Source organism: Micropterus dolomieu, linkage group LG05, assembly GCF_021292245.1.
Source record: "Micropterus dolomieu isolate WLL.071019.BEF.003 ecotype Adirondacks linkage group LG05, ASM2129224v1, whole genome shotgun sequence".
NCBI classification, from domain to species: Eukaryota; Metazoa; Chordata; class Actinopteri; order Centrarchiformes; family Centrarchidae; genus Micropterus; species Micropterus dolomieu.
This window is the reverse complement of record NC_060154.1, coordinates 3,964,890-4,036,978: the sequence shown is the minus strand read 5'-3', so window position 1 is coordinate 4,036,978 and position 72,089 is coordinate 3,964,890. Positions and strand designations below refer to the sequence as shown.

The 72,089-nt window shown below is 38.5% G+C and overlaps 2 protein-coding genes across 3 annotated transcripts in view; both read left to right on the top strand.

The window, feature by feature from the left end:
* Positions 1-21,847: 21,847 nt before the first annotated feature.
* brinp3a.2 (bone morphogenetic protein/retinoic acid inducible neural-specific 3a, tandem duplicate 2) lies at positions 21,848-54,820 on the top strand. 2 transcript variants are annotated; one of them, XM_046049910.1, is made up of 9 exons: positions 21,848-21,858; positions 24,615-24,839; positions 36,960-37,150; positions 39,063-39,253; positions 43,666-43,771; positions 44,000-44,236; positions 47,395-47,617; positions 52,179-52,521; positions 53,575-54,820. In XM_046049910.1, exons 2-9 carry the CDS (start codon positions 24,619-24,621, stop codon positions 54,343-54,345), a joined length of 2,283 nt encoding a protein of 760 aa, XP_045905866.1. In that variant the 5' UTR covers positions 21,848-21,858; positions 24,615-24,618; the 3' UTR covers positions 54,346-54,820. The 2 variants fall into 2 exon arrangements, with proteins under 2 accessions (XP_045905866.1, XP_045905865.1); XM_046049909.1 differs by lacking the exon at positions 21,848-21,858 and having other exon boundaries at positions 24,604-24,839.
* Positions 54,821-72,035: 17,215 nt separating this feature from the next.
* Positions 72,036-72,089, top strand: part of LOC123971244 (E3 SUMO-protein ligase ZBED1-like) — a 1,943-nt gene continuing 1,889 nt past the window's right edge. Inside the window, exon 1 of the mRNA XM_046049955.1 lies at positions 72,036-72,089. This exon is cut by the window's right edge and continues 415 nt beyond it. Coding sequence (XP_045905911.1) covers positions 72,036-72,089 — 54 coding nt within the window.

Genomic DNA, 72,089 nt, shown 5'->3' with positions numbered 1-72,089 from the left:
TCGCTGCCATGGCTACCAGCCCTGCTGCTGCAGGAGCTGCCCCCATGTGAAACTACACCCCTGTTTTAGTTTACCGACCCCCTGGTCCTGCACGTACATTTCTTGATGATTTCTCTGAGTTGTTAACGTCTATCATCAAACTAGATCGCGTTTTAATCCTTGGGGACTTTAATTTGCATATTGATGACCTTTCTTGTTCAACTGTAGTTGAACTGTTGACAATTATGGACTCTTCAATTTTGTACAGCATGTTTCTGGCCCCACGCATAAAAAAGGCCACATGTTGGACTTGGTTTTTTCTTGTGGCCTAAACATTGATAATCTGAGTGTTGAAGATCCTCAAATTAGTGACCATTATTGTGTTTCTTTTAATTTGTCACTTACCTCCATGCCTGCCGTCTGTAATGTTGTAACACAAAAAGGTATCATTAGTGAGACAACACTTAGGGATTTCTCTGCCTCTTTTGAACCTCGCTCCTTTATTGAATGTGATGATGTTGATTTATTTGTGCAAAGTTTTAACGACCACTGTCTGTCGGTTTTGGATTTGGTAGCACCTGTTAAAAAGATTTCAGGGTCACAGAAGAAGGCCTTTCCATGGATAAATGATAATATTTGTAGTGTTAGGAGGAAATGTCAGAGGACTAAGCGCCATTGGAAAGCCACTAAATTAGAGGTACACAGACTCCATTTAAAAGACATGATGCTAGATCTAAATGAATTAATAAAGCAGGCTTGCTCAGCTTATTTCTCTAATCTTGTGTCTTGTCCAGGAAATAAGAAAAATCCCCAAATCTTGACACCATTGAAAAGCTTACTGCAACCCTAGCTCCACTTGTGCCTGTGTACACACACGAGGACTGTAACAACTTTTTGATGTTTTTCTTGAACAAAGTGCATGACATTAGAGTCAGTGTTAATCCTCCACTCATTCGTGGTTGTTTTATTGAGTCCTCACCGGTGTCGTCTTGGTCGTCCTTCACTCCTGTCAGCTTACAGGAGACAACAAGTAAAGTAATATGAAACAGTCTATCTATCTAAATCTATTTTTGAAAATATTTGATATCGTCGGCCCCTGTGTGAAATAAATAATAAATCTGTCACTTAAATCTGGCTCAGTTCCCAACTGCTTCAAACACGCTGTGGTGAATCTGATCCTTAAAAAGCCCAATCTTGACCCTTCAGAACCTAAAAACTACAGGCCCATATCTAAACTTCCATTTATCTCCAAAATTTTGGAAAAAGTAGTGGCATGCCAGCTGACCTCCTTTATGGAGCAGCACAACTTTTTTGATACTTTTCAATCTGGCTTTCGAAAATCACACTCTACTGAAACAGCTTTTATCAAAGTCTCTAGCGATGTGATGATGGCAGCAGACTCTGGCCGCTATACTGTACTTGTACTTCTTGATTTGACTTCAGGTTTCAAGGTTCAGTTTTGGGCCCTATTTTGTTTTTACTGTACATTTTGCCACGTCAAATTATTGGCTGTTTCAAGGATGTATCATACCATTTCTACGCTGATGACATTTAGTTGTATTGTTCTTTTAATGATGATGAGTTTCATCGTTTGCCTCTGTTTCTAGAGTGTGTGGCCTCCATCAAAGACTGGCTAGCCACAAACTATTTGGAGATAAATTCAAACAAGACTGAAACGCAGATTTTTGCCTCAAACCATAAGATCCCGCTGATCAAACAGCACCTTGGCTCTCTGGGCCCTTCTGTCAAATCCAGCCTCAGAAACTCGGGGGTTGTGTTTGACCAGGCCATGTCCCTGGAGACACACTCAAAACAGCTCGTTTGAAATTGCTTTTATCACCTTAGGAACATCTCTAAAATTCGCAAAATGTTGTCAAAGAAGGATCTTGAAATGATAATTCACGCTTTCATATCGACAAGACTCGACTACTGCAACCCTGTTTTTACCTGTCTGAATAAGTCTGCTTTGAACAAATTGCAAATTGTTCAAAATTCTGCTGCTAGACTCTTAACAGGTGCCGCTCGAAGTTCTCATATTACACCAGTCTTATTGGACCTCCATTGGCTCCCTGTAAAATTCGGGATTGATTTTAAGATTTTAGTGCTGACATTCAGAGCCTTAAATGGTCAGGCCCCACATTACATCCTGGACCTGTTGAAGCCGTATTCCCCTGACCGCACTCTTCGGTCCTCTGGCCCAGAACCTATTTGCAGTCCCTAAGACCCGAGGGGACATGTCATTTCAGTCTGTTGTTCCCAAACATGGACATGGGCAGAGCGCCCATGTCCATGCGTCTGGCAGACACTGTCTCTTTTAAAAAGGATCTTAAAACATGTCTATTTAAGAAGGCTTTTGGTTGATGGGTTTTCACTAGTGTCATTTTAATTTTATATATTTATATACATTTTATACTGTTTGTTTTTATTTACTCTTTTGTACAGCACTTTGTGATTTTATCTGAGAAAAGCGCTTTATAAATAAACTTTACTTACTTACCCATGCGCGCATCCGGTCAGCGGTCAGACCGGTGGGTGATATCTGCATGGCTTTTCAACGATTGTGACAACTGAGGAACATCAAAGGGGCTGAGACACCGTGGTGGCTTTATTTCTGCTGGACAGGTAATCTGTCTTTTATCATTTTGTACTACTTAGCATACAGCTAACTGTTGCTACGAGTGCAGACTGGTGTAGGAGCCAGAGTAGAGACGATGAATTATATCCAGCTGTAGGTGAGCTGGAAAACAGCAGCGTGGGCTGTGTTTTCCAACGCTAACATTAGGTTAGACAATGTAAGTGTAGGCTGCGCCAGTTTAGTTATTCACCATATAGGTTTATTGTTATACTATGTTTACACCTAACTTAACGTTATCTTTACCTTGTCTGTTTGTGTGATGATCTTGTGCCTGCAAGCGTTGTTTGACTGTATGTTACTTTTACAAATGTGGTGACATAGCTGTGTGTTTGTAGTTATTTCAACGTTAGTATAACATAACATAAACAGTGATGGCTAAAGGTCCCCAAATATGTGTTTCTGGTATATAAGCTACCTATAATATAGTTTGATATTGTTCGTAGCTAAACCTACTGCGTGAAAACCTTTTACTGTAATTGGTGCTGTTATGCTATTACTTATTTTACCAGAAGTAAAAAAAGCCTTTTTATTTTATTTCTACTGTGCCCTCAGGTCACCTGCAGATTTGGAGTCTTTCATAGCCCTGCTGTACTTCTCACCAGTATAGGCTGATCAGACCATGCTGGTTGGCCTGGATTACAACCACCATGTCCACAGTCCAGCCAGGAGAAAAGCTGATGACACAGTTCAGTATGTTGCATTATGAGTACTCCTATGCATTTTACTCAATACATTTATAAGTGATGAATCAAAAAATATTAAACAGTATGAGGAATACAGATAGATGGCTGATTTATTGTTTTGATTGCATTTTATGTGGAAATGCTAACTACTGTATAAGAGAATAATGTCAGGTATTACAAACTTTTCACTAAGCTGATCCTCTTTTCTGTAGTATCAGGTACAGCAAGGTGTACAACAAAAAGTCCAGGAAGTGGAGATTGTACTCATTGAAGGTGGAGAAGGACTACAGTTACATCACAGACCTCCAGAGTGCCATCCTCCTCCTCGTCCTCTGACGGTTATCTACTACTGAGAAGATGCCTAGAAGCAGAACCAGGAGACCTGATGATCCCCGTCAACATGGGGTTCTGTCAGGTGTCCCTGCCCCAACTGTGTTGCTAGATACAGCAAAATATAAAACAAAAAGTAATATGATTGGTTCTGACATGTGGTAATCATGTCAGAGAGGTGACTGTGATATATTTAATTATCTCCACAGCAGCGATATGATGCTACATGCAAAGTCTGAACTGTTTTCATAATCAGTCAACACACCTCTGGACACACCTTGTAAAATTGTAAAATGATCTATTTGTGATATAGTTTTAGTAGTATTTAATATCAATAAACAAGTGTTATACCATATTTGGATGTCATTGTTGGAGACATAAGACATAAATGTAGTTGCTTGATTGTTTATGCTGCAAGTGCACAGAAAAGGCATTTATCATTTTCAATGTTTTATTTAAAAAAGAATGAAAAGATTATCCAGAACAGGGAAAAATATCTTTGTGTTTTCTCTACCCTCCTGGGAATAAAACAAAAACAATGTACAGGTATTCATCCACACAGTGGATATAATTATTTGTGTAGCACTGTGTCAGTTAGTGACATTACATCTTACACCCTGCTAGGATTAAACCTCTGTATTGTCCTAATGGATCAGGAGAACAGTTGCATATCTTCCAGAAACAGCAACTCAGTATCATGACTCTGTGTCTAAGTGCTCCACAATGCCACACTACACTACACACTGTCTGTATGCTGCCCCACTGAACTGTCTGTTACTCTGTCCTGGGTCTGGAAGATCAGCCATGTGTGGTGCATGGAAACACTGTAGTCTGGATGTTGTCCACAGTCCTCAGATTCTGGTCTGTAAAGGAATATATAGTTGTTAGAACCCCAAATGGGAAAGATCTGTGTAATTGGAAAGAATATTCATCAACATCATCAGATATTTTTATTGAACAGGGCTTTGTTGTTATCTAACAGGACTTCTGTGTCCACATTACACACCAGGTCAATGTACATGACACAGACGAGCCGATGGCTGAAGCAGAGCTGTAGTTAGTTGTTGTAATCAGTAAACAATAATAACAATAAAATACAATAAAAGTAATAACAATAGTGCCGGATTACATAGCACTTTATTTTTGACACCCAAAGGGCTTTGGGGGAAACACCAGAGAAACTTTGAGACAAGTACACTGGGAGACAATAGACTAATATTAAAATATATATACCTGTTCGTATGCTGTTGTTGGAGTGTGAAGCTCGACGCAGATATGTACTGCTCGGCTTGCAACTCCTCCTCCCCGTCCTGTCTCTTCTTCCTCGGACCCTGACAGCCCTCCCTCCTCTGCTTCGCTTCGATCCCGGGCCTGTCCCGGTCTGTGCTTGGCTCCGGAGGGCAGTCCTCATCAGATTCAATAATGCTGTCACAGTGGAAGCTCTAACATGCAAAACAACGTACATGTTATGAGTCTAACACGAAATTCACGTTCATGTAGTGTAACTGATGGAAAAGGGAAACTGTGTATCAGCCTGTTTTTAGCTTTGCCCAATGTTACCGCAGCTGTTAGCACAGCTACCTGTTGCTAACAGTTAGCTAGCCAACTTGTTACTGAATAAAAGTCAGTCTTTTTAAACCTATCCAATATTAACATGCTAGATAGATAGTACTAACAACGGGGTTAGTTGTTTTGTTTTATAACGATAAAGTTAAATGTTTTCTTACGTCTGATGTGAGCCGCTGCTCTCCGCTCGTCACACTGTGCTCGTCCTCCAGCAGGGTCGGCAACGCGCGTTCATGGGTTTTGGGGGCGTGGCTTTGGAAGGAGCCCAGAAGGGAGGGGGTGGGAGTTTCTCTGTTAGATACTTTCAAAAATCCAGCAGTTTCTTGCTAGTTTCTCAAACTTACCTACCCTGCCTTTAACTCATAGTACAGGCCAGGTCAAAATTTTGTTTATGGTGAGAAACAAGAAAGGCTTTTCAAATCCTGTCCAACCTGCAACAACAGATCTGGAACAACACTTTTCACCCTATCATACAAAATGCTATGTAATGCTTCATTAAATGTTATTGGAGACCCGTTAATGAAACATGTGACATTGGCTAAAAACTGAATTGGGGCATTTCAGCTGAAGAGGACTGTTATTGCCGGGATTTTATCATTCAAAATTATTGCTAAGATAGGTGTTTTTTGAAAGATGTCTTTGGTAAACCATGTTTATAGACTGACTTGGGTTGATCATGTGGAAGTTTACTGATTCCTGGGCAGTTAGTCCTCATGAAATTTGTCCCGTGTTGCTGTTTGTGCCACTAAAGTGCAAAACTAAACATTGCATGGGACAAATTTTCTTAGATTTGGGGCCATCAAACATTTACCTTAAAACACAAAATGCGGGTTCAGCTGCAGTGTACATCACTGTCAATGAGAAATAAAACCAGGTGCTATTTGAACAGGTGAAGTACAAGCTAGTGAAGACACATAATCAGCTACGCAGTGTGAGTATACCCTTTTGACTTCGCCTTCAAGCACTGATGTCGAAGGAGGGGACTTTCTATCCCATGTTTGAAGACAAATTGTGTGTTTGTTCTTTTCTGTCAGTGCACACACACCACCCCCAAGAAGTACTAGTGTTGATATGAGTTCCCTTGTACAGAGACAAGCTCTGGCTGTTGTATTGAAAAAAGGGGGCTCTGTATGCTGGGATGGCCATGGGGGAGTTTTTGCTTTCATCAACGAGGTCAGCCTCTCAGCAAGAGCTTGTTGCTGCCTAGTAGTTTATCTGCAATACATCATCGGTGATGGATGGGTAATGGAGAAGCCATAGCCTTCTCATTCACAGCACTATATCATTTCTGATAAATCTCCAAGCTATATGTTCATTGAGTTTCAATGATAGGCTTCCTCCATGGCAGCATACTCTAGGCATAAAGGCACACGGCTCTATCCATATCTAGCCTCTCAATCCCCCCGCTTTCTTCTGGAGGAGAACTGACTGATAATGTCTGTGCTGTTGAAATGTGTCACTATGAAGATGGATACCCACTGTTCTGCAGATCATAATTATTTTTGCTATCATTTTAATGTTTTAAACATTTATACTAGGCATGTTAAAAAAGAATACATTAGCAACAACAGAGGTTGCAGTGGGAATTCTTTGTCAAATGTTTATTACAGTTCAGTTTTGTACACCAGTGAACGTCTTAACAGGGGTAGTTGTAAGTTCAGTGCTTAACCTAAGGGCACTTTGACTGTAGTTGGTGTTAAACTATTTCTTTTTGTTTAGCTTGTCCAGGGATTTGTGCCAGCAACTTTTCTGACATGAATTTACTTCTGTAACTAAATACAATTTGCATTTCCAGTTATGACTAAATTACCACTAAACTTTACCAAAGCACTCTAAGCCCGCTGTTCTTGTAGCATCATATGAAAGAATTAATGTTTGTTCAGAAGAATAGCACATTATCTATATGAGACTGCAAATGTGATCTGTGTTTACTGAAGGGTAGACAAAGCAGCTTACCTTCCTCATCCTCCTCCACAGTTGTTATCAGTGTTATCAATCCTACAATCCCCCTGAATTAGCGGCCACACTGTTAAGCACTGAACATTCCTCACCTTTTAAATATCTTGAATGAAAACACTGATTACTATCACAGTATTACCGTTGTTGCTTCTAGCTGAAAACAAGGTTATCTCACCTTTATAACTCTGCCTCTGGTATCAACTTAATTCCTCTTCTCATCAGGGTCATCATTAAGCCTCGTATTGGCTATTACACAAAGTGCTGTTTGTGGTATAATAAATACAACTGTAGAGTGCATTTGGGAACTGGTTATGATATCATGAGAAGTTCCGGTAGATTAAAACATTAACCCTGAAGAGTCTCATTAAGACTTTTTCACCACCCACTAAGGAGAAGTGTCAATGGGGTTGTCCATGAGATTTTGCTGTGTTCAATAAAGGGTAAATAAAGACAATTGCTATTCAATGTCTTGAGGAGCAGCCGCAGAATTTGCCTTGTGATGAGAGAAAAAGTTAATATTCCCTCTGAGTAGTTTAAAAGTTCCCCATGTTCACCTTTTGTCCTGGGTATGCAGTGATAAGCATATACCATAATAAACAGGGTATGATACTGTTGGCACTGGCTTATATTCTAATACTGAATCTGTAGTGTAGCAATAGATAGAAGGTAACACGAGATAGCTGGAGGTAATCTGTATAAAGTATGAGGTATATTCATCCCCTGCACCAAATAATCCTAGCTATTTTAAATATAGAAAAGATAACTGTTGGTCTGATGGTATTCTGGGGAAATGATAGACGGTGAAATGGAGCCAAAATGAATAGGCCCTTAGTTGAACAGACCTAAATTCATTTCACAGGCCTAGTGGAATGGAGTTATCTGAATCAACTGTCCTCCATGCCTGCCTGAGGGATATTGGAGACGGCTAAGGTCAAATTATAGGGGGGTTCAGCTTGTGTGTGACTGTGGAGGAATTGCCTTAAGAATTCGCAGGAGCCTGACAGTCAGCCAGTCAGCTACACTAAGATCTACTAAGACGGAGCACAGAATGGGGGGGAAAAAACGCAAATCCTGTTGTGTATTAAAGTGGCTATTGTGAAAAATGTAAAATCAAACAAGCATGCAAGCGAAACCAAACAGCCCCCCCTCCCAAAAAGGTTATATCTCTGATTCAGGAGTGACTCATCACTGACATGGATGTGAACTCCCTTCTTGGCATTAGAAAATGAAGAATGACAGTGAAAAAGGCCAAATATTACACGTGACATTCCTCTCCATATTGGAGGAAGATTTTCCGCACCCGTTCAGACAGTCACAGAGCTAAAACGAATGCGATGCTCTCCAGACACTCCCAGGTCCTCTAATGAGACTGTGCTTAAGGTGTAAATTAGTTACACAGCCTTGCTCATCACAGACACTGGAGCAGCAAATCCATTGGGTCGCTCCAGTTCCACCAAACATGATGGAGATCCATTTCATGAACATCACTCATTAATATGCTAATGGGGGTCATTAATGGTTGATAGTGAATTTAATTGAATTACAGTACTTAGTGGGTCATGGCCATGAAGAAAGGGACACTCTTTCAAACAAAGAGCCATTTTGAGGGAAAAAAAAGTATTTGTGGTGAAATGTTAAGTGTTTTTTTGTCATACATAATGCAATCACATGAAGTGGTTATTAATTATTATGTTTTGTTTGCTGTTATGCAAAGAGAGCACTCTTGGTAAGGCTTCACTAATATAAATATGCTGAATCACTTATCCAATCAAGAATTTAAGTAGTTTTTAATCTAAAATTTAAACTTTGATGATCCCAGAGGCCTGAAACAGTGTGAAGCTGGTTATTCAGCACCACGGACAACGCCACACCCATCAGCTTATCATCATTAACCACAGAACTGCAAGGGTTTAATATGAATGATAAATGGATTGGGATGGGAACAACGCTGTTATTTTTTTTAATTTAGCACCCAGATGGATGGATAGACTTAAGGAAATAGTTAAATTAATGACATTTTTCTAACAAGTTGTCGCTTTTTGAGGCACCATCCTGATCACAATTGACAGTTAGGAATATAAAATGTAGTCTGTGTCACACCGAATCTTGCACAAATCTCTACTGGGACGCGACATAAATCAACTTCAGAACCACGGACAGCTACAGCACAGCACAGCATACTAAATGGACAATGAAACACACAGGGAACTGGGTTAATTAGCACCACACTGAGGCTGCTGTGCCTGTAGAATTCCAAGACCTGATTGCTTTTGCAGATTAATTTCTGGGTAGATTTAGTTTATTTTCTTTAGTCCTAGCAGAATCATGAGTTAACAAATGACCCATGGACACCATCCATATTGTATATGATAGATGATGGCAACCACATTAGTCACATGTCTCAGTGTATATCAGGATTATTAACATGCTTCTGTCATATGAAAACACCAATTGCAGTAAATATAGCATGATGCATTTCAATGTTTGACATTCAATGTTTATTCTAACTGTTTAGAAATCATTAAAGCCATTATGGCCATCTAACCTATTTACACAGGAGTGTGTCCACATCTCTTTTTTTCACTGCATATTAATTATTCCTGCAGAGCAGTAAGAGCCAATAAAAGACAGAAGAATCTGCCTTCCTGACCAGTTCAAATCGTACACGCTCTGGCGCTAGTTTTGATCAGTGCAGCCTGAAATGAAATCAGGTGTCTGGGCACAGTTTAACAGCGCTGATTCCTGTAACTATAATGTGTGCTGTCATAGTCATTATGAAAATGCCAGCATCTATATTCATTCTCTCAGTGGCTATAGTCTCTGCTGCATGGTTATTTTAGCAGAGGTGCCTTTGCTGTGCCACTTAATGACTCATGGTTCATGCATAGGCATGCTCCACAAGACAAAACCGAAGAGGATTAGACATGCTACAACACCTTCGCTCTCCTCTGACTAATGTGACAGCTCAGACAGATAAGGACTTAAATGTTGACGTCCTCTCTGGAGGCGCTTTTGGAGTGGACCCGCCAAGCAGTTATGGGGGCTATTCAATTACCTCCATTGCCCATGTCTTAATAAATAACCGCGGCATTAAAATAACTATATTTGGGCATAAAGTTAATGACAAAGAGTGTCATTTCGCTTAGGGCACTCCAATGAGAAGGAAACTGTTAACAAAACGCTTGTTATCATTCTCGCCACGTCGGCTACCTTATTCTACCCTCATTTGGCAGCAATTACAGAGGACTCCTTGTGTCTTAAACATGTGACTAAGTGAGCGAGGGGCACAGGGGAGAGCCGAGGCGCCCATGCCTGTTATCTGCTGCTTGGCGCCTACCTACACATTCTACAGGATCTGTCTCCTCCGCTTCTGCACAGAGCGCTGCGGAGTAGGCGGGTCAAGTAAAAAAAAAAAACAACAAAAAAAAAAAAACGGCGCTGGGGTGGAATCCGTAACGGGATATTTTAACCATCTTCGTGGGGCGGCTGTCCGCACCCGCTAGCCGCATTCCGTCGCATCTGTCCGTCGCAGGACGACGCCGGTTTCTGGCTGTGACAAATGCGCAAACGCGTCTTTTTAATCTTCTAATCGACAGCCCCTTTGCGCTCCTCGAGTCTCCCTCCTCCTCCTCTCTCTCCTCCTCTACTCGTCTTTCCTCTTGACTACATCTCCTGCTGGATGATTTCATTTTGTAAAGTCATTATCCCCAGAAAGGTCAAAGCCTCTGCTTCTAGGAACGTTGAATTACAGTGGGATAAGCCGACTTTTCGCCCCCAAAGTTTCTCACTGGTGTAGAACCGTGCGGCGGATTGGTACGGAACAGCCTTCCTCACCGATCACTTTTACCTCTTTTCGGATCCCTGAGTGTTTAATAGTGTTTTTGGAGTGCTGGTTTTTTTTCTCCGCGGAGTTGCTATTGAACCCCGACAAACTGTGAAATGAGTGTATCTACAATTTCGGCAGTTGAGAGCCAGCGAGATTCAGCAGGAGAATGGGAAATACTCAGTTAAACTTTATCTGCTGTTCCAAACCGCGGTGAGTTCATAAAATTATGCTTTTTTGTCGAATCCGGATGTGTGAATATAAAGTAGAATTCCTAAACACCTAAACAGAATACCTGTTGATATTTTTTTGCTTATTTATTTCTGGTAAATAAATACGCCTACTTACCAACAGCGTACTTGACCCCAATAGCACTCTAGAATCTGCTGTGATGTGTCAAATGATTTCTGAGGCTTGACCACAACACCCACAAATATACACACACACACCTCTGCACAAACATGACTACAGACTCACCTGCACATGCATACAAACACACTCACAAACTATCTACAGCCACTTTCAGGAAAGCATACACGATATTTATTTTCATGCTTTGTCAGTATACATATGAGTACAATCAGACTCATCTCCTACCTCTCTCAATGCCTTCTTCCTTTTCACCTCCCCCTTACCCACACTGACACCCTTTATCGGCCTTTCCAACAAACATCTCTAATCTATATTCCTTAGAGTGTATTGGCATTCTCGCCTGTTGAGGATCAGATCTCTAACACTGATGTGTGCACAGAGCACAGTTTGCCAAGCACCAGTGAGGCAGAAAACCCCGCTCTCTCTCTCAGCCTGGAAAAAATAGAAAGGAAAAAAAAGTTCCACTGATTTCATAATTATACATTTCACCCTCAAGCATCACCCTCAAAGAAGGCACATGAGTCAGGGCAGCCTTTTGGGATAGTCAGTGGAGGCTCTGATAATGAGCCAAATGCCCTAGAAAAAAACAAATAACATTTTAAATGCAGTCGTACCGGCCCACGGGCAGGCTGGCATAGGTGTTATTTGTAGTATTTTAAATTTAACTTTATATTATCTTAGATTAAATAACCCACTACAGTGGCAGGGAGGTAGTTTTGTGGCTGAGCTTTATGGGGGAGAAACAATGAATCACTGCTATAATTCTCATTGCCACTTGCCAGTGTTGGGCAGACGTGTCAAATCCTTAGACTTTTTATAGGGCCACAACAGGGCCACTGTTCAGCTGTGTCCTCCATCTATCCTGGGAGACTGAAGCATCTGACCGTGTAGAGGCCTGAAAGGCACACTGTCTCTTCTTCTGAAAAGAGAGATTTCTCCCCTTGTATTGCTCACCTGCCCCACAATAAGAATGAAGTTAACAGCTCTGCACTTTTCTACATTTTCTCACTGTTAGGGTGTCCAGCCAGGCTAAATTTGTATGCGTCTACTTTTATGCCTGTGACATCGGGGATTAGCTTGTTTGTCAAGATGCTGGTGATAAGACCAGCTGCCTGTAATGGACATGTACTTGAGAGGAGACAAATTGGGCTTGAAAAACACTTATACACTGCGAGTGTGACTGAGCAGGGAACCATCTATAGGCTTGTAGACTAATGCCAAACGGAGGAATTACATGCCTGAGAGAATGCCTTGTTCTTACAGTTTAGTCTTGGGTGCCTGATAGGACCGGATGAGGCATCATTGGTAGGTGTGATGGCTAAGGGAAGAATGGGAGAGGAGGGAGGAAACAACCCTGCCACCTCCTCCCAAAGCTACAGTAAACACACTACAAGGGAATAAAAAGACTGTGGAGTCTTTTTAATACAGTTTTCAGTTTGATACAAAATGTTTTCCACCTTTTAGCTTTTGGTAGGGGGCGGTTTGGAGGGGGGGGGTGATGCTAACAAGTGTTAGGCTTAATGAATGTGAAATACCACTGCAGCATATTTGATCATAACAGCTATTTGCTGGGAAGTGGGAGTTTGAAGAGGAAGGTAAAAATGAAGTCTAAAATAAGATGATAAGGGATAGAAAGAAATAAAAATGAAAAGAGGAACAAGATTGACTGTGCAGGTTTTGGTGGTATTTCAGGGTCAACTTTTGCCAGCCACAGCCCATTATTTTATGATAATGAGCAAAACGTTGAGTTTAACTTCAATCTAAAATGATGGAGAAGAGCGGTTGGAGGGACAGAAGGGAAAAGAAGAAGAGATGAAAAAATGACAATAAAGCAAAAGAGGAGAGAATCATAAAAGAGCAAAAAATGTCTCATTGAGGGAGTTGAGACTGACTAGGGCGTTAAAATAGAATCTCACAGATTAAGTGCAACTGGGGCATTAAACCAAAATCTCCCTTTGAGGCAACTGGTAATTGAATGTTGAGTCTGAACATATTCTTTAAAAGCACACTCACAGTAACGGACAGACATGAGACTGCTCTTACGGTCACAAAAAGCAATGTACTCAATTTTTATATTATGTTTTACAAATCAAGCGCAGACCTCTAGCCAAAACAGGTAGGCGTCAGACATTCAACTATCGTAACCATGGCCATGACCATATAAAAAGCATGAAAAAAATGACTAACCTAATGTAGTTTTACCTCAAATAACTCATCCCTAATATTAACCAAATCATTGTTACAACAAAGTACAACTGCCTTCAAAAGGAACTTGTGAGGTAGTATTTTTGACGTGGGAAGTTAGGTATCAAGTGGTTTAAGTCACTCTTGCTATGTGACTTTCAAAAATGTTTTATAATTTGGTGTTTTCTATATTTAAGGGACATGCCAAGAAGGACAGGATGGATGGGAAAACAAAAATTACATGGGGGGGGGGGGACAACTCTTGATCACAGTTCACAACTCTTGAAATCTGATCTTTCAGAAAATTTCCACTTATAAAGTTATAAATATAGGATCTATAGATCAGGTTCAAAAGGGCATGAAAGCCACTGTTTTAATACATTGTATCGCTTACCTCTTTTACATTGGAAGGAAGTGAAGTATGACTAGTAGAAAATAATGTCTTTGTTCCATTTTGGGTATTCAAGAAGCTAGTGTAGCAGTAGAAGATGCAAACAAAATAAAGAAAGAAAAAGCTAGGGATAAAGTACCTTTAATTTAAGAGCAACCTGTGTCCCTGTTTATAAGGCCACTAGAAGAAGAGGTCTATTTGTTTTTTTTACTGTGATTTATTGATGCTCCACTCTCTGTATGTTCTTGGCCACTCATATGTAGCCATATAAAAGTGTGGAAGTGAGAGGTTTACAGTCTGGGTTGCAATAATTAAGGTGACTTTTCCCCTGTTTGCTTTCAACTTGAGTTTTTTTTTTTTTGTACAATAGCTTCAAATTATTTACTACCACACCCTTGCAGAATAAAAATTGCTAACTTAGTTTTAACTTCCTAAAAGCTACATGTGTACACACATATAGACACTGATAGAAACCACCAGCTGAGTAATGGATTGAGTCCACCTAAATAATTAATCCCCTATTGCTGCCACAGCCACCAAAGGGAACAGATACACACACATTGTATACAGTCTGACAACAACACACTCTCCCTGCTTGTACTACCATAGTTATATTGATCGTCAACTCTCAAAAATCAAGGTTTGTTTAGAATTGATTTCGAGGAGCTTGAGCAGCTACATTTTTGGATCATTTTTGCATAATGATGTGAATTTTTGATGACAGTGTATGAGGGGACTGCGCTCATTGATATCAATTCCATAATGAATTGTTACTGTATTCAAAAAGGAGGGTTTGCTGTGTTTGTTATCAGTTTATTGCTTCCTCCAGCCAAATCTCTATCTTGCTTTACTGAGAGGAAGGATTTTGTGGCCTGATCTGTTTCCATGCAAGCCTAGAAGATGTCTGCTGTAGAGTTTCTACGCTTTTATAAGCTACTGTCTTATTTTGTAAATGGTGGTAGAAAGATAAAATGGGATTTTACAAAGACACAGTTTCTGATGTAAAGTATGCTTATGCTCGTAAAATAGAACTACACACTGTAAGCTGCATAACAACGTCAACTCCTTTGTTCTCGTCATAATTACGATGGGCATTTAGAGGGTTTTGTAACTTGAATGTAAACATATGTTGTTTTGGTGCACCTGCTGACACTTTTCATGCTGTTGGTCTTCTTGAAGGCATTTGTAGACAGGCAGTCTGTCAAGCCAAGTTTGTGGCAGAGAGAACGGTTAACGGCAATATATTGCTACATATTGGTTTTTAATAAGGTCAGAAAAGACAAACTAAACATTTAAGAGCCAAATATTTGGTTCACATTGAGCAGTGGGGTTTATGGGTCTAAAGCCAATTTCATAATAACATAAGGTTTAAGAAAGCTACAGTTAATGTTGTCTTCCTATTAAAAACAGGTCTAAATATACAGAATCTCCATATACATTAGTCTACATCATTGTAGCAGCAGCCAATGTAAATAACAAATGTAAATAAGTTTCTTTGTTGTGTGACTTCACTAAAACTCATTTACATACAAAGAGGATTATAAGAGATAAAAAATATTGCAGCCAAAATGCAACTCATCATAGTTTAAGTCAGACTTTACAGTGATAAAAGAAGGAATTATTTTTAAAAAGTTAATACTCATGAAATTACAGTTCATAGTGTTCACTTACTACATTTGAATTTGGACATGATGATAAGACATCTGTCTTGGGTAGTTGAGGTTCTTTTATTTCCTTTTTTTTTTTTTTTGAGCACCACCTATCACTAAATTAGATCCACAACATCTCCAGGAGGCTCAAATGTAAATTTAGCAGTCCACAGTACAACACCTACACAATTCTTTGTGCAGAAAAACACAGCCTCACACACCAACACTGCAAACACACTTTCATTTGACCTTCCACACAGTAACCTAGCTGTTCAGGTATTATTGCTGTAAATCTTAATGTCTGATGCTTATATATGCATGTTGTGTATGTTCATGATTGTGCATGTAAGTGCTTACATAGTGATATTTTTTGTCTTTGATGTCTTCTTCCTAGGACACCATGGGAGATCATCCTTTGTATTTGTTTGTACTATAAGACAGCCGGATGAGTGCAACTGGCAGTCATATATTATGATTTCACAAAGGCTGTGTTTTACCCCTGGCGCCGGTATGAGAGGTATTGTTGACAGTTGTAGGAGGGAAGATAACTGGGTTAATTAGGGCCAAAAACCTCATTAGTCAGCACGGAGGGGAAGATGTAAAGTTTATCAGTTCCTGTTTCCTTACTTTGAGGATGGTTTTGGGGTTGGCTCGCAGACAAGTTACAAAGTGGATCCTGTTGAAGAAATTCTAATGAAATGTTTTAATCAAACCCCTGCAAAGCACGCACCTCCCCTCTATCTCTTTTTCTACCATCGTTTTCCTCAAATGTGTTCAAAGTGTGAGATATCACAAAAAGAGACTCATTTCAATTTGCATACTTGCAGTGCCAACAAAGCGGATCTGCTGCAGTGAGTGTTCCAATCGTGGGTATGGACACACACTGCAAGAAACCACACACATGCATACATCCACACACACACACACACACACACACACACACACACACACAGGTAGGTGACCGTTACAGCACTGGCATCTTACAATAAGCGAGCAGATGTTTAGGGGCTGAATGCTCTGTTTTGTCCCTGTCTCCAATGAAAACGGCTGCTGAAATTCTCAAGAAAGATTAGGCTTGGGAGTTCCCACATCTCATCAAGCTTACTGTATCCTCCAAAAGAACAGGGTGAGAGTCAGGATCCAACATTGCAGTCAGTAGCCAGGCCTATATCTCTAGAGGAAAGATGTAATTCTGGCAGTTTCACAAAGTTACACGAAGTGCTGCAGCACAGCCTAAAAGACGTGCTCCAAAATTTTGTGAAGATGGATTAATCTGTTCATCACAAAAAAAAGCAGATTGATAGGAAAAGCCAATAAATTAAAACATTTCGGATGTTCTCTTTAGAAAAATCATTTGGGAAAAAAACTCAAAGTAGCAAGTATGTAAATCAATCACATAATATCTAAATAAGTGCTCAATGTCAAGAATCATGGCTTCTTTGAAATTCTCTTTTTGTTTAATTTTTATTTCTTGATAATATTTCAACTGCATTATCAGTTGACCCAACATTAAAAAAAAATTCTTTCTATTATTTGAGTGCTTCCTTCTTGACCATTCAGAGGGGGAAAAGTGGAAAACGAGTCATTTCACACACAGGTTGCAAATAGCTGGAGGACTTGCCAGGCCCACAATGTGCATATGTCATACCTTAATGTAACCACCAGTTGTCCTTGTAATGAAAAATGCCTTTGACTCACTGTTTCGTCATTTCATTTACTTTTTTGACATCATGCCTCGGGGCAGTACATTTTGAGATATGAGTTAGTGATGAGAATGTTTTCCTTTATGCTTGACCGGTGGTCTTTCAACTGTTTTTCAATCAGAACTTTCAAGGAATGCTTTGATTCCTTGAGTGAACTCATTGTGTGGGCAAATATGCAAATAGTTTGTCTTTGGTTTATAAAGAATGCTTTAATCCCTCTCAGAGAATTTCCTTTTAAAAAGTCTATACTATATGTTTTAGTTCAAAAGTAAATGATATGAGGGAAAACAAAAGTCACGCTACACAACACTGCTCTGCTTTTTATCTGCTGGGTTACTTGGTCAACTAATGACAAGACATTAAACCTTGCATATGACAGGGGTCGTCGTAGACCACTTGCTATTTTGCAGCTAGCAGAAGTATTTGATCTTCAGTGGTGCTTACTGAATATAGCCTGTCATGATGGGCAGTGGGCGTAAAAATGTTGTAGAGTTTGATCCGCTGTTGGCTGTACTTCACATGGTCATTTGTTTAACACCCTCTTCTCTCTAACAAAGAGGGCTTCCAAACGGATAGTTCTTCCCTGCAGAGATAAACAGGACTTTGTCATAGGTGTTATTTAAAAGATAAAATGCAATCTGTGTGCTTTCTCTCTGCTCAAAGAAACGTTGCGTGTTCCCTGTGTAAATGTGTTGGACATGTTTTACACACATGAAAGAAAAATTGTGTGTCACATGACAAGGCTGAGGCTATTGTGCATGGGGGCACATGCTGACTGTCAATTTAGCCAGAAAGCCATTTCTAAACCTTCAGGGCCCCATAACAGATGTTTTCAAAAGCAGGTAAAAGTGCTTCTGAAAGCTCATACTGTTTTTAATTTAACATACAATTATGATTACCTTGGTGCTCAGAGAGTATGTCTGGCAAAGTTTTCATAATTTGGAAGAAGATTATAAAAAAATAGAAAACAAAACAGTCACTTCATTGCTAAAATCAACATGGATAATTGGTAAAGAGCTGTATTTGCTATTTTTGATGCTATGTCTTGCCTTTCACTGATATTATTCTTGGTATTTGCCTATTCAGGGAAAGCAAGTCCTCATTACATTTGTGTGTGGGAAAATCTATTCCCCCATCATTTGCACTCTGCTCACAATTCCATTGAGGAGACCTCACAGGAACAAACAGAGCTTTCATTTTACACTGAGGTTCCAAACAGCCCCGGGTTATTGCTGGCCCACGTTGTGCAAAATCAAATTTGAGTGTATCCATTGGAGCCCCGGTGCATGCCTACTGCTTGAAATGAAAATTCCTTATTGTTGTATCAACCAACACTTGATTTGTTGTTTCTAGATTATGTGAAGGCTTCCTGCCTCAAGGAGGAACATTTTTTATCATTGTTTGATGAAAAGCAGTGTTTGTATAAGGTTCGAAATGTGACATAATGCCCTTGTGGAGCCAAAATGACATGTATTTGATATCACCCAGGCAGCTGATAACAAAGGCTTAGTGGCTTTGTTTAGGCGATAATGTGATTATAAGGCTGGCACAGACCTGTCTGAAAACAATGAATGTTTACAGACAGGTCTGTCATTGCAAGTGTATAAAAAATATGGAGAATGTGAGTCAAAAGTGGGTTTTAGAGGTATTTAAGAATGCAGAGGAAGAAGAGAGGGGGTTGTTTGACCAAGGAGAGACAAAAGAAAAAGACAAAGGTGTGTGAGAGGAAGGAAAAGAGAGAAAGTGGGAAACAGGGAACAGAGAGAGCAGTGTTCTCCTGTATCAGCTTTTTGGACAGCTGCCTGTTGGATGATAGGATTAAAGAGTCTTTTTAATATGACCTCTGTGCTCTATTTTGATATTAACACACCATACACTCCCCTCTGAGATAGGTCACTTTACACACAACATACGCCATGTAAAGCAAGGCAGTGTTTCACCTATAATATTTTTCAGACCAGTTTTGTTGCAGCATGGACACGTTGTCACGCCGCAGTATTCAACCTGATTCAACATGATAGTAAACCACAATCTTAGTATAACAGACACAAAATGCAACTCTGCTCGCTGTGTGGCCCTCAACTGCTGAAGGAATAGGGAGAAAAGTGCAATGCTTAAACAGAGAGCATGGCAGAAGATAACAGAAAAGCTGGGGCGACAGAGGTCCTCTGTTTCACTGTGAATAAACTATTCAACACTGCTGGAATGAGAACAGAAATTGCTAAAGGACTCTTTCACAGTTTAACTGCATCAACAACAAAAGAAGTTAAAAGAGAATTGGGAAGAAATTTCTCCATTTCAGTGTTGGGTAAATTTATTCCTGCCCTTATTTAACTGTTAGTAGAAGAGCTGTGCAAAATTGGATCACATTTATGCCTGCATTTCATACTATACATGAGATCCAGTGTAATGCTTAGATGTAAAAACTGGAGACTGGAGACTTTGACATGAGTCAGAATTAAGGCAGAGACCTATATTGCAATTATAGTGCCGACTATAATTTGGCAATATGATTGATCGGATCACGTTGGACTAAGTTCATCACAGTCTGCGCAAGTTGGTGTTGACAGTTGGAATATACAGTAATATAGTTTATAGTTTATATAATGATTGGTCATGATCAAGTCTCTGCCTGTTGTTCCATGTAAGGTTATTACAGAAGGGTGATTTTTACAACTGGAATCAGGATCAAGGAGAAAAAAGCAAGCGAGGCAAATGTTAAAGCTTGAGGGAGCTATGAGTGAGAATTATTTTTGAATCCAGTTCAGAGCCACAGTCCTGAAAAGCCCACCTCACTCTCAAAAAGCTACATCTCCTCCTGCTGTCTCTGCATAGTCCGTGTTTTCCACATACCTATTCACCATCACATTCAAATCTGGCATTTTCCTTTCTGTGCCTTTTTCAGTGGAAAAGAAGAATAAATTAGCAAGACAAACAGTTTTTGATGCATGTCCATTTTTGTTTTGGTACAAGAACAATGGCATCTTAAGTCTAATCACTGTATACTTGTTTACCAGTGTCCTTTTTTCATATCTCCAACTGAACCGTTAACACCCATGTTGTATTTTCAGTAATTCAGGTGCCAGGTGTTGAGAAGGAAGAAAAATGTGTGGAAAAAAAAGACAATGGGCCTCATGCAAGAACCACTGGTATGATAACAGATTTGTTCTGGATGTATGATTGGGTGACTATATTTTATATATAGGGCCAGTATGTGGACTTCTAGATTGGTAGCACCTTTATTAGACACTGACACATACGTACCAACTTTGCAGATCATGCATTCTGCTTCACATGGATCTCAACTAAATTTGAGTGTTAAAAGTTATGTTATGTTAAAAGTTCACTGTTAGTATAATACTAATATATTCATAGGTATCACTTTATTTGGCTCATGTCTGCCTACAGATTGTTTATAATAGGCCTATTTGTAACATTTAAATAGCTTATTAGTTGAGATTCAGCCTTGTTTAAAGTTTGATTAGGGCCAATATTAGTGTATTAATTATAATTTCAGATAATAGTATCCTATATAGTTTACCACTAGTATAATATTAATTCCAGTTACAGCAGTTTCATGGATTGTATGTTTCATTGTTTTGAAGCAATTTTGAGTAAAATTAATGAAAATCCCATGAAAATTCACTCTGCAGTTCAATAATATCCATATATAATAATTTAATTTTAAATATATTATAGCATATATTATAGCCTAAAGATGCATTATAGCCTAAAGATATAATTTATTTAAATTGGCTATTGATGCTATTGTTTAACACTACAACATCAAACGATTAAAATGACACTAATTAAAGGTTAATTTGTCTCTGTATATAATAAGGTCAACTGGAAATGTAATCTTTTGGATGCCTTAGCACATCAGGCCCTTGGAATATAGTGACAGCTTGCTGATATATTGGCAGAGACAGATGAATGGTGTTGCGACTAAGTCTACCATGGGATGTGCTGCTGCAAATGTGAAACTTGTTAGAGCTGCGACTACACAGACAGACATACCAATCTTACCCTGTCATCTTAATTCCACTGCTGATGCTGTTAAAAATCATTCAGACTTTACTTTATGGATCTCAGAAAGCAGGACTTCAATCTTTGAACTTGTAAAGTTCTTCTTTTTACTCTTCGATGTAATTTTCATGAATGAACACTTCCCGGCATATGGAGCGGGAAGCATAGCCTTACATTATATATATATATATATATATATATATATATATATTATAGGGCTGGACACGTAATCGCGTTAACGCATTAATTAATTAATGCCGATAATTATTTTATTGCATGTTAACACAGTTTAGTTTTTTTAAATTAAGGTGCGTTGCTCACTGGCTCTGAATACATATCACAGTCAAACCATGGGTCACAGGAGGGGTGGGATGTTGATTAGCCTGAAAATCACCCACCCAAACAAGCAGTGGAGGGAGGCTTCGGCAGACGTGTGGGAGAAGACAGCGTTCCGCGAGTAAACAACAAGTGCTCTATGGATAGTAACCATGGCAACAGCTTCTGTGCGCTACACAGCTGTAGTCTATTTAATTTAAGTTAAAATTATAGGCTAGCCTACATAACTTTACCTGATATGCCTTCATTTAGTTTTGCGGGGATGCTTTGCCATGCTAATTCCCTCCTGTTTCTTGTACTATTTAGTAAACAGTAATAGATTCTGGAGGATCAGTCTTTCTTCCAATGATTCGTGCTGCGCATCGCATACAAAAAGTTCAAGACAATTCAGCCTCGGCAGCGGGCAGGCACCCGCTTGTCGCTACACGTTGTGCTCAACCACTTCACCTCACTCTAACAGGGAAAGTTGATACTGAACATAGACTCACTGTTTATGCTGCTCCCTGATAAAAGAAAAATGTTTCTACTAATACATGTTCAGAAGAAAACCCCAAGAAAACTGGACTCTGATATTAACTTGTTTTAACAAGCTAGATAAGAGGTAATCCCCTGGCAGTGTTTAATAGCTTGGTTTAATATTTGATTACATTAATGTTTAAGTTGAGATTTACACGAAATATGTTATTGCTACTGTGTAAAGGAAATACTGCTGGTAAAAAGCACCTTATTTATTTAAATACACTTCAATACACTGTTGCAATACACTTCTTCAGAATTCATTATTCAATTTTGAGCATAACAATGACATTAATTGCGATTAAAAATTTTAATCATTGCCCAGGACTATATATTATAAATTATATTCTATATTATTGGGGCATTAATTATGCTAACTTAAAATTCTCCTGAATGTGCGCTCAGTTATGCACGGAAGGCATTCTTCATGTTTACGCAGGTAATTTACACAGTTATCTAAATTTAGGAGTGCTTGCTGGATACTGTTTTTTCTCAACTATTTGTAAGAGTACAATGTTAAAAATTAAACTAAGGGTGAAGTGTCTTTGACCTTGAAACGAGAGAAGTGAATTTGAATTAACAGAACTGAAATTGAAAGTTATGTTTTTCAATACAATCATTCAAGTTAAACAATACAAAATCAGATTATGCTGTTCAAATTCAGTTTTAATGCAATTATTCAAGTTGATTCAGATTCTACTGACACAGATATCAGCCCCTAACTTTCTAGCCACCTCCAGCGGTTGTGCACTCTTTCCATTCTGCCTGCTGTGTTGGTTGAGGGTAATGCTTTTTGAAATCCACACACATGTGCACACACCAACACACACACAGTCATATGGCTGAGTTAACTTGACAGATTGTCATCAGAATACTGTAATGGGACTCAAACCCCCTTACACCCTAACATACACAAACACACACTCACACACAGCAAAGGAGTGTGTCACTACTGGGGAGATGATTGACGGGGCTCGAGATGGTTATGGAGACTAATGTGAGCCCTGGACAACAGTCTGCACAGCATGTAGTCTGATAAAACACAGCAACCAGGTCTTTTTATTTTAGCAAAAAAAGTTTGTCTCTCTCTCTGTGTGAGTGCATTTCTTCCTTGATTTGCATGCGAATACAACTCTTAATAGAGCTGTTGAAGTATGATGTGTATAATTTTGAAAACATCAGCCCAGTAGGTATTTGCTGAGTTAAAGGGATGAATTCACAATTAGAATCATAAGTCATAACTTCTACCAGTTTAGAAGCAGTTGTACTAGGATAGTTGAATGTTATATCAGAATATCTCTGAAATCCACAAAGTGAGGCTGCAACATAAATCTGTAACATTGTTAATAAAGTCTGCAAAGTATTTTCCCTTTTACCCAAATTAAATTCTTGTTTTGAATAAGAAAATCCAAACTCACAGCAATCGATGAATCATCATAAAAGTGAAACAATGTGTTCTAAAAAAGATTTAACTTAACTGTGCTGTGATTTTCTTTGAAACCAATTTTAGTTGTAAGGAGTGCTGGTCTGCAATTAATAATTACTTTTATTATAAATCAATCTTGAATTATTATTAATTTTTTTTACAAATCATCAATACATTCTTAAATCTATAAAATGTCTAAAAACATGTCCATCATAATTTCCCAGAGTCCGTTCAATATACAATTTGTAATTCCAACAGTCTAAAATTTATTTTTCTCTTGCAGTGTAAAATGTTTCATTTTACAGTTTTACCAAAGGGTTAATTCTTGTATGGATTAAGTAAAGTTGACAGTGGAAGGCAGATATTAAAACTTATTAGAATCAACCTAATATTTGCAGTTAACATGTCTGATTTCTTACATTTTTTGTGGTGTTATTCTATTTCTATATCTTGTTCTACAATATAACTGTGTTCACACATCCACTACTGCCATAATTAGTTATTGCTAGTGACTGTGGTTTGAGTGACCACAATTTGTGATGTGCTTGAACAAATATGTTAAAAAAACAAAACAGAGAAAAGCAGCAATAAGAAGCTGCAGTGAGTAATTTACTTATATGATCAAATTATTATCAACATTAACAACTAATTTCCTGTCATCACAAAATTGATTTAATGGATTAATCATTTACGTTTGGATTGTGTATATTTTGTAGCTTTTATGTTAGTATTTCTGTGTAATGAAACTCCTTCAAACTATAAAAAATCCAAGTATCTTTTTCTTGCTGCCACATGGAACTGTAAAGTTGTGAAATATTGTAAGGTTTTTGTTTCTCTCTGTCTTTACGCTGGATGTGGGTGTTTAGATGGATCCTTATATGGGTGTTTGTGTTTTTCTTTAGGTGTTCGGGGGGCGTTGAGGTGATGCAGGTCCCCTGGTCATCCCAGTGGAGGAGCCAGCTAATGACTAGTGGCTTTAGCTGCTGAACGCCCCCCCCACCATCACCACCCTCACCCCTCCTTCGCTCCCTCCATCTCTGATGGCTCTATGGGGCGTCGTCAGCCTCAGCCTTCACTGCTGGGTGTGTTTACGGTCTGCAGTAACAGCAGTAGCAGCAACAGCCAGCCTCCCCAATGACAAGCCCGGGGGCCCCCTGGACTGGCTCCTGTCGGATAAAGGGCCCTTCCACCACTCCCCAGAGTACATAGACTTTGTGGAGAAGAACCGGCAAGGCTTCTCCACCAGATACAAGATATACAGGTGAGTCATGACTGCAGAATTGAGATAAACTCTACTTACAATAATACTGTAATATCAGTACTCCTATTATGCATTAGGGTTAGGTGATGTCCTCCAAATTAGCATGTACAATTATGTCCACAGTGCAATATTGCAATGGTTATACTTTGTTTTATACTTTTTATATGCATATTTGTTGGATATTAATTACTATTTGGTTTTTTGCACTTTTGAGGACATTGATTAACCTGGTCTTTCCTTACATTTTCTCCCTATAGCCTATGCTTAAGCTACATAATTTAAAATACTAGCCTAGTCTTGTAACCAGAGTATACCAGTAAATAAAAAAAGGCGGTCAGCCCAGAGGATTTGAGCAGATGTTGATCAGTGATGGTGGCAAATTGTTCCTAGGAGAGAACAGGAGAGTTTGCTCTGTAGGTAAGATTTAATCCTCAATTTTGCGATACAAATAAATACACAACCTGATTTACTAAGGCAAGCGCAAACCATGTACATTTAAAAATATTTTTTATGTTTGCGTCTATATGAAAACATATCTTTATTGGGCAGTAAATAGTCTATTTAAATAAACTTTTAAATCATGACGTTATCATTGTAGAGGGCTCAGCGGTCAATGTCTGTCAGACATCGTCCATTGGCCTAAGAGTCAGCTCATTTAAGATGAAGAAACAGTTCATTGTTGAATTTAAGCATTATCTAAAACTTCAGATGAAGATCCCACCAGCCAATACTAACATTGTCTTATTCACTCTAGGTATGTGAGTTAGCATGCTACTCACACGAACAAAACAGAAATGCTAGCTAAACAGAGAATAGTTTTTGCTAGCACACTGACATCACAATCATAAAGTGATCAGATGTACCACTAGTTACATTAGGAATGTACAGATTAAACAGCAGCTATTTTGCTTTCTTGCAGAGAGTGAGAGGAGAAGATTGATACCACTCTTGTGTCTGTGAGATAAGTATGACGCTACAGCCACCAGCTAGTTAGCTTAGCATAGACTGGAAATGGGGAAACTAGCCTGGTCTGACTCTGCTCAAGGCTAACAAAATCTCCCCATCCACTTCTCTATCTGACATACTGGTTCTGATTTTGTTTAGTCCGTAATAAGTTGTCTGGCACACTACCCCCCTGTAAAACCACAACTTGTTGTTTTACACTTGTTCAGTATTTAAATTAAGTAACTTCATAGTTACCGTACCAACACAAGAGTGGCATATTCCCCAAAAGGTTGAATTATTCCTTCAAATGCAGTTAGGACAGCCATAAAACAGTTAACAGTTTACAACCACAGCTACCCAAAGACTGAAGACCTCTAATACAGCTATCACTGTAATCACTGTCACAGCAATAATTATCTGGTATATTTCATCAGCGTTACTTTCATTGGTGTGTTTGTTTGTGTTATGTTTTGGGGAAATATTCTGTATAGAAGATTTCTATAAATCTAATGATTCAGCATCATTCTTGGATGCTGGAATAGAGAATTCCTGCATGTTTTCATTAAAGCTGTATATTTGTTAGGTACCACAAACCCATTAAACAGTCAGTTGTTGCATATTTTGAGACGTGTAGTAAGAGAAAAATATAGATTAGGAGAGGTGTTCATAATTAATATGAACCATGAATTTCAACAACCTCAAGCTCACCCCACATTTGTACAAGTCCTTACCTGACCCTTATTAAAAGTACTCTAGTGAAAATTATATTGCTTGCAATGAAATTCACTGCAGTTAAATTAGGTGAAGTTGAATTAAATGATAGAGATGACTAAGGAAGGGACTGAACTTTCATCAGCCTCGGTTGAATTAACGTGGAAATGTGCATCTGTTGTAATATTTTTGTTTAGGAAAAGATTAATGTTGAGGAGAAGGTCATTCCAAGGGCATTTATCATAACAACATATGAGATAACGTTATCTGAACACTATTGTAGTATGACAGTAGCATTTACAGTTGTAGCTGCAGAGGGTTTTCATAAGTAGTACATTTGGTTTTCCCTGCTAACTTTTTTATTGTGACATCAAAATGATGTAATGGAGAAAATGCAAGACAACTGCGTATCGTATATTAGTGCACACAGAGGACAATATGCTTTATGAAAACCTTATTCATGGTTATTTAGTATGCAGACTGCAATATGTGCCCTGTGTTCTCATGTAGAAAAGATTTCTCTCTGCCAATGTTCACAAGATATCTGGTAAATGCCTATATAGTATCATGTATTTCATGCAGGAATGTTACTATCAACTGGCAGTATATCACATTCTGCTGCCTTCCAAACCCTTAAGAAATCACCTTATCAGGAGGTCAACTGAAATATGTTGATTAGCACCTGGAAAGAATTATGATTTGTCATGACAGCAACACAGTCTGAGGTGTCGGCATGCGACCAAATTAATGGAGATTGTATTATGAATCATATTCTTCGTCATTTAGGAGGATGTTGTCCAGGCTTCTGGAAATAGACAGACAGGGTTCCTGACATCTATGGATCGGTGCAAGGATGGTTTATGGCTTTAGTGATCGGTTGCCGCGTTAGAGCTTTTTAATATTTCCTTCTCTGGCAAAAGGCAGCGATCCGTTGGAGCTGAGCTGCATGGGTGGAAAGATTAATAGTCTTATCATGTGGCCAAGTGATTAGTGAGCTCTTAGTACTTATTACTCTGCATTATCACAGAATCCCCTGAGAGGCTTCTGTCAGCTGCAAGGTTGTGTTTGAGGCTCCCTAGATTACCACAATGCGGCATTGATTAATAGTGATGATATTAAAAAGAAAAACTAACCTAAAACGTAAATAGCCTGTAAGTCTTCCTAAATTGAAATTTATTTGGATTTAGTCCCATTCGATTTCAGAAAGGGATCTGACAAAGACAGGAGGGATACAGCTGTGGTTAAGCTTCGGTTTTTCTGTTTTGGGAAATAATAGTCCTCTTTCAGTGCTTGTGTTGGTGGGGTGAAATGTGGCGATGATTTTGGCAGCTCACACCTGGAGGTTGCTCATGAAAAATTCAGTAGGGTTGCTTTATTAAAGAAAATGGACCCACTGCAATATTGTCTCAAGGGGGCCACACTTCGTAGCTGTGCTCCTGCTGTGTAATATAGGTTCTTAAACTTCCAAATCAAGCTCTAACCCCTGTGTACAAACAAGAAGAGGAAGTGATGTGGCGGTGATTTCCAACCTTTTCTTTCTTGTAAAAGAAATGTCGATTCTCATAGCTCACACTGAGTTACAACCTGTAACCAAAAGCTGATATTTCCTTTTCAGACTGTTTCATTTGAATAGCAACCTGTGGAGGTGTAATTAATTAAAAATATTTTGAAACTTCTGATATTAGAATCCTTTTTACTTTAATTAAACATAATATGCATCATGTTTTAGCAGATGGTCCAAGGCAATTTTGTTCCGATTTTCTGATTTAGTTGAGAAACTTCTGTGTGTGTCTTCTTCTGTGTGTAAATTTCCCAGCTCTGATTCAACCCTCGTGCATGATCAGCAAATGGACCCCAAGGACTGTTAAGTCACTTGACAAGTGACTTAACAAGCACTGTGCAAGCTAAGCCAGTGTCGCTAAGAAAGGCTGAGTTAATGTTTTAGTGCTAAAGACGTTGTCTGTGGATTCTGTAAGCTGTGTGTAAAATGAAACTGTAAATTTCATGCTGGTTAAAACCATTTCTTCAGTTAATTAAGGACAGCCATGATCATGTGAAAAACACAAGATTACAAAGTGCTTATTTAAACCTATATATGTTTCCTCTTTCTGTACAGGGATACAATTAAACACAAGCAATGAAATGTCTAAAAGCTTTATAGTATTAGAATACAGTTAAGTGTGTGAGATGTTTCTATGGATCCTTTTCCTTCCATGAGAAATTGTCACCATTGGAATTCACTGTAACTCACATGAGTTATACCTGAACATAGCTGCTATTCTGTGGTTAACCTTTTAACTTTTAAATCGCTACATGTTAAGCCTACATGGTATTTGATATTTAAAAGATTTTTATAGAATATCACATGAAAAATTAAGGTTATAATGAGATTAAAAGTGTAAAAATAAGGCAGTCATTTCTGTTCCACACCTCCACAGCAAAGTTGCTCAAGCTGCTGTCAATATTTATGTTAAAATCCTCCATAATAAGTAATTGCTTTATACTTAAAATGAAGGACACTCAATTGGTTTAGAAAGGAGTAAATTACAGTAGACGATGTCAGTGTGTCAGTAAGCCTCACTGTGCACCAACACAAAATCAAGACAATAGGACTCTAATAATTATCTGCAATTAGTTTGTTCTGCAAACCGGAACACGTAGGACATCTTGATCAAAAGAAAGCAGCTTACTGTTTGATATAAGAGCCACTTGAAGCACATTGAACAACAGCATATTTCCTAATCCACAGGGGAGTCTGCAGGTGCTCTAAAGAGGGTTGAGGTGAGTGTTTTAGAGTAGACTCCCTCAGTGCTGTTTCTCATCATCCTACTGCTACATTCTTACTGATGTTCTTTGTCTCGTCTCCTCTTGTGAAATTCCCTTAGAGGTTTTAGCAACTCCAAGTTGCTCCTTCTAGTAAATAGGCTGGTGAAAGAATGGTAATAAATAGTTCTCCCCCTTAGGGCACTTTTCCTATGCCGCTGTTTAAAATATCAGATTTTATATTGGTCCCTACACTTCCATATTTTGGAAGTTATAAGAGACAGTCTACCCTGAATCATCCCCATTAATTGCTCAGTTTTTAGTTTAGTTCTCACTTTTATTCAATTTGTTAATGCTGCAGGCAACTGAAGTCGGCAATTTCTCTCTAGTTGAGTTGTCTCACTAAAGTTTGATCTAGAAAAGATCATGGAAATGTAAAAAGAGGTGACGATTCCACTGTAAATGGAGTAAAGCCACATTATGGTTTTACTTTTTATCCTCATTTCAGGTTTTTAGCCACACTAGCAGCATAGATGGATGGCAAGGTCAGTCTACCTCTTTGGTCGCAAACGATATTGTATGGATTTATGAAATTTTGATTCAGACATTAATGTCCCCCCCAGGGTGACTTGCAAAACTTTGGTAATTCCTTAACTTTCCATAGAGCGCCATCATCATGTTAAAATTTACTTTGGTTTATGAGCAAATACCTACAAAACTAACAACATTGCCATCAGTCTATGATGTACTTTGTGTTGCTACTTAGCAACGTTTGCATGCTAATCCACAAAACTTAAATGGTGAACATGGCAAACATTATACCTGCAGCACGTTAGCATTGTCCTTGTGATCACACTAGTATTCATCTAATTGTCACAGCAGTTTCTATACTGAATACTACACAGTGTGTCTTTTAATGTGAGGGACTTACATACATCAATAAGTGTCAGTGGCCATTGTTCAGATCCAATAATAGTAAATGGACAGATAAATCTTAACCAAAAATGGACTGTCAAAAATTATAATTTACAACAAACACAAGCTTCAGAGCCACATCAGTTAGTTCAAAAAGGAGGGCAGAGGTGATTGAAAGTGACAGTATTATTTTCTGGTCTGGACTTCCTCATCTCTGCTAAATCCTAATAAATGCTCAAATACAGGAGAAGATAGATTACCAGAATCAGTGCTTCAAGCTACAGCGTTTGAGCAACCTCAGCAAATGTTGAAGTAATGGATTCACACCATGTTATCCCTCTGCTCAATTTCCTGCCTCTTACTGATTGAATATGAACGAATTTTTACAAGTCGTCTGAAGAAAATGAAAGAGGGCTTTTGTTTTTGTAGATGTGTGTTGGTGTGTGTGCTGTGGCGATTCACTGGAGAGCATTCCCATTGCTTCCAATGCAAACACAATGTGGGCCTTCCGCCTTAGCCACCTGTCCACAGGAAACCTTGCCAAGGGAACACTGCCATATTCACCAGGGTGAAGGCAGGAGTGTTGACATGTATTTGGCCGCATACTAAACAACATTTGGATAATGCATGTGATTATTTTTTCATGTGATAAAATTTCATTGCAAATATCATTTAACTGTGGAAAATTCATTAAGCTCAATAAATGTTATTAAAATGCTTAAATATTAGGCTGCATGCCAGTGAATAAATGTGGATACAGTAAATATCAGAAGCACAGTGATAAAAAAGGAGTATTTATATCCCTTTAGTAAAAGTACAAATACACCAACCTAAAAATACTCCAATCTCAAAGATTCAAAAACAAGCAAAAGTTCTGCATTCAATATCCTTATTAAGTAAAATGAGCTAAATGTATTTCTGCAGTAAAATTGACCCTGTAACTGACATGTTATTTTATATATATGACATTATTAGAAAGATCTGCGGGATTGCGAGATAATCAGTGGGGGAGGAAAAAGGGAGAGTTCTGTTATTTTTGTATTTATATTGTGGACCGTTCTAAAATATTAGCTTTTTCATAAAATATTGGATTATTTTACCTCTTTGGACCGTTACTTAAATATAACCATCTAAGAAACGGAAACTCAGTCATTGGAAATGCTAACAACACATAGATATCTTACATGTGACACATGATCCCAATAGACATGGCATTTTTGAGGGGTCACAAATCAAAAAGGTTGGAAACCACTAGTTTAATGTTTAACAATGCATTGTATTTTATAGGATCATCATATGTTTATTAGTAACTAGCTTTGAAATGAATACAGTGAGGTAAAAAGTAAAGGAAATACCTCCATATGTAATGGAGTAGAAGCATAGAGCAACATAAAATAGAAAATACTCAAGGACAGTTTTGCGGTACTTGTACTTTACTTAGGTACAGTATTTGAATATGTAACTAGCCGAGAGAAAAGGGGCCTCTTTGAATATTCAACAAAATTCAACAACTCAAACAATTTGTTATGATAGTGTCTAAAGAGTTAAACTGATGAAACTGATGTACCTTGTTGAAAAGGAGCAATATTATTGATAATAATAATGACTTAGCTGGTTGTAGGGAAGATTGCAGTCGCTAAAATCAACTCTGTGGTGAAAGCCATTTCATTTCCTCCTCTCCCTGCAGGACAAACCATTTGGCCTATCAGGGGTTTAAGATAAGACTAGCTAGCTTATCACAGTCAACGATAACTGAAGAAACGAACGACAGTGGGGATTTGCGAATACTCTTTCTATACCTGTTCTCAGCTCACCCTCCAGCCCCCCTCCCTCCTTTTTTTTTTCCACAGAAAGTGCTGCGGCTTAGAACTAGTGCTTTCAGGCTGCAAAGTGGAACTCAAGAGACACAGTGTCCCATTTGAAGAGGTCATTTATTTGTATGGCATGAAATGAGGTGAAGATTAATAGCTACACTAGATATATCTGAGAAAGAGATTAGTCAAAGGCTTTGTCTGAATACTACAGTGTCAGCAAAAAAGGTCAACGGCTACCACATATCCATTTAACATCATTATGTTTACTTCACACACTCTGCCTACAGTTTCTGCTTAATATTGTGTGAATCAGTGTCTTGTTTCATGGTTATATAACAGAAATTGAAAACCAATGTGTGTTGCTTGTTCTAAATTTTGCGTGTAGCACTTCTATGGGATTTAGACTCTATATCATTCAAACATCTGGGTGTTCGAGCTTTCCTCATTACTCCTGGTTTAATGTGATATATACCCTTTCAAAAGGCTACACTCCCTCCATCCATCATCAACAGCCAAGGTTGTTCAAACCATTCTGATTACAGCAGTCAAGCTTTTATTGTTGAGAGAGAAAAGTGCAGCATTTGACTGATGCAGTTCACCTAAATTCAATAAATGTTTATTTCATGACACAAAAATAACCCCTCAGTCAAGACAATTAATCATGTTCATTTTTACATGCTCCTTTTAGATTTTTATGTTCACATTAAAAAGGGTTCTTTTCATTGCAATCTAAAAAGCATGAGGAAGTAGCTTTTCAAAAAACTTTTAAAATGAACAGTGTGCTCTGTAAAAAGGCAGAAGGCTCTTTGAGCAACATTTTCCTGTTCTTTTCTTCCCATATAATCATGATTATGTGAATAAATTGGGGGCAGTGCCAGGTGGATAGCAAAAATTGGCACTGCACTCCTATATCCTCAGTGAGAAATCTCATAGTTATCACAACTGATTTGTTATAATCACAGCTAAGATATCTGTCTGTGACTTCATAACTGTCTCTTTATACATCTTTTGCCATAATTATTTGTGACAGAGGGCAAGCAATAATAAAGACAATCTCGCCTCTGGCCTGATATCAGAGTTGTACTTTTTTTAAACATCAAAGATAGTTGTGGTCTTCAAACAGTGTCTTCATTTTGAAAATACACATTTAATTAGTCTTAGCTACAGATGCTGAAATAGGTTATTTCTCTGTAGGTGGGTTTTCTTATGTGTTTAGCAAATTTTTCCTCTACATAAAGATTTTAAATTACTTCCAACCCACAAATAAATAAACTCCCTTTATCTACATTTGTTATTTTTTTTGCTCTGACTGTTGGTGAAACACTGGATAGGCCCTGCTGCTTTTCGGATTTTCTCTTTGAGGTATATGAGGGAACGCTAACAAAATAATTCATGAAGAATGTATTACTTTCTAGACAGTATAGAACAGTAGATTAATTTTGGGGTGTAAAAACATTTTATAACGGAACATCCCATGGGGTTTTGTATGTCTTTTATGCCTCTAAAATGAAATGTCACAGGGTTTACGCTACAGAGTCTATGGATATGCTCGTGCCTATTTATAGCTAGCCATTTCAGTGGCTTAAAACTAGACAATTTCAAGAAGCACACATTTGTTTCTGAAAACTACAACGTTTAACAGTGTCATTAATATGGAGCCTTTTCAATGCAGTCTCTTCGCCATTTATTGGAGATCATGGCTTTCCTTTTCTGTGTTTGTTGGCCTCACCGAATCCTTAAAAGTGAATCAAAAAGCTCTTGTTTTACAAAACTTACTTTTTTAGAGCTAAGTTTCTAGCTTCTATATATAATATAGATGTACAGTACCCACAATTTAACCCAAAATTTAAATGCTTGTAATTAGATTAGATGTCATTTGTTTCATGCCCCAGTGTCCCCATTGTTTGTTATCTAAGGAAACATGAAACACATGGATAGTATAGAATTAATTTTTCCTTTATAAAGTACTTGAACTTTGTTTCAAATCTTCCTATATTTCTTTTTAACATTAAATGTTTGTGCTAAATAAGCAGCAATCAACATTAAATTAGTATAAAAGACATTATACATGTTATTATCATTGTAACTTAATGACTTTAGCAATTGCTGAGTGGTTGTCATTGTCAGTTTCAACAGAGATGTTTCCCTGGAAACATAAGCACACAAAGCAACAAATTAGATTGAAAGTCTCATTTGGTACGTTCTCGATACAAGGTTCATTTAGTTAAAATTTTGGAGCTTTAGATCACATCCCATGATCTTAAACAGGTGCAGTTTGCCCATTTGTCTGAGTTTGAATTTCCAGTATTCTTAACACTTTAAGCATGTCTCGTCCATATTATTTTAAACGTTGAAAATGAGAGAGTACTAGCAAAACAATCCCACCATAAGGTGGAACAAATGGTCAACAAATGGAACAACTGTCTGATTCTGATTTATATATTGTTAAAATCTGATTAATAGGTGGACACACATGACATCACCTTTCATATGACATCATACTGTATTTTAAGGCCTTTAAGCCCAAAGCACAGGTACAAATTTGGAATTTCTAAGCTGAAAGCTCACATCTGAGAGCATATTTTCTGTAAAGCAAGCTGTTTTGACCTTGTATTTTTGATCTTGTGCTGCCTTAGTCATATGGAGTTTGGCCGTTGGTTCTGTTATCCAATTTGTAATGACAGCAGGTTAGCAGTGGCCAGAGTACAACTTGTAGCCTTGCCTGCTCAGGGCAAGTGGAAGTACTTTAATCGAAATTAGTTGTTGAATTTTTCTTTGGGAGGTACTAAGCTAAACAACCTGGCGTTCCAGGTCACTGGGTATATGTGCAGCCAACTGCTGGCAAATGTGTGTGTTTTTGGAAGCTTGCATCCATAGACATTTGTTTCTGATTAGCAAGAAATATTTAAAGAAACAACGTCTAGAGCCTTTATGAGGTGAATGACTATGTGTATACTATACATCACCTGAAAAACTGACACTGGCACTGCCGGGCCTAAATACAGCCTCACTGAGCTGCTTGCACGACTGTAGACCCAGTCTTGTTTTACGTTTACCAATCTTTAGTATCTCAACTCCTAACTCCAAATGAGTTACTTTTTGCAGTTACTCATACTGGCTGTACTGAGAGGGTGCTGATGTACGTAGTATTCCTGTTCCAGCAGCCATAAATGTAACATTATGTTGACTAGAAAGATATAAATAATGATTAACCATTTAAATTGCTGTGATCAATTCTCGGAATTAAAACAACAAATAAGGATTTGTATTTATTATTTAACTAAAATGCATGGGATTCTAAAACAGTAATCCAGTTTATGTCTCTCAGATGATTTATTTGACTTTGTAGAGCTATTCAGATAAATTATGCCATCCACACCTCTCTTCTCAAACACAATGTTGTCAGCCTAAAATGTGTACTGTTTGTCCAAATGGCAGACAAACAAAACACATGAGAGTCTAATTTAATTCATAGCATGCTCTTTTTATTAAGCTGAGTGTAGAACTGCAGGTCAAGGAATACAAGTATCTGTGGGGTAGACCTAGAACTTTTTGGTAGTAGAATAACTTTGTATACGAGTCAAAGCACTGCCAAATGCAATATCAGTTCAAACAGCTGTGCCTCGGGCAATTTTTCTACATAAATACCAGAAACAATGCATGCAGGGTGCCAGGTCTTTATTGATTGAACCTCCATATCCTTTGGTTCCATAAGTTTTTGCTCTAGTTCAGATTACCTTGCTGCCTTTGCCATATCTATTTTTTTTTCTCTCAAAATGTATGTGTTAGGTTTTTACATGAAAGCAGAAAGTCACAGTAGCTTAAAAGCTTAACACTATTCAAAGCTTTATAAAATTCTGCTCGTTTCCTGCTGTCTGGACTAGCAATATGTCATCATTTTAAAGGTGCTGCAATCAAACATGAACATATCCAGGTATTTTATAATCAATGAAGCATTAGCAATACATATAAACACTGCATATAAGATGCACTCGTGGAGGTCAGACACATAATTGTCAGAGGGAGACAGAGTTTTTTGTTCATAATACTTTGACCATTTGTATGACATTTTTGCTGCCACTTTATATTACATAATATATTCAATATTAGAGCAATGGGGCAATTTTTTATTCCATCTTGTAATTATTGTTATTATTAATTTCTATGTATTTCTGTCATGATGAGGCCATTAAGGAAAACATCTGTCAGCTGTGTAGTAGGAGCACATTTCCGTCCCATCATGGTTTCAAATGATACCATGTTTTTGTCTTGAAGTTTTTTTTAGTTCTTTTACTTCTGTCTTCACACTACCTTTCTCTTTTTCTCTTTTTCTCTTTTTCTCCTTCTTATGTCAATTCACATTCACTTTAGTTCAGGCTGCATCAGCATGGCCGAGGGAGTCCTTACAATGCAATAGCACGGAGTGACATAATGAATGAAATTTGCTACTTTCTCTCTATTTTTCATCTCTCTTCTAGTCATTTATTCCACTCACATACTCATCTTCAGGCAAAGGATGTACCTATATGATGTTGCTATGGTGAATTTGACCCCTGCTGGCTCCCCTCCTCCACCTTGATACTTAGGCCTGCCATGATTTTTTTCATTATGAATTTATCTGTTGATTATTTTTTTGACTAATTAATGCTTTTTCGTTACAATGTCCATATTCTTTGAAAAACAACATATTTGTTTAGGGTAACCAACAGTCCAGAGATATTCAATTTACAATAATATAAAAAGGGAGAAAGCAACAACTTTTTACATTAAAGAAGCTGGAACCAGTGAACGTGATGCATTTTGGTGAATAAATAACTTGGTGATTATTAACAGAAAGTAATAAAACATTTTAACATACTTTTTAATTTACTTATTGTTTCAGTTCTCCTTACCACATTAACCTAACTCAACTATTAATATATTGTATACTTGTTGTTATGTTATTTCTCCTCTATTTTATTTATTTTTTCAGAGAGTTTGGGAGATGGAAGGTGAACAACTTGGCGGTGGAAAGGAGAGATTTCTTGGAATCTCCATTACCTTTGACACCTGAGTTCATCAGGAACATTCGACTCCTGGGCCGCAGGCCCACCACCCAGATGATCACTGACAATCTGATCAGGAAGTATGGGACTCACTTCCTGTTGTCAGCTACACTGGGAGGTAAATGAAAACAAACAAAGTTGTTTTACTGTATAAAGGTTGATAACATTGTTTAGATATCTTTAGCATACATGGCATACCCTTATGCACTTACCAAATTAACACTTGGAATAAATTGGCCAACTGACTCCACCAGCTAGTATTTTGTTTGTTCAGCCTTGCATTCAATTTACAATAACAACTGCCAACAAAGGAGGCACATTCAAAAATCATAGTAATCTTTGGAACAGTCTTCTCATTTTTAGTGAGCAAGCGCCACTTTTGAAATGGTGACCAATGCTGGCAGATTGTATTATCTATCTGTTTCTTTGGTTGATGTTTCAACTGAAAATGAGAACCAAGCAAAAAGGGCTACATAGATGACAATCATGCTAACTCAGTACGGCAACAATGAAGAAAGATTAAAAAAGCAACGGTTTAAAAGGACCCAGGGAAAGTCAACATTCTCAGCAGCTGATGAGGACACAGAAATTAAGGAGATGTATTGCTGTTGTATTCCAGCATTGAGCAAATTAGCCCTAGTATTATTGAACAATAGTGAGGAAAAATGTGCTTTTAGGAATTACATCTCCTCCAGATGATATATTCTTTAGTAAAGAATGCCATTTGTGTTGGTAAAAGCTTTTAGAATTTGGTCTCCCAGGCATTGCATATGGAAAACAGATGGACATGGCACAATAACTCAGTCACAGTAAGTAACTGAATAACACATCACAGCAAAATAATATGCCACTGGCAGCACAGAATATGAATACATGTAAAAGCCTGTGTACTGTAACCCCGCCACTCCCACTCCCTGTCACAGTCACCCCATTTTTGGTTTTCTGCAGTGTGATGAATGGACAAGCATTAATGGTCCTCTGAGTAAAGAGAAGAGAAGAAAAAACTCATTTAAGATGCCAGAGAGGCCCAGGCAAGTCTTGCAAAGCAGATTTGCTTTTACAGAGCAACACTTGTCAATTACTTTAGACCTGACTCCTGGCTTAGAAAAGGTCGCTGTTGTGAGTGGCTGCATGTAATGCAACCCTACCAGCTGCCTGAGCTGATGCAGCCCCTCACTCTGGCTCTCAGCCAGCACTTAGTGGTATGAAGAGAGGAGAATGAGGAGTTTGCCTTGGATTGTTGCCAGAGATATGCCTCTGTGGTTGTGAATGGATTGCCTCTGTTTTCAGAAACATATGGACTTAATGAAATTAATAAATAGATTGTGATATTAAGAGGGTGCCCTTCAGCAGCTGAGAAAGAAAGGCAGTGGGCAGAAAAATGGCCCTGAAGCATTAACACTGCATTATGATGAGAAATATGATGTGCAGTGTCTTGGGGACTCTCAAACAAAGAGAGTGTGCTGCACCATGGACTGTAGATGTATGAAGTGCTGATGACCAATGGCTACTAATAAATGGTGACGTGGCTTTTTCTAATTGTGGTCAAGTGTTTTGTGCTCCAGAGGCTCCTGTATGGCTGCTCCTGTGCTTAACCACCTGGAATGTAATATGTGTCTCTCCTGGTGCAGAACAGGTGGTGGGTTTGAAAATGATGACAAAAGTGTTAACTAATACTTATAATTTAAAACTAAAAAGGTATCATGAGCCATGTCCGGCCAAGAAAAAAGACACTCAAATGTCATTAACAGAAAAGATCTGACACTTGTTGGCACATTGTTTGGTCGACAAGTGATTTGTGGCAAGTGCGGTGCATAAACACCTCAGCTCGGCGCCAACACCAAAAATCACTTAACACTCAAGAAATTAACTGTTTGATTTTATGTCAGGGAAGCACACTTAAGCCTAAGAGAAGCAAAAAGTTAAATCATACTTGGTAGCCCTTAATAACAATAGATAATGTGCACACTTAACCCATTTGAAAAATGTAAATATTTTTTAAATCAAATAAATATTGTGTTTTTGTGCAGGCGAAGAGGCATTAACGATATTTGTAGACAAGAGGAAACTGAGTAAGAAAGCAGAGGTGAGCGATTACTCGAGTAACTCCTCCACTGTGACTCTGGAAGCTCTGCACCAGCTGGCTGCCTCCTACTTCATCGACAGGGAGAGCACCCTGCGCAAGCTGCACCACATCCAGATTGCCTCCACTGCCATCAAGGTAACGCCTCCACATCTCTATTCTTGAGTTCCTGGGACACATTCTCACTCTAGTGCATTGATTATCAGCAATTCCATCTTTATTCTTACATCAAAATAAATTCAGTGTCATTACATACATATATAAGCTAAGATTTTGCAATAGCAAAAAGTTAGGGGCGGGTAGTTTTTGTAGATTACTATCTCTCCCATTTCTTTGGCAACCTTTTCTTGTCTTTGTTTACATAGTATCTTCTCTCATTTGTACAAAACAAAGTGTCTTGAACTGTTTCCATCTATTCCTTTTTTTTTCAAATTATGTTGCTATGTATGTCTTATAATTGCTAATACCAAGTCAAACTAAAATAATATTTTCTTTCTGAAAATCTGGTAAATTTAAATATCTACAGTGACCAGAGACATGTGGTCAACTCTCTTTACTCTCTGGTAACAATGGTTACAGACTTTAAAAAGCAAAGTAGTTGAATTAGGCAACATTGGGATGTAAAATACTATTACAGATGAAATTACATGTGTTCTGAGAAGCTCCCCAGAAAATCTTCTTTTGAAACACTTTTTGTGAGATGATATGATCAGAATCAGAAACACCTTTATTGCCAATAGGAATTTACTACAGTGATTAGGTGGTAGACATAGACATGCAGCATACAGTTGACAAATAGATGTAAACAAATATAAATATGTAATAAACAGATGCAAGTTATGAAATAATTATAAAACTATGTGTAAAAGAAAAACAACACAATATTGATATTTTGTCTTATACTAACTATATCCTATTTTCACTGAAACATTCAAATACATGCCTTTGGCTATTTTCATTGTTAACGATTTCCTTGTTATGATACAATTATCAGTGATAAAAATAAAGTGGAAGATGATGCTTTTTATCAGCCTGCTTGTAATGAGATACGACCTTCCACCGTAAGCACATCGAGTCTGGAGGAGGCTCACTGATGAGCACATATGGTGAGGGGAAGATAAATGAATCATGTGAAACACAGCTCGTGACAGTTTTCTGCCTCTGGTTGTCACCTTCAGGTAGCATGGGGTTAATAGGGCTACAGAAGGGAGGATGACCCTCCTTCTGCCTTTTTCTTTCCTCGGAACACAGTGGTAGTCAACTTGTGAAGTGTGGCTTTCTCTGCTGTAGCCGAACATGAATCAGACTCCATGTACTTGTATCAAAGCTCTGTCCTCTCACTACATTGTGTTTTGGGAGGGTTGGGTATTTTGTTCGCAGCTAAGGTGGGCACATCAGAGATGCAGAGGCAGATGTTTTTGTCTGTGTTATTTCTTGGGAATTAGGGTTTTTCTGTAGCTACAGAGAGAAAGAGAAGAGGAGACAGTGTTCCTTCATGCTCCAAGGCCAGTCATCTAGCGTAACTGACAGGTAGGAAGTGGAAATGGAGAGATTCACCTACATCACTGGTAGAAAGTGAGTCAAAGGAACAACAGATTCTTCCACACTTGTGCATCATTTCCACACGGAGCTGACCCACACAGCAGTGGAACAGATATAACTAAGCGCTGCTCTGCATGAAATCGAACAAGTTGAGGAATGAATGAGAGAAGGCTGGTGAGGCAAAGGGGAAATTGAAGCTCATTTTGGATGAAAAGCCTGTTACTATTGTGGTGTGCTAGGGATTGGCTGTGGAAATCTGGTGTCTCTTAAAGAAGTCACGGCGCAGAGCTGAGTCTGTGATCGGATCGGCTTGTTTGTACAATAAATAATGATTCAAGTTGTTCGAGAGTGTCTGGGATCATTTTTGTTACGGTCTGAGAATTTCTTAGACTGAATCAATGGTGATATCCCCACCTGACTCAGGCCATATTTTCCAGTCAGCCTGCACACAGTGATGAACAAGGCGACAGACTTGAACAAGGAAACAGCAGGAGCCTCTGGTTTCATATTTTCATCCTCTGGACAGCCTGTCAATTGTATTGTGTTCTCATTATGGTAGAGAAATACATTTTCGTGTTCCCTGTCTCATGACTCAATGTTGTCTGGACCATCAGAATAGATAGACTGCTAAGTTGATTACTCAAACCAACCTTCATTTTTTACAGCATGTTTTTGGCATAATAGTTTACCTAATAGAAAAAATAAAAAAAGTAGTGTAAAAGTGACACAGTACACTTCAGACAGAGAAACACAAATACCTAAATCATTCTTTTACATACAGGCACATTTAAAAATACATGGGTAGATGCTTATAATATAAAGGACTTAAAGCTACATTAAACATTGAATTAAATGTGAAGGGGGTCACTTGTAGTGAATATTTCTAAGCAGCTTTTTAGCCTCATTTGCTATTTTTTTTGGTTTTGGTTTTCCCACAACTTTTCAGTTTGTTTCAGTCTTTCAATACTCTCATCACACCCATTTCCACCAAACAAACTCTGATAAACACACTGTATGCTACCTGACTAGCATCAGACAGCAAACAGTACTACTTTGTGGCAAGCTGATGAAGAAAGTGTAATATCTAAAGCAAGACAGTTTAAGGAGTTGGTGGAGACCAAACCAGAGCTAAAAGTATTGGACTTACTTTCATCAGGTGGATACAAATACGTTGATGCAAAAGAATCTACTACTGTATATCTGCTGGATATACTTAGTCAATCATGAGAGTAGCTGCACACTTTGGAAGTGATTTTTACCACTCTAAATTCCTATTTAATTGTTTTCTTTTAATGATATCTCAGTGTGAGTCTATCAGATAATATAATAGCAACAAAACAACAAAATGATCATCTTGTTTCACAAATTTTTTGTCTTCTCTTTTTTTTGCTAATATGTTATTTTTAACATTATTGAAATACTAAAACAATATTTATTTAGTTATTTTTGTACCTTTTCATGAGTGGAACAAATAAAAAAGTTTTTAATACTATGTCATGCAGTGCGTTTACTTCCCCCTAGTGTCCCAAAAGCATTTAATTCAGCTTTTAGACAAAAAAGCTTTTTTTGTCTTACTTTAGAAGAGGTTAAATTTGGAGCACATCTCAACTCCGCTGGCAGTCTATTTCAAGAACCAGGAACATATATGTTGCAAATGCATTTGCCAGTATGTGCCAAATATTTATTGTTGATTTCAGCCTTTAGAATTACTTATTCACTGTATGTTCCAGTGGTCAAAACATTGTTCTTCCTGCATTTCTCTTCCCTCCGATCTGCTGTTTGAATGAGTCAGTGAAATACTTTTTCTACTGTAGCACCTTGACTAAAAGTTAGGAAATAAATATACCAGAGATCTTCCAAAGAGCCATAGCCTTTGCTTCATTCCCTCATACAGCATGTGCCAAGATACAGGTAGCCAATAATGTCCTATTAAGTATTTTTAATATACCAGAATGTATCTTCAGTGAATAGCAGCTGCTATGCAAAGCGGAAATTGAATGCTCTGCTCATCAGTCAATGTTTAGCCATATGGCATATCATATGGCATATCAAATAATTCCTTATGTGGATTCAATATTCATGTGGTCTGAAACCCAGGGTTGTATCTCATTTCCTCACATTCATATCAGCATTAAAATCCCTCATGAGGGAAACAAGGGATTTATAATGTGATATAAATATTATAGTCGAAGAATTGCACTCAAATTATCTTCATTTTCCTTTTCCCATTCACAGAGGATATTTATTCTTCCTCTCACAAACCCCTTTCTTCTGGATTAGGCTTTTGATTAAAGAGCCCCATACTGAGTTTTCACTTCCCTGCAGCACCGGCCTCATATGAGTTCCCAAGCCCTTCAGCCCTCTATGATTGTGTTACTGATCGACTGACCCTCATTGTCTCTCCTCATCCATCTGTCACTTTACACCAACTGTCCTCTGACAAGCCTGACCAGGACAAATTGCTGAACAAAATATGCTGTCCCAGAACCACAAAGAGAGAAAAATGAGAATCGGTTAGATGCTCCCACCATGTAACAGCAAAAAAAGCAGAGTGCTGAAATAAGATCTTTTCTTGCAAATGAAGTGAAAAAGGATGCTTTGCTAGATCTGCTTTGTGGCAAAGGTCATTCGAAAGGTCTTCAATCAGTGACTAGTCAAAAACACAAAATACGTGTAGCATTCTTGCAGAAAAATTAGTTCAGAAAAGTACTATTAAAGCTATTTAGAATAATCTAAATGAGCTTAACCCAATTTTTCATTTTTTTAACATTCACAAGTACAATCGATTATTTAGAATTGCTATAATTATATTACTACTTATTTTAACAGATACGAGAACGTCATTTATGTTACACAAAGCGCATTTTCTTTGGCTCCTCTCAAACTAATTTAGTATCAAAAGTACCCATAAATAAATCTTCATGTAATGAAATATAACTTAACCATGCACTTCTAACATGAATGCTGTGGAGAATTTATAAATGCGCTTTTTATTTTTTGGTGTCCAGGTGACAGAGACCCGCACAGGTCCTCTTGGATGCAGTAACTATGACAACCTTGACTCTGTTAGCTCTGTGCTGGTTCAGAGCCCTGAAAATAAAGTCCAGCTGCAAGGTGATTTTTACCTCTATTTACCTCTTTTTACCTTGTCATGTTGTATTTTTAAAGACCCAACATTCTTCTGAAAGGTATGTATACACATGGGATAAACACAAGCAACAGCATACAAATATACAGATTTATAGATTATGAGCTCAGCCAGCATTATATTGCCACTACACTTTCACTATCTCCCCAAGTTCATAGTTTGATGACGGCACTAAACCTAGCTTGGTTTTACAGGCTTGCAGGTGATCCTTCCAGACTACTTGAGAGAAAGTTTTGTGCAGGCTGCTCTCAGCTACATAGCCTGTAATGGAGAGGGTGAATTTGTCTGTAAGGACAGCGACTGCTGGTGCAACTGTGACCCCAAGTTCCCAGAGTGCAACTGCCCCTATATGGACATCCAAGCCATGGAAGAGAGCCTGGAGAGGATCACAGAGACCTGGGCGATGCTCTATAAAGAGTTTGAGGAATCGGGTAAGAAAACTCACTGGAAAACAATGGACTTCTTTCACATTGCATCCTGCTCATCCTAAAAGCAGGAAAACCACACTTGGAATATAAATCATTCATATGAGAGGGAGAGAATATGAATTCAAGTTTTTTTATCTGCTCCGTTAAATCTGAGTGAGGATATGTATGTTCCTCCCTATTCTATGATTTATAGGTGAACTATTTTCACTGGTTGTGAATCCTGAGCCCGGGAAAACTATCTTAATAAAGCAAATTAACAAGGCGACAGGACTGGATTAAAAAAATCAACAGCTTTCGGCTCAGGTAGTTTACAATATGTCTGGTGCAGATTAATCAGCTATAAATCCCATTTACTGCCAGTCCGGCTTTTCATATCACCGGGGAAACAGAGTTTGAGTGGAGGCTCTTAGCATAATGTTTGGTTATTATTGCTGTGCTCTGTCACCCTGCCTTGGTGATTATTACTCAGGTGAAATCAAAATGGTTGTCTTTTTTTCCACTCTTCAGATTTGGCTGAAATATCCCTAAGTGAAATTACTTTCAAAGTTTATGTTTTAATAGCTGGGTGTGAAGTGAGGGCAGGAGCGTGCCCAGAATCCGCAAGTGTCATAAATGTGTCCTTCAGCTCACTGCTTTATCAGCAGAAGAAGGTGCCAGGAAGTGGTCTAACCAGTGATACAGATGGAGATCACATAGTTACCCCTCCCTAGTACTGCTATTATTGTTAACCTTGAACCAAATGTTGAAATTGGAAATGCATTTCCCATCCAAGCAGTTTCATATTGTTTTAGGCAAGACCGTACCTGTAGCTCATCATTACATCCATAACGTATTTTAATATGCAGCTATGCGGCATTCAAACTAAACATAATTTATTTTTACTCTTTCATGTGCAATTTAGGGGACAATGATGAATTGTTGAAGATGATAAATGCACCATATGTAATCATATTTTCAAATTAAATGTTTGTAACCCCAATTAGAAATATCTACAAAACACAATGGTTTAATACAATAATTTAATAATATTTTTGGATTCTGGTTTTGTCACCTGCCACCTGAATTTGTTTCCCTTTATATAAATAACACATTTTCACCATAAATTTGTGCAGAAAATGTCTCCAGAATGCAGGAAATTAAACGTTTAATGCTCAAAATCTTCTGGGACCCCCCTATTATATATTTTATCAATGAATTTCATTCAAAATACTAAGAGAGTATCTTCTTGTATTGCTCTCGTGACCCAAATACTGTGCCTCATCACGTCTCCTAGGCTGTTTTGTCACACCCCTGAGCCCGTATGAGTACACTTATCCATGGCACTTACTATTCAGCTTTATAGTGCTTTTGGGTGAATATTATAGTATATTTAAGAGGACTGCAATGATGGTGTGTTGGTGAGGAGTGTCCGACCAATTATTGTGGGATGCCTGGACCAAAAATGCCAGGGCCGATTTCTTGCCCCAGTCCAGCACTGATGTAAAAGGAGAAACATTTAAATAAGTCAGTGTAAGTGCATAAAAGGGGGTTACCTTTAAGAAGATAAATAATGATGATAGTCATGAGAGTGATTGTTATTATTAGTAGTACAGATTGTTGCAGTAGTAATGCTATATCAAGTCAATCTATAATCTGTCTCAATCTAATCTCTCTCAATCTGTGTTTGGCATTTTTAAACAATATCTAAGACCAAAGTTCACATTCAGGATTTTTCTTTCTGCTTCAAAGTGGACCCTCTCTCATCTTTTGCCATCCTTCTGGATGATTTTGGTTTCCTTTTTGCTTCACTGAAGAAGATCAAAATGTTAGAAGTACCTTTTCAAAGCACCACCTGCCAGATGCTGTGTCCCAATTCAGGTACTCTAAAGTCCCAATTTCTAACCCAAATAGAACAGGCTGCCAAGGTCTGTCCAATTTCAAAGGCTCCTTCAAATGTAACTGAGAGATATAGCCATCTTTTGCCTCAAACTGGATAACACAACTGGTGCACCCTCTGCATGTCCCACAATGCAATGTGTGCTGGTCAATTGTTTAATGGAGCGTTGAGGTGATCCTTGTCAAGTCATAAATGTATACATAAATATTTGCAACGTAGTTGGTTTCAGGTGGTTCAGGTGGAAATGGACCCATGGAAAAGCCATTGTAGGATGTTAATAATGGAAGCCAAGCATAAACATAAATATGTTCTTGTTAGCAGCCCTGACATGTTGTAAACACAGGACAGAAAAATCAAACCAAGGGCCCACATAGTGTACTTTGTTACCAGCAAATATTACTATTTGCCAGTTTTCTGTAATGTTTTAAAGTAAAATGTCACAAATAGACTCATGAGTTATCCAGCAAAGTAACATAATTACGGCCATATCACGCATAGGTGCAAGGCTATTGGAAAAAGAAACAACACTGAAAACACCTGCACGAAGACTCCAAACCACAGATGTATTTAAATATACAGTGGATCTCATGCAAGAACATTTTTCTATTCTTATCTTAACTTTCTCTTACTTTTTTAATACAGTGGGCTTATAAGAGTGTGCCAAGTCAGATTCAGCAAATGCGCTAACTTCAGATAACGGTGTAAATGACCCGACCGTAAACAAGATGAATGCCTCCTGTGTATAAGTGAGACTGTTCATGATAATTCTAAATTTGCACAATTAATGCCCCAATCCTGCCCCATATGTCAGGAAGTGTTCATTTACTGAAGAGTGAAAAGAAGAACTTAGAGCATTCAGAGATGGAAGTCCTGCTTTCGGAGATCTATAAAGGAAAGTCTATTACTCTTAACATTGTTAGCAGTGGAATTAAGGGAATAAAGTTGGATCAGTGTGTCTGCCTGCGGAGTTGCGGCTGTCAAGTTTCACATTTGCAGAAGCAAAGCCGGTGGTAGTCTGAACTGCAACAACATTCACCTGTCTGGCAAAATATCAGCATGCTATAACTATCATCCAAAGGCCTGACGCATCTAAAAGATTACAATCCAATTGACCTAATTAATATACATAGACAAATTAACCTTCAATTAGTGCATCATTTGAGCCGTTTTGACATTGTAGTGTTATACAATAGCATCAATAGCCAATTTAAATTAATGATCATGCTATATTGATTTTAAATGATTGATAAGATATCCCCTTTATATGCATTTTCTGTTGTTACAGATGAATTCAAGTCGTTCTATGCGAGGCTGCCCCAGAACTATTTCATGAATGTGTCAACCATCCAACACTTGTGGTCGATGGACAACTTGTTCCAGTGGCGATATGAGCAGCTGGAGAACAGCATGCGGGTCCTCTCAAGACGAGCCCAGAGAGTCATCTTTAAGCTCTTCAGTCTCAGTAAAAGATGTCACCGACAGCCCCAAGTCCGCCTCCCAAGAGAACGGTGAGCACAACACACCTTTTCATTTTCTCCACGTGTATGTCGACTATACTGTACAACTGATACCATTTTACAAACAAACAAAGCTTTAATATGTTTTAGTCATGGGTAACTTTGATCCTGAGTAAACCTACTGCAGCCAACATTTTTTACGTTAAAGAAGTGTCTTTTTTTAATGGAGTTTTCTTTTTGTATATTCGTCCCTTTGTGTTTGATCTATTCCCCCTTAGGAGTTGCAAGGTTCTGGCCAAAGGTACTGTACATTAAGTCACAGCCTATAGTTTTCTCTATGGACTAACCCAGAGATGTAAACAAGCTGCCATTGCTGTGGTGGAATTTGACTTGTATACCCTTTGTTATAAAGGATTTATTTACTATCTCATTTGTACAGCTTACGCCAAGAAATGTACATTCTGTTTCATGTTTGAAATGCAGTGAAATACCATTAAAACAAACTAGACCATCTACTGTAGAAGAGGTTTAACTTTTCCACTAAATTTAGCCACGCATCTTTTCACTCGCTGTAAATGAGCTTATCTGGCTTACTTTGCTGTTATTAACAGTAAACTTCAACTTTAGAAATCCACAAATCTCTGCTCCATTAAATCTTTATTGAGCTTCATGAAATCTTCATTACTTTTCACTGGACTTCATCTTCATGAAATCCCTCTGAAATCAGATTCTCTGCATTGGTTTCAAAGCCGCAAGGAAGGAAATTACACTTGTACAATTGTATATCTTTTTCAACTTCAGAGGTTTATCAAAGTCTGTATTGCATCTTATTACAACATTTTGAAATAGGGATTGAACATCTGTTGATTCATAGCCTAATTTTATTTTAGAAAATAAGTAAATTAAGTTTCGGTTAGATCAAGTGTAATCAAACGTGTTACAAACATAGCGGCAGTTCTCTTTAAGTCTGTGACAAACCAGTTTCAGACTAGTGTTTAAACTGAAATCAGACATAATTTGGTCTCATAACTAAATGATTTTGTGAAAAATTATTATAACTAAATAAATAATTATCATTATTTGTTTAAGTAGCAATAACCCTTAAGATCACCCTTAAGGTTAAGCGAAACAGAAAGATTTCGTGGTCGAAATCAGGTGTCAAAGTTGGACGTTTTGTACAAGCTGCTGTCCGCTTGTCTATGACTTTTTGTGATGTTATGACAACATGATGTCTTTGCTGCTGGACAGTGAAAACAAATAGACATTGGTCTAATATTTAAAATGACCTATGTTGTCATGTCTGGTCAGCACAGTGTTTTAAGAATGAATAAAATTTGCATTGCACTGATCGCTACGTTCTTCCGTCAGAGAGTGATTGCTAAAGGTGATTAATCCACACGGCGTTCAACTAAACTTTCTCAGCAATGTCTGCAATGTTAGAGAGCACAACACGAGTCAACTGGCAGATTAATTACAATACACTCTGTTCAATGTCCAGTCCCTCGGTCAGTTTCTTTTCTTCATCTTTCTTTTATCTGTCTCAATGTATACCACCCTGTCTCATTCTCTCCACCACAAACAAAAAAAACATTAATCACTGATCTATGCAGCTGGTATTCCCACCCACTTAAAGGAGTGATAACGTCATTGCCCTCATCCAGGCAGCATTTATCTATGTTATTACCACTGCGTTGAAGCGCTCCCTTTCTTTTCTCTCTTCACAGAAATCTCCATACTCTAGTGGAAAGAGATTGAGAATGGGATGTTTGTCAGTTTGCCTGGGGGAGAAACGGAAGCTCTCAAAAAAACCCTTACTCTCCCTTTAACATCCTGTTTGAGGCATACTTGCGATAGATGAGAGATATGTGATTGATTTTGCTTCCTGAGGGCTACTTTTCCTCTGCACTGACAATTATGAGCGAATAAGCCAGTTGAAGCAGCAGTCAGCTTGGCTTTTATTAGGCGGGTAATGATAAGACTGCTCAGTACACTTTGTGCTCAAACTTTTGCCATTAGGCATAATGATGCACATTGTCATTCAACTGATGTTTTCAGTACTTCTGCTTTAATCAGCTTAGAAAATGTCTTTCTTATGTGCAGCTTTCTCCCCAAAAAAGGTGCTGGATTTATTCATGTACACCAAGGTCTTTAAGAGTCCTCTCATCTTTGTTTGACTACTAAGAGTGCAATTAAGATTTCACTCTAAAAATGTTGAATAGCTTTTTAATGAACTTGTCAAGGATTTCAGTAGATCAGACCAATTTCATCTTTACAGCTCACACTGTTTCAATGACATTAATTTGAATAGAGGAAAGATGGCCAGAAGATGTGATTATTGCATTGCATCATGGGACTGGTCTTTTCTTCCTTTAAATTCTTCATTGATTGCTTTAGCTTGCTTGTTTTAGTATTGATTGACTGATTGACTGGTTTGGCAATATTTCTATTAATCGTATACAGTATATACCTCTGGCTGAAGATAAATATGTTTTAATAGACAGGATCTGTAAATAAGCACACTTGTGCTTGTTTAGAGGACCTGTACTGCAGATCTGAAAATAAAAATATTAGAAGGAAAAAAATTGTCTAAAGATTGGATGGTGATGATGGTTGAATGTAATGATTTTTATTTTAATATATTCTTTTTTTGTGAGACACCGTCAAAAACACAAAACACATGAAAATAAAATAGTCCATATACTTATGTGTACTTTTTGTTTGTGATACAATGGTATTTTAGACAACAGCATGCCTTACCTCTTTCAACATCACAGCACAGAAAGCCAAATCCACAAAAAATGTCTTTCCCAGTTTAAAGTGAAAGAACTTCACTGCATAGAGCCCTGACCTCAACCCCATCCAAAATTTTTGGGATGAACTAGAAGGCCAACAGCGAGCCAGGCCTTATCACCCAACATCAGTGTTGGACCTCACTAATGCACTTGTGGCGGAATGGGAGCAAGTCCCTGCAGCCAGGTTCCAAAACATGTAGCAAGCAAGAAAAGGTTTTATTTTTAAGTCTACCACTCTCCAAGAAGTCCTTTTATCTTTTTCCTGACTTTTTAAATAAAAATATTATCTATAGAAACCGAACTAGTGGCTCCTTTTAATCACTGGCTGAGAGTTGTTTTTACTGGGTTTTTCAGCAACAGCAACTGTATATTTGGCTGATTTAATTTTCAAAACAAACACTCCTTTAAAAGCAGCACAGAAGCTAGAAGACACTGTGATTTACAGCAGTGGTTTGGAGGAAGAGTTGCAGGGAGCAGGAATGCTGTACACAATCACACCAGGGAACTAACAGTACAACCGCAGTCTTGTCTTGGCGACTGCTTTGCACTGCTGTAGCTGTCGGGGGTGAAATACCTTGCCCACAGGTAGTGGGTGATGGAAAGAAAGAACCCTTTTGGTTCATTTCCTATCACTGCTTTTCCATTAAGGGGTTTTGATATTCAAATCAGTGATTTTCTGAACTCAGACTTGCTTTCCACTGCCAAGCACACAATAAGATTTGGATACAAAGGATGCCACAAATGTAATCCAGCAAAAATTTTAGATTAGCATAAAGTTTACCACAATACATACTCATCAAGGGAAAAAAAAATATTTTTTTCTGAAAGGAAAGCCAGTGGTATGTACTGTGCATTTCTTCTCTTCAGCGAGCAAAGAGGATAAGAGGCATAAAGGGATCACAGTCGAGAAAGTGCTACAGTAACAGACGGGAATCAAACTCCAGCCCACATGGGGGAATTATATGTATGTCTGAGAGTCAGTTACCCTACGGCTACAGCACACTTCTAATATTTATGTCACAAACAGATCAAAGACAACTTTCTCACCCTCTACTGTCTCTTGCTTTCTCTTCCTTTCCAAACACCGATGTTTGTTCCCATATTCTTTGCATGTGTAGCCTACACTCATCTGACACTTTAGGACAACAAAGCATGAAAACTGGTATACTTCACATAATTCTCAGACTCAATAACATGAAGGTATACCTGCAAACACTTCCATACAGTATTGAGATCATTATTCTGCTGAAAATGTCCAATGGAAAAAAAACTAGACTGTGGATTCACTTGGTAAGCAATAGTTTTAGCTATGACATTAGAATACAATTCCAAACCTTGTTATTGCAATAAAAATGAGAAATGAGTCATTTTGAGATGCTTCAATGATGCAATCCTACTACATTTAAAGTCACTTAAAACACACATCTTCTATGCAATAAGGTACCAGGTCACATTCACCACTAATTGGGTGATTTGGTCAAAAAACTACATTTTCTGGAAATTTCAACAACATTTTGTGGCCTTCATCAGTGTATAGAGTTTGCTCACAGAACAGTATTTTATTGTGTAGCAAGACTGCAATGAACGTTGACCTGAAAATTACCTAAACCATGCATCCTTTCGGCCTGTCTGCTTACATTATGCTGATTATGCTTTATATTTTTAACGAGCAAGCTGTCTGCATACCCAGACAGGTGTCCTGAACCTAATAAAGCAGCTGCCTATTAAACCAGCTCATTCTATAAGCCCTGTTCAGTAACCACTCCCTCCTTGCACATCTCTCTCCTCTTTCTTCTGTTTTTATTCCTTCCCTGGTACAGGCCTCAGTCCTACTGGCTGAGTCACTTCCAGTCTCTCCTGTATTGCTCAGAGAACAACCAGCTTGGGGCATTCTCTGAAGAGCTTCACAGCTGCAGCTGCCGATATGAACACAGCCCATGTCAGCTGCCGCCGCCCTGCTCTATTGGGGAAGGCTTGGCTTGTGCGGCATGCGCACCAGACAACCACACCCGCTGTGGGAGCTGCAACCCGGGCTTCGCCCTAACGCAGGGGGCCTGCAGGCCCATGATGGCAGACTCTACAGAGAACTACCTGGGATTTGAGACGGACCTTCAGGATTTGGAGCTGGGCTACCTACTGCAGAGAGCTGACCGCAGGCTAGAGGTATTTTTTTTTTGCCTTTTTTTAATCATGTCAGACTCACCAAAAGCTGTTCAATGATAATGCAGAAAAATATTAAACAATGCTAATTCAGATTTTGTGGTGATTTAAGCTGTAGATGATGATAAATGGTGGTCCAGTCATGGTCAAAAATGTACTTACTTTTGCTTTACATTATCCTGAATATTACATAGCTAAGAACTATGTACTTTACTAAGGAAACCAGGTATTGTTTGAGAAAACCAGCAGAAGTCCAGCAGTCTTGCCTTTTTTGCCTCAACATAATAATAGCTTTTTGCCTCAACATAATAATAGCTTATATAAATAGATATTGGTGAGCCTGAAGGGTCATTTTTGACAATGGAAACAGCACCTTGATGAATCTTGTGGCTTTCATTACTGGATGTGGTTGCTCTAAACAACTCCATCTGGAAGGCCACAGGAAAGTTTTAAATGTGTTGAGAAAAATAGATAAAATGGAGTGACGTGTTCAGATGCAAAAAAGAAACTGAATGCCTATTTTTTATGCCTTTTAAGTAGTTTTCCCCTTCTTCCATGCCCTACTTATTTTATTCAGTGAATGTTGGCTTTACAACATAATTGTGCTGCCATTGTGGCCCATGAATGCATTAAGAGAACATGATAACATGTTCGTAAATAGCACTCCAATCATTTTAATGAAAGTAGCAGACTGGGCATCAATAAAGTTCCTTGGGCTTTCATATTTTGGCATAGCACAGGACATTAGAATGCTTGCGGTGTTCAGAAAATATTCTTTATTTTTTGACAGTTGTTTCTTCAAATATATTTGTGTGTATGTGGGGGATGAATTACTTATCTCAAAAGGGCTGCAATTTCGATACATGTTGTACTTCATAACAACAATGTGCGTATTTTAACTTCAGCTGGGTTTCCACACCCAATAATTAAAACTCAAGCAATCAATCGTTTTCTTGCTTTTATGTCAATCACAATATGTTTTTTCACTGCATGTATGTAATTACTGTGTTCATCAGTGCTGTACATCCATACTGTTTTAATTTCTGTGTCTGATAGGTCCACGCAATTTTCATCAGTAATGACATGCGACTGAACAGTTGGTTTGATCCATCATGGAGAAAGAGGATGCTGCTGACGCTGAAAAGCAACAAATACAAATCAAACATGGTCCACATGTTGCTGGGAATATCCCTCCAGATCTGCCTTACAAAGAACAGCACCCTGGAGCCAGTCCTTACTCTCTACATCAACCCCTTTGGTGGGAGCCACTCAGAGAGCTGGTACATCCCTGTCAATGAGAACAATTTTCCCGACTGGCAGGCCACCAAGCTGGATCTACCCTTCGAGTGCTATAATTGGACTCTGACACTGGGAAACAAGTGGAAGACATTTTTTGAAACCATTCATATCTACCTTCGGAGCAGGATAAAGACTCAAGATGGAGTGAATGACAGCATTTATTATGAGCCTTTAGAAATTACAGATCCTGCTCGGAACCTGGGCTACATGAAGATCAACAGCATCCAGGTCTTTGGCTACAGCATGCACTTTGACCCAGAGGCGATCCGTGACTTGATTTTGCAGCTGGACTACCCATACACCCAAGGTTCCCAAGACACGGCAATGCTTCAGCTTTTGGAAATACGAGACCGGGTGAACCGGCTGTCCCCTCCGGGTCAACAGAAGTTGGACCTGTTTGCTTGTCTTCTCCGGCACCGGCTCAAACTGACTGCCAGTGAGGTGGTTCGCATCCATGCTTCCTTACAGGCCTTCAGCTCACGTCTGCCCAATTCAATGGATTACGAGACCACCAAGTTGTGTAGTTAACAGCTGCTTGAAGGAAGAGCTGGACTGTAAATGGCTTCAAGGAGAACTCCTGGACGTATGACTTGTGCACATTGTGGTGCAGATGCTTACAGTTGCGCTCTGTCTTTATGGATTACTAAACTGTATGGTAAATCAGGAGAGAACCACCTGTGGACAGCTGAAGAATGTACTCATCTGGTTTCTGTTTTGTTGCAACTACCTTCAGTGCTATATCATAAAGAATGAGGTGGATCAGCAAGAAAATGCACAACTGTTTCACAAAAACAAAGTCACAACAAAAGAATTCTACAGTAGAAATTCAGATACCACTACATAAAAGTTGAACCATCCTGTTTCAATATGACTCTGCTCATTTATACTGTAAGTACCAATGCCAAATGAATGGACATTTTATGGTAAAAATGATAGTCTGTTTGTATGTAATTTTTATATGTTCCTTTGCTTCAGTGACAGTGCACTTTCCATGATGACAAGAATACAGTGGTGTCAGTCAAGATTTTGTAGATAAATTGATATTAAAACATTATGTTATAACAGAGCCAGCTGTTGGAATATTTTTCATGATAGTTATAACCAGCTTTCTTATTTTAAATACATTTTAAAAGTTTTGACAAAGGGAGTAAATGAATTGGAAGTGATTATAACAACCACTCAGTTACGTTCAGATTTTTTCTGCAATTACTTCCATGTGTCTTAACATTTTCTGCTTACTTCACTTAACAGAAATTAACCCTCATATTTTGTTCCAAACACAAACATCCCTAAACTTAAAGTGCTGATGAATGCACAGCATGTCTGATTAGGCAAGCAGACAGACAAATGGTGCAGTTTTTTTTCTCATTTCGGTAAAGTTATTGTAAAAGGTTTGACCATGGTGGAAACAATCAATAGCCTCCATTTTAATCTATTCATATTGTTTAATCTACTGAACATTAAGACTACATATCATATGGACACTGCCTAGTTCTATTGCCAGGGAACCTATTTGTTCCCCTTGTCTTTAAGAACAAATAACAGCCCCGATTTAAGTTAAACGCTATGTGTAATCCAATGAGGTAAGCTAGTTGGCTTGAGTACATGACTTGAGCCAGGTTCCAGGGTTGTTCAGTGCAGGTTTCCATATTTAAACTTACAGGACCTTGAGAATGTGAGTGTTAAACTGTATTTTGTTGGTAACAAATAGTTCTGTCTTCTGCTTTTTACATTTACTCATTTGGCAGACGCTTTTATCCAAAGTGACTTGAGGAACAACATACAATCACTAACAGAGCATAAAATACAGCACAAGATCTACAACTGACAATATATATTAGTAAAAGCAGCAATAATGCTAGTAAGCGCTAATGGCACATATCACATCAGTGTTCAGCAGCGTTCGTTGGAGGAGCGTAGTGGCCGAGAAGGACCATAAACTTGTATTATTGAGTATAGGTAGATGGGTGCAGACCCAGTAGTCACTCTGTATGCAAGCATTAGTAACTTGAACCTGATTCTGGAGGCCACGGTTAGCCAGTGGAGGTCACACAGCAATGGAGTGACATGCGTCCTTTTGGGCTGATCAAAAACCAGACGCACTGCTGCATTCTGAACCATTTCTAGGGGTTTCACCACACAAGCTGGAAGACCCGCTAGGAGGACATTGCAGTAGTTGAGGCGAGAGGTAACCACGGCCTGTACCAGAAGCTGGGTGGCATATTGAGTGAGGTAGGGCCTGATTTTTTCTGATGTTGTATAGAGCAAAGCAGCATGACCGAGAGACAGCAGCAACATGGTCTGAAAAGGACAGCTGGTCATCAATCATGACACCCAAGTTTCTCACCACCCTTGTTGGAGTGATGGTTGAGGAGCCAATTTGTAGTTTGATGTTATGGTGGATAGATTGCTTGGCTGGAATGACCAAGAAGTCAGTCTTAGAGAGGTTTAGTTGAAGGTGGCAAGCCTTCATCCATGCAGATAGACATGCATGAGAGACAGTCTGTGATCCGTGCCGAGACGGTGGGGTCGTCTGGCAGGAAGGATAGGTAGAGTTGCATATCATCTGTGTAGCAGTGGTAAGAGAAGCCGAGCGAGCAAATGATCGGCCCCAGTGAGGTGGTGTAGATTGAGAAGAGAAGGGGCCCTAGCACTGAGCCTTGGGGTACCCCTGTGGAGAGGCAGTGGGAGGAGGATAATTGTCCTTGCCACAAAACATTGTAGGAACGCCCCGAGAGATAGGATTCGAACCACAGGAGTGCTTTACCTGAGATGCCCATTGCTGAGAGTGCGGATAGCAGGATCCTGTAAAGGCAGCCGATAGGTCAAGCGGGATAAGAACCGAGGATTGGGCTGCAGCTTTAGCTGACCTTAGGGCTTCTGTTACAGTTATGTCTGTTATCTGTTATGTTACCAGACTGATATGGCTCTAGAAGGTCATTCCGTGATAGGGATTCTGAGAACTTTTTGATTACTGCCCGTTCGATAGTTTTGGATAAAAATGGAAGCAGAGAAACTGGCCAATAGTTCTCAACTTGTGTTGGGTCATGTGAGGGCTTTTTAAGCAGGGGTGTAACCCGAGCCCTTTTGAAAGTGGTCGGAAGGTTCCTGAAGCCAGAGAAGTATTTATCACATGACATACATTGCCGGGACCACAGTAGGAGATTTGGCTTGGAGGAGATTCGTAGGAATCGGGTCCAGTGGGCATGTAGTGGGATGGCTACGGGTCAAGAGTTCTGATACTTCGTTCTCCGTGAGAGGAGTAAACGAGAAGAGTGAAGTGCCATTGTCCTGGGAGGGCAGAGGAACAGATGTAGTAGGACTGCTACATGATAGGTTTTCCTGTGCCGGGCTCACACAGTGGGAGCTGACTGGGGGGGAATAGAATGGTTGATTTTGAGAGATTTAGAGAATTGGCTAGTTATAGCCGCCACTTTGCCTGTGAAGAAGGAAGCAAAGGTATCAGCAGACAAGTTTGTGGGTGGAGGAGGATTTAGTAGCATTTTAAAAGTGGAAAATAATGTCCTTGAGTCAGTGGCACTGCTTATTCTGTTATTATAGAACACAGTTTTGGCAGCACTGATGCTTGTTGAGAAGGAGGATAGGAGCAGTTGGTAGCCCTTAAGGTCAGCAGGGTCTCTGGTTTCTTGCCATTTTCTTTCAGCGGCTCTGAGATCAGTACGGAGCCCACGTATGGTATCAGTTAGCCATGGGTGGGACTGGTTCGGGCGGGCAGGCTTGGTGGATAGAGGACGCAGGCTCTGTCTTATAATCTCTGTCTTATAATATCTCTCTTGCAATGTATTTTGGAAGTAACATCCTATCTACACTGGATGTATTTTAGCCACGTTTTCCAGTCTTCTTTGTGATGGAACAGATACATTGCATTTTAACCAATGCAGCTGACTAAACCAGCTGTGTAGTGGCTTGTGCCTCACTCATGCTACTTAACTGCAACCAGAACCCTTTTTCAACACTTTCAACACCCTTTTTTTATCCCACACATTTGTGTATTGGGCGGTGAGCTGTGTCAAACATGTCTTGAGTGCACAGCAGTACAGGGGCTGAAAAGATCCAGTGCAGACACTGATAGAGGACAATAGCTGCTACCATTGTGCTGCTGACATACTGCTTCCGCTGCATGCACAGTTTAGACAAGGTGATGGGACCAAATACCAATTAAGCTCAGGCAACACACAGCACTTTCTGTCCAACCAAAGTGCATAACAGCTCAACAAACTATTGTTAAACTGAGACAGTTTATGTGTAGTTGTATCAGTGGGCACTGTGAAGAAGAGGAAGCAAACAGAGCTGTACTAACATCAGAGACCAACTTGTACCAACACTGTTGTTTTTCCAAAATATTTCCCTAACTCCTTAGCCAATTGCTTTAGCTACCAGACCTTAACAACACATTTACGATAGGCAAAGATAACTACCAGATAGACCAGAAAACCAGTTTATTTGCCTTGTCCACTATATTTTCATAACCTTAATTGAAAACATAATCTTAAACACACCTTGACAGGTCTGTTGTTGCTGATTTTCTAGGGATAACCAGTGCCAATGGTGCATTAAGTTTGATCCCACACAGTATGTTGCACAGACATATCATTACCCACTCATGTCAATTCAAAAAGAATGGCAGTATACTGTGTTTCCTGATGAGACACAATAAAGTGCTGCACTGGGTACACTAATTTTCTCATAGCTTATAGCTGTGAAATTAAAGTGGTGGATGTGTTTCAAAGGCCACGGCTATTGGTATCAAAATAGAACTTGTCAGAAGTTAAAGTTCCTACCGATTTTCAGTTGCTCAGTGCAAGACTGTTTTCATTTTGGCTTATGATGTGTATAAATTGTGTCATGTTACAACTTACACCACAACGGCAGGTTACAGTTGGGTTTCAGTTGAAAAAAACCATATTTTTAACAGCACACTGGAAGCTGCTGCACTCTATCCACTTTGGTACAGACTTGGAGGACTAAAAGTAAAGTCTAAAGTAAATATTATGAACTCCTACTGCTAATAAATGTTGGCAGTGAACTTTAAAATTCACTGGTCTAGAGTTTTACATAATTGTTCAATTTTGCTTGACAAGTGTAAATTAAATATTGTATTGGGTAAGGGTACGGGTTTAGATAAACTGTAAACAACCAACCAGTCTGGTGTAGGCGGTGTAATTGTAGGTTCAGTTTCAGTCATGGGTAGGCTAAGGCCTTTTCCTTTTTCTTCATATTAATTACACATCTCCAGATTAATAATGATTTATACATTATATAAGAGATACACAAATGTATGGACTTTGGTCACTGATCAAACACTGTTGTGCCTCTGTAATGTAGGTCAAAGATTCTATCTGCATTATTAATGTCAAGAATAAGATGCCACCTCTAATCTGTTAACATGAATGTGCCTTAGTGACAGTGCAGACCAAAGGGAAGTCAAGCACCTGTGAAGGTTAACAGTCATCACCTCAATTTGTCTGCTCCTCCTATCAACTCTAACTCATGTCAAAAGCCATGTTGGACGAGGGCTGTATGTGGATGAGTAGTGTTTGATCAGATGTGCGAGTGGTAGAATGTATTACCAAATGTCAGCACATCTTTTACTGGATATTGCAGTGTCAGTTATGTGGAGGAAATGAGTGCTTCATTGCAGCATGAAAAGAGCGAGTCTGAAAGAACGAGATACAGCACCACTGGTTGTGTTTGAGAGTCTGTGGTGACTTTGTCTCTACTTTGTGGTCACTAAATGTCCAAAAAAAGTCTCTCACAGCTGGTTAGCAAACCATTTGATAGTCAAACCCGTTTATAACTCGGAGGGAAAGGGATCACAAAATAGGAAACTGTGGGGGGAAAACACTAATACATTTTACTCATCTTCACCCCCCAAAAAAAGTTTACATCCGCAGAGTCTGAGCAATTAAGGATATGGATGGTGTTTTTCAAAGAAAAATAAAAATGGAGGACTGAAAAATAATTCTGCACTCCCTACAGTACGTGTTCTTCCTCCAGCAAAATAAAAGATCCCTAGGAAGCATAACCATAATTATGATGTTTAACAGCACTCTGCTCATTGTGCAATTACCAGGCTCAGCTCTAAAAACCCGTCCTGCAGAGGAAGCTAGCCATATTACAGTGAGCTTGTAAATAGCCCAGTTTTTTATTCCACCAGTGTCTCCATGTACCCTCCCTTATGACAATGTGAGTGGGTGGCAAGAGGCGATGGTTTATTAGAGATGCTCTGACCTTTAGTAGTCTGCCAATCAAAGGTATCAGACTCCAGAAAAGCTCTTCTGATTCTTTGTAAATCTGCTTGATTAAATTTTCTGTTAGTGATTTACCAAAGATGATTTTCTTACTTTGTTTTTTTATTCTGCTTTCACTAAATCAGAAGAGACATTTTACCCAAAGGCAGAAAAATTATACTGATGATAACTTTGGACAGTGTATATCAGTGTTTTGGGGAAATGTCATTATTTCAGCTTCATTCAAAGCTGCAAACCAGACCAGCATGATAACATCATTATATGAACAAGTTGAGAAAATAAAATAAACTAGCATAGGCTTGTATGAGATTCAAATGCAAACAGATTTTGAAACAAACTCAAACCACCTGTTTGTTCCATATTTGTTCAGCATTTAAAGAAGAGTAGAGTAAAGCTGTCCACGAGGGGCAATTTGTCTCAACAGCAGTCAATAATAAGTAAAAAAGATAAATAAAGCAAATAAATACAATATAGACATACAGAGATAAACACAATACACAATTTTCAGGCTAAAACAACAACTAATTTAGTTTCATCCATAAAAGGAGCCATCAGAGAAGAAAAATTGTTACTAAATAAATTAACAAAAGACCTCATGCTCAGTTAACAGAGTTGATTTTGCGCATGTTGATATTGAATCTATCTGCAAAATGTTTGCTGAAAATAATTTTTCTATTGTTTTCTTACAATATCCACTTCTTGACAGTATAGGATAATAAAATTCATACTGGTTATGTTTAGGCACTCATAGCAATTGGTTAAAGTTAGGGAAAGATAGAAGAAACAACATGTAAATTCACATTTGGTGTTATTCACCAAAATACATTGTATGTATCCTTTACTTAAGCTTTAACTACAGTGTTGAATACTTTTCCTTCCTCATAAAATGTTGCAAACTGCCAATTCCAATGCCATTTTTTAGATGTTTTAAATCCAGCATTGTCTTCATCATTGTTAACTTGCTAGCAGTCCTCTTCTTCCCTGTCTTTGCTGGTGCGTTGCTGAATATCTTGGCGCGTTACCACTATCTGTAGGTGAGTGGAAACCATTGGCAGGAATGTGTATGTGCACGCATGTCTATGTCCTTCATCATTCGTGTGCAAATGACAAACAAAAGGGGATCCAAAAACTTCTCCACAGTGCTACTAGAGGTCAAAAACTCCACAGGGAACCATTAAATAATAAAAAGATCAACAGTAACGAGACAATTAATTATTTGTAATCAGGCTTATTTATCTTACAACATTAAGCAAGAGCTGTTCAAAATGTATTTATAATTACAGTTTATATAAAAATGAAGGATTGGACAATGGCACTTTGTACTATTTGTGTTGTGCTATTGTTTAGGTGCTTGATCTATTTTGTATTTTGATAGAGTCAGAAAATCAACAAACATATTTGTACATGATGGTAAAGCCACCAATACTACACATCTACTTTCTAGATCTATACCTCTTGCATTGTATTTTCACAGGGAGCTTGAATCTGTGTGTGTCAGTATGGATGTGCATTGTACTGTAGCAAAGTGTAGGGCTTCAGTTTCCATACAGACCAAACTTTTCCTCCCCAGGGACCTGACAGTGGAACGAATCTGAGAACAGGAGGAGGAGGCAAAAGGTAACTGTCGCCCGCCAATAAATCAATACGCTCCTTTATTACTTCAGAGAACAAAAGGCTCTGCACTGAGATCGATTGCACCGCTGAGAAGCCTCCAATAAGAAAAATATATAAATAAATAAATTCTCCTGGCATTTGGCTGCTCTGTCCCCATGACCAGATCAGCATCAATTTATTACAGATGTGATGGTTTCCGCCTGATGTGTTTTTGTATAAGCGCAAATCAATCCTGAGTTTATTAGCCACCATGATGCATTGTAAAATGGCATTACTCAGGGTGCCAGATGAATGCCATTCATTAAGAAGTAAGGCTGCATCGACTGTAGCTGTGCAGAGAATAACAACGAGAAACTGAAATATGTATTGAAAGAAAACTGTTTCGATTGAACACATTTTTAAATAAGCCTTCTAGCTCATGTTGCAAGCATGGCAGATACAGCAAAACGTATTTATGACTACACAAGTACTTCCATTTTGAAGTTTAGCCTGTGTGTAATCCCACACTGTAACCAAAGCAAAAGTCCTGTTTATTTAAGTATCAAAAGTAAAAGTATGCAACTTATTAAAAATCTACCATTTACAGTCATTTAGAAGTTAAGTGTAGTGCAACTCTGAAATATAGTTATTATTCTGCTCAGTTCTGTTTATTTATTTCTTTTTCGAAAGCATTAGACGTGTCCAAAAACACCAGAATAAAGTGTTCTTGTAAATCAAACCACACAGAGTGAAGGAAAAAACATGACATCATCAACATGGAGGATAAGAGACTGACTTGGACACTGCTTCTACTTTCATTATTCAAATATTCATTCAAATGTCCCACATGACGCAGTAGTATTGTTCAGACACCCCAACACAACACATATAACCATGCTTGGAGTAGAAATGTCACTCACAAATTATTGTGAGCACATTTTAGAGCATAATCATAATTGTCAGATTACTTCAGCAATGTTATAGTGCTGCATGCAAGGGCCACTGGATTTAGTACTGCTGGGCAGCTGAAAGTTAATCACAATACACAATACAAGCTTCATCATAATCTGTGATATTGCACAGTATGCACATTTTAGGCCCGTAATGCCTATACAGAAATAGTGATGCAGTGGCTCAGAATGTACAGAAGCTCTTTGAGAAATTATATGGTTACACAAACAGAAATATTTCTGATCCTTTCTCTGTGTCTGTTAGGAGGAGGGGGAATCAAGTGAGCACACATTTGATTAGACTTGATGAACCCTGTTGGATTGAGGAGTAAATGGAACACAAGGACATTTGCATTGAGTCCTCGGAGTCCACATGGCAGTGAATACAAAAAAGAGAGAGAGAAGGGGAAAGGGAAAGAAAAAGAGAAGATTTTACTGGCATATTCATTCCTATGAATTATAGATTGCATTCAGAACTCTTCAGAACTTCATCAATGCAAGTGATGGTCAATAATCAAACTTTAATATTAATATGCAGACCCTTCTGGTCTTCAAACATGCATTTAGCGATGAGATGAGAGACACACACACACACAACAGGACACACAAGAATGTGATTGAGCATAATGGGATAATTGGATGTGAAACTGCCATTCCACCTGGTGAGTGACTGTTTGTTAGAGGCAAGCAGCTAGACAGCAACAAAAAACCAACCCTAATCAGCCCGGCCCACTGAGAGCCATTTTATGCTGCAACATCAATTACAAAAGAATTGCTTTAGGGATCCTCTGGCCAGGCTTTCCAATGCATCACTTATTAGACAATCCTTTGCTGTGACATGTACTCATCAGAGGATTGAGGCACCGGCGCTAGACAAGGTCATTTATGAATTATTTGGATTTGTGTCACATTTTACAAATGCGCTGCTCCAAAGTCAATGTCTGAGTCTGTCTGTGTGTTAGGGAAGTGGAGTGTGAAATCAGCACTATTTCTTCTCTGGATAACTGAGGCCCTGCAGTGCTGCAATGCTTGAATAAAGTATTACTTACCTACTTAGTTCTCATCAAACACAGACCTGCCCTTGGATAATGGTAATTCTGTCCAAGTGTGGTGATTTAAATTGGACTCATTATGTAATATTTCATGATGGCAATATAAATGGATAGGAATACCAACACAAACTATGTATAAAACAGGGAATCAGCTGTGAAATAAGTTGAAAATGAAATGGCTATTCAGTTTTAAGTGATTGGTAGGTACGTATCTTTACACAGTTATTACATCATGCCTGATGTCACATTACTATATAATGGGGGTAATTTTCTTACTTTACATAAAGTAGGAACACCAGAGGCTGGAGGAAGCCTCAAGGTAAAAATGAGCTGTGGGCCTATATTCAACCTCCCCACCCACTTACCAATATGAGCAATAATCAAGTGTAAGACCAATAAAAGTCCTGCATTTAAACATGTAAATGTAAGGTACATGAGTATTATAAAATGTACTTGTAGATACAAGTCAAAGTACTCACAATGAGGAATGACCCATTTCATTGTGTATTTCATTGTTATGTATATTACATTATTTGGTTATTGTTGGTTGAGGTAGAGCTAACTAACAAATGTATCTACTGTTAAGTAGTTTAATATATTATAATTTATATGTGTCAAAACAAACAAAACATTTTTCTTAGACATACTTCTACCAAACACATAATCCATCGGCAACAACAGGCTTCTATTATAGCCTATAATCACGTAAATGTCATGCCTGATTACGCTATAAACTGCAAACACTTTGTGATTATTCCGAAGACATACCTTTGCTATTACCACCGACATAAAGACTGGGCGAAACAGCTTTACCAAACAGCGCACGCTCATGAGGACGGCAATTAGTTTTCAGTGGATGATCACTTTTCGGCACAACACCTGTGTTTGTTGTCCTCTCTCAGGTGTGGCCTGAACAGATACATAATTGTGTTTCGTAGGTAGGTTATAGGTAACGCAGGGAATAACAGCAAACTCATCATTCAATTCGAGTCAAAATCAAGTCTGAAGTTACTGTGTATGCGACTTAAGTACGACTCGAGTCGCCATCTCTGACTCTTGGTCATGACCCTTTGGCGTCGCTTTTTAACACTGGGTACACCTTTAGCATCATTTTTGCTTGTGCAGGGCTCCTCTGCAAAAGATTGTGGTTTGGGTTAAAATAAGTACTTTAGTTAGGTAAGTTAAGTTATAATAATAATCAACATTGACTTGTTTCACACAAGACACAAACGGCAGTCTCCTGGGTTATACACAAGGCCATTAAAAAGTGACACTTGTCCAAAAGTCCATATGACTTGGGAGTGAGAGCAGCTTGTATACATTTTAGAAAGTGATCATATGCTTTCTACTATATGTCAAATCGTAATATGTAAAGTATCTAGTGAATATAAATGTAGGATGAATACATCCATGTTTACTTGCTAGCAGCCTTCCTCTCCCCCACCATTGTGGCACATTCCTGCTTTTCTTGGCGCATAACCGTTTTCCATGGAAGGTAGAGAGGACAGACTGTGTATTGCATCACTCGCCTGTTGGTGTGCATTCCAAAGTTTTCTTGTGTTGAGTTTTAGTACTGAAATCTACTGTATCAGGAAAACAGTCTGTAATAAGATTCACATTTCATATTGTATTTGTCTTAAGATTTATCAAGGTTAATACATCATGTTGATCCTAGCCTTATGATATTAAACATAGCAGTTGTTATCTCTCCCCTGGCAGTCCTACTCCTCATTTGACACAAGTTTAATTGAAAAATCTTAGAAATCAATAACACATTTCAAGATCAGATGAGATGATTTTGTGATGTTATCAGGTTTTTTTGTGCCTGTTATCATAAATCCAAATGTTATGTAATATTAGTCACTATTCATGTTGATTTGATTGTATTATTTCCCTCATTCATACAAAGCCATATCATACACAAATACTCAAATATTATCATCTGATACATAGATGTTTTCTTTTGAGAAATTATTTTAGTGCCATAATTGCTACAGATCACATTATTAAATGTGTCTCTATATACATATATTTAACAAGTTAAATTATACCAAAATTTTTTTATTTAAAGCATTTGTGTTTGTTTGTGAATGAGCAGAGATACTTCTTATGTACATAAAAGATAGAAAAGAGGTAATTCAATCTCTTCAGAGGCAAATGGGTCATAACATCCTTGAGAATGATGAATCAAGAATAGGCAAATATGTAAAAAACCAATATTTGCGTGTGTTTGTTGAAAAAGCTCCTTTCCCAATGACACACACACTCCAAATCAAATCCTGAGCAGCCTGGAGTGCTTGGAAATGATCATTAGGAGCCTCAGTGGCACTTGAAATGTCGCTGTTGACACGCACAGGATGCTGCTCCTCGCAACCTCATGGTGATATGCGTCAGCAATCAGAGGGAGAAGATGCGTACCAAACAGCAGGGATAATTAAGGTTGAACCAACAAACATAATCAACGCCCAATCAGGCTGTATTGTGGCAAACATCTCTGCCTGAAGAAGCCTCTGTAAATTTTTTTGTATCCATGTAAGTGGCTGGTGGTGAGAACAAGTTTCCTACATCCAAATGAGTATTTGGCGCTAAAGAAACTTCTAAGGCTGGGTTGGACCAGCAAGGACAAATTTTTAAACAAGATTAAATCATGGTGTAACTTTAAATCATGTTGCACCAAACCAAAAAACTTTAAACAATATAAAATGCAATCCAGTGTTAACTTTAAAGTCACACTTGAGGAGGTTTAACTTTTAAAATGGCTGCCCTTTTGAGATGGATTGACCAAAATAATAATTCCTTGAAGAAAGTGACAGACGCAACTCAGTTGAGTTTTATTGTGCTGCTGCATTTCTCTCAAGAAACTGATTTAGCAAGGAAAGTGTTATGAAGCTGTGCAATAAAACAGTCTGCCAGTTGCTGCCAGGGGTGGACTAGGACACAAATTCAGCCCCGGTACAGTAGCCACACCAGCCCACATTAACACGCATCGCCACTCACAAACACACGCATTCACTACTTACATTTGTGTACAGATGGTGAAATAATATAAGCAGTATCGTGTGTAACAGATTTGTAACATTTAATATAAGTGACAGGCAAACAATACTTAATAGATTTTAAAGAGCACACTGTCACGGAAATTATATTCCTGGTGAGGGATTGAGCAATTTTGATGAAACATGACAAAACACTCATTTCGGTAATCAGAACACTGTAAAGAGATAGGGTGACTTCTAAGGCACGAATGATCTGTCTTGTAATTGTTGTCATGTTAAGTAAATAGGTTAAAGTATCCACCATTTCCACTTTTTTGTTAATCATACAACCACATAAACAGATACTTGATTCAATATCTGTCTGCAATTTGATTTCTTGCTTGTTTATAACAAATTTACATTGTAAAAACAATGGTTCTCCATCTGAGTATGTTGTAGAGTCTGTGTGCTTTCTGTCTGACAAACTGTCACTGTTTTCTTACTTTCTCACTAAGACACAACACCGCAGTTGCGATTTCCACCCGTGATTCCGTTTTCAGCTACAAGTGCACCACATGCGGAGGATGCTTGTTAATGAGGAAACTTATCGGAACTGAAACCAACGTTGCAGGTTACCAAGTGACAGCTCAAAGTACACCGATGTGTTCAAGGTTGTTTACCTGATCTGTGCTTGTAAAATATTTGCCTTGTCTGCATCTTAAAATGTAACAGATAGGATCTTTCTCTTTGTTTCTCTACAAAATGCTAAAATAGGTCTCCAAATATATGGGCGGCCATTAAGGGTTCAGTGTGTAATATTTCTGAGGATCTATTGACATACATAATTAACCATTATGTTTTTATTACCTTAGAATTAGCCTTTTCAAAAGCGGTGCTGAAGTTGTCTGTTTTCTGCTGGACAGGTAATTAACTTAAGTTTGTCAGACGTTAGCGATGCAAATGAAAGCTGTTGTTTGATAGCTTTAGCTTGAAGCTGGCCATAATCACAGAGAGACGTTAGGCGTTTCCCCTGTCAGTGGTGTGAAATATGTAGTTGCATTAATTTCATGTCACCTACCCATAGGAAAGCAAAATCCAAGATGAGATCTCATAGTTGTTTCCTTCTTTTCTCCTAGACACAAATGAGCTGCTTTTAATACCAAGGTGAGACCAAAGGCCTTTTCTCCCACTTCTCAAATTCATCTCAGGAGAAACAACAATATAAGATCGCATTTATGTCTAACTCTGATCAAAACAAGAGATCTCTAACTGATCTTAAATAAGTCTAATTTAAGTCTCCTGAACATTGGACCATGAGATCAGAGAAAGAGCTCAAAGAAAACTCAGCTATGTCTCCTAGGATCTCATGATTCTTCTCATATGTCTCAGTTTTCTCATATTGGCCTCAGGAGCAAAAACGCATCTCTGTCTTACTGTGATCAAAAGATGAGATCTCTATAGTATCTTAAGTGTAATTTCAGTGTAGCAATCCTAGATTTTTTATGAATTTTAATAAATTTATGAGGATTAATACCCTATTATGAATTTTAATATTCATAAAATCAAATTTTATTCCTCGTTTAAGGGCACCACCGGAGTTGTTATAATCCTAGAGTCTCTGGACCTCTAGGTAGTTTTTAATAATTATACAATTATTACTAGTGATCAGTTAGTTAACAATCGCTCCATTATCTTAAATCAATCAGTCAGTCTCATATCTAAAGGGTCAATTCTCTCGGCAGGGACGTAGAAATAGGCAACACACACAGTTTCTTTGATTATATTACAGTGAATTTATTCTCTAACTAATGTGATATAAAAGGATGGTTGAATACAGGGAAAATGAACAATTGCTGAACAATGAGCCTGGAGGTTCGATTGTGGGAAGCATTTGACTCATACGGCATAGGAGAACTAATTTAACTAAGTTTAGGAGTTAAAAGGAAATCTCTGACCACAGAATGTTGGTTTGGTCTTACGGCTTGTCGACGGCCCACTTTGGCCTGTTGCATGGGTCCCACGCTAGCTGCCCGATCCTGGCTTTTTGCTAGGGATTCTCCGGGGTTCTCCGTGTCTGACTGAAGAAAACGCCGTCCTCCGTCTGGCAATTCGGCTGTTTTCAGGTTTCCTTCGTTGCTGCTAGCGAGACCACGTGGCTTGGTCTGACCTCGGTGAAGTTGGCTCGACGAAAAAGCTTAAAAATGGAACTTGGTCGTTCCTGAATTAGTCCAGTGTAGCTTAACGGACTGATAACTTTAACAAAACAAAAGAAAGAAAGAAAATAAAACAAACTGAGGGGCAGATCGATGTCGCGGCACTTCGCGTGTGTAGCTTCAAGCGAACAAAAGGCCTGTTTTGCTGGCCGACTCTGAGGGCGTTGCCTGGCGAGGCATGCCGGACGCGTGCCGAAGCGTCCAGAGAGCCGAGAGAGGGAGCAGAGAAGAGAAGAGAGCGAACGACGTCGCGTGTCGCTCTTTTGTTGCCTGGGGCGTGGTTCCCCAGAGGGCGTTTCAGGTTTCCCCAAGGACTGCCTTTCTAAACTTAATGTCTAAAAGAAAAGAAAATCTATTTGCGTGTATTATAATCAAATATTTTCCACAATATAACCTCAATGGTCGAACAGTTGTACCGTTCTAAGTTAAGCATTTGGTAACAGGAAACAATTGTCACATTATTGGTCAGGATATTTATACATTTAACAGCATTTCCAACGATGGTATGTAATACTTATTTCGTCCACTTGGGGGAGCTCAGGCTACATGAGGAAAGCTTAGATTAATCCAAGATCATCTCTCCTTAGGAACCGGGAAATAGTTATTCATCTTTAAATTCAAGCTGACAATTAAGAGTATAGTAAAACATTCCTTTATCATCATTTCTAAAGGAATTTTGTACGAAAGTATTATGAACAAGCATTGATTACATTAGATGAGGGGAGTGTCTTGCTGAAGATAAAAACACTGCAAAAGTGACTTATTTAGATTCTTTTCAGCACTAATATCAACAACAGATAACAACATGTTAACATAACTACTCAAATAGAGGCAAATGTAATCAAGTAACTAAAGATTTAATTAAACTTAATTAAATGCTTTGAGTCTTTGGAGACTCCAGTCTTTGGTTATTTCAATATCGGCTTTCTGGGTTATGTCACAACTTAGGTGAGACAGGGTGGGGTAATGAAACACAGAGAAAGGTCAGTTGCCACGGTTACATGTGTGTGGGGGCCAGTTTTGATAGGCTGTTCAGGGAAATGCTAATCGCTGGTTCGTGTCTCTTTGTCAGTTTAACAGTCAGGCCCCGCGTTAGCAGCTTCATAGATCAAAAAAGGTGCCAGTTTTACGATCAACTGCCCAGGCATAGCACTTAAAGAAAGCAACTTTGACCCCCCCCTTCTTCTCTGGGAGAGGAGAGAGGAATTTGGAGTAGCTCCAAATTTATTCAATATAAAATGCACAAATCCACACCGTTGTTCACTTCATCAGTCTAGAATGTGGATAAGAAAAAAAGCTCCAAGATATTTCTCAGTTTTGTCTTAGTGACCTCACTTAGGGGTTATTTTACTCAAGTACTTTACTTACGTCAAATGTTGAGGCTAAGTATTTTCTTTTTATGGTGGTTTGTACTTTTACTCCCCTTAATTTCAAATCGTTTTTGTATTTGTTAATTATCTGTTACAAGTTACAGAGAAAAATAAATACATTTTGACAATGAAAATAATGCACTTTCAAATGTCATGTTTTCCAACTTGTTAAGGTCACAGCCAGTATAACTGGAACACCCAATACTTTGACATGATATTTAGAGATTAATTCATTAAGGACCGAATGCACGCAAGAACTGAGATACAACATGTATATGTCATAGAGAAAGAGCACTTTTACTTTTGATACTAAAGTACATTCACTGTGGAATACTTTTATACCTTTTACTTGAGTAGAATTTTGAGGACTTTAATTGTGGATTTGGTATTTCTCCTATTTTAAGTAAAGGAAATTTGCCCTTTGAACAGCAGAAGCGGGGTTCAAATCCAGCTCAGGATAAGCCTCCAGCACGGTTCTCCAAGCAGTGATGTGATACAATCAAGCTCACAAACATTTCTCCAGAGCTCCCAACAGCTTTTTAGGAGCAATAAGCAAGACATTAATGAACTCAAAAAGAGACAATGATGAGATCTCATCTGTTACTTTCATTTATCCTATTGTAATCTCAATTCAGTATCCATTTGTCTTACCCAAGTCTCAAAACCTCAATCTCTCTTCATCTCATCCTTTTCTCTTAAAGGGTTTTAGGAGCAACAATTTAGATTGGAGTGATCTCAAAAAGACATACTATTGAGATCTTAGTGTTTTCTCAAAAGTTTAAGAAAAGACTATTCTGAGCAAAAGATTTTTCCTCTGGTTACTTATTCTCCTTAGCGAGACAATCAGCTGATAATTGGCAATAAAACTGTAAGTTAGCTTAGAGCATGGAAGCATCAGCCAGCTTAACTTTTACTGCCCTGGGAGAAAAATCCTGTAAGGTTAGTTGGATTGGTTTATTCTCCAGCACTGGCTTTGACCTGTGGTGTAAAATATGTAGTTGAATTAGTTTTATATAGTTAATTTCTCTCTCTCCAGCGCTCTGTTTTGGTTTTGTTACCTTCATGAGACAATCAGCTGATCACTAATGGGTAATAAAATTGCAGCTTCCAGCATCAAAGCTCAAATCAGCCAGCTAAGCATTTACTACTGCGCTGGTAGAAAAAATATGTTGTTGGATTAGTTTTATGTAGTTAATCTCTCTCGCCAGTAGGGCTGGGCGATATATCGATATAAAAAATATATCGATATATTTTTTTATGTGATATGGAATTAGACCATACCACATATAGATATAGTTCAAATTTGCGCTGTGATCCTTGCTCCAAGCAAGCAACTGACCTGGCGCTCTCTACACTGCTCCCTGCGCAGGAACATACACTCTTTAACAAACATGGAGGAAACAACAACGTCTGCGGAGCGTGCGGAGGAGGAATTGTTTAGTAAAAGAAAAAGCAGTGGCTCAGTAATTTGGAGATGGTTCGGATTCAAAGTATCAGATGAGCAACAAAATCATGTTATATGTAAGGAGTGCCATAAAGAAATTACAGCCAGGGGTGGAAGCAATTCAGATCTTTTTCACCACCTAAAACAGTGGCACAAACTGCAATACGAAGAGTCTGTGAATCTGCGCGCTGCAGAAGCCCCAGCCGCAAGCCATCGACAACCCGAAAAAGCTCCAGCCCCGAAACAAAGCTCACTGCAAACTTCATTTACCCGCAGTGTGCCTTATGAAAAGAAAAGTGACAAGTGGTGTACTATAACTAAAGCGGTGTCCTATCACATTGCTAAAGACATGGCCCCTGTTGCAACTGTGGAACAAGTCGGATTCAAAAAGCTACTGAAAATG

Coding starts and splice junctions, on each gene's coding strand:
- brinp3a.2 (XM_046049910.1), top strand. CDS start 24,619: ATGGCTCTATGGGGCGTCGTCAGCCTCAGCCTTCACTGCTGGGTGTGT. Junction 24,840..36,959: donor ACCAGATACAAGATATACAG/GTGAGTCATGAC, acceptor TTATTTTTTCAG/AGAGTTTGGGAGATGGAAGG. Junction 37,151..39,062: donor GTTGTCAGCTACACTGGGAG/GTAAATGAAAAC, acceptor GTTTTTGTGCAG/GCGAAGAGGCATTAACGATA.